We start from the raw sequence: 72,089 nt of genomic DNA, 5'->3' as shown, positions 1-72,089 counted from the left end.
ACTAAAAAGAACACATAAAAGGAGCACAGTGGGTCCTGGCAGAAGCAATATATTTTGGTAGCGATGCTATGTGTGTGCATGCATTTCAGTTTTTCATTTGGATACTGTGCATTATGCACACCCTGCAGTGCTTTGCACCGCTGCTTTGTGGATTAAAAGCAGCAGCTCATTTTTCACCCCAAAACATTTTTATGACCGTCCTTGTGTCTCTCTCGCAGAACCTGGAAAAACTATAATCATGACAAAATGTAAATAATTAAATTCCACAAGCACCCCTGACCTTTGCTGATGCCTGTAATGGCCTCTTGAATACAAGCTCAGTCATTTTACTGCAGGCCTTTTCTTTTTTTTTTGCATGCACAGTCACTCTACTGGCACTGCTGCTACTTCTTGGCTTTAGGGTTCAGACAATAGCAGTAACACCAAAGGAAAGGTTTAAACAAAACTGCAAACAGCATTCGTGGTGCATTCAGTGACTGTGTATGCTAACGAAACTGACATTTATCCAGCCTTTAGGGTCCTGAACCACCAACTTAGAGTGTTTTATTCAGCATGTTTGTGGACTTTACTGTGATAACTAGAAGTGCACAAACTATACAATGTAAATAAAAACAGAATGTATTGATTTTCAAATCTCATAAAGCAATATTTTATTCACAATAGAGCATAGAAAAACAGGTGGTTTTAAATTTTCTGGAAGCACCATATCTTAAAAAAATTATAATAAGGCATGTTTACTACTGTGCAGCATCATCTTTTCTTTTAACATGTGGGAACTTTTGACTACTTGACTATAAAAACCATGCTGTTGGAATAAAACTTAGCAGTTTCATCATTGTTTGTCTGGAATAAATCTGAATGGGAGCTAAAAACTATGTTATTCTAAAACCTATCAGCACTAATAGAGCCTTTCCGGATGTGCCAGCTGCCAGTTCCATTGACACTGGAACATGAATTGAGGACTGATAATAAGGTACATAGTCGAGAGGGCTGAGTGGGAGAGAGAAAATCTGAACTACATTAGATGTAAGAATTTTTCTGGAATTGTGGTATTGTCTACATAAAGCATATTATTGTTTTGCCTAAGCAAAACATTAATATAATTCTTTATACTTATAATTTATTTATTATTCGGGTATAACTTAAAAAAAATATATATTATAATATTTTATACTGTTCTACAATTTAATTATGGCTGCTAAAATTTTTTTTTTTTTTTACATTTTTAACTGTCTGAACACTGTTGTAACCATGACGTTAGAAGAGAAACTCGTTGCTAACAGGCAAAGTCGACAGCATGTTTCTATGTGTAAGTTGGAATGATTATTGTCTTTGTTCCCTGAATACTAAGACTTTAGTAAAGCAATTTATTAAAAGCTAAAATTAAATATTTTGATTGCACAAGGTTAAAATTAGTGTCAAAGTGGAGTAAGTTGCAATAACAGCAGAAGGAAATATTTTATTCAAGCCAACATGAAAAAAATCACGGGAAAGTGTTTAAACAGACACATTTACATTTACACATCAACAAACATGTACGTCGTACGTTTGTTCACTACCAACCACCCCCCACCTGCTAGCAATACAAGTGTGACATGGACAGGGTGGACCGCCGTGTCTATAACACACTGGGTTGCTTCAGCGGTCTGCACTGAAGCAGTCAACCCTCTTTTCATCTCATCTCCCTCACACCCTGCTGGTCGCAGCAGATGGCCACTCCTCCCTGAGACTGGTTCTGTTGGCTGTTATGTTTCTTCCTGTTAAAAGGGAGTTTTTGCTTCCCACTTTTGATTTTGTGCGTTTCTTTGTATTATTGTAGTGTCTTTATCATACAATAAAATAATAATAATAATAATAATAATAATAATAATAATAATAATAAACATGCTAATGCAGTAGGAATTGACATCAGTAACATAACTTACATAACTTATGTCTGTGAAGGTTCTCAGTCATCCAGGTCATCGTAGTCAAAGGAGCTTGCAAAGAAAAGCGTCTGGACTTCTTTAAGTTACTTGAAGACGTTTCACCTCTCATCCGAGAAGCTTCTTCAGTTCTAAGGTCAAATGGTGGAGAGTCCCAGATATAAACCTAGTGGGAGTATCCCCCCACAGAGGGACAAAAGGACCCCCTGATGATCCTCTAATCGCCTGAGCCAAGGTGTGAAAGCGGGTGTGGGTCCCAATCAGCCAGAGTTTCGGGTGTGTTCATTGTGAAACCTGGCCCCACCTTATCATGCGAATTCCTGAGGTCAGATGGCCCAGGATGTGAGTGGGCGTTAAGGCGTCTGGGAAGGGATCTCAAAACTGGATTATAGATGGCAGAGAGTTGGTGTCGTAAACCCCCGCCTCTGTTCAAAGATGGTCGCTCACAGTGGACATAGATGGCTTCTTTCACTCCTCTTTCAAACCATCTGTCCTCTCTGTCCAAAATGTGAACATTGGCATCCTCGAAAGAGTGTCCTTTATCCTTAAGATGCAGATGGACTGCTGAGACTTGTCCTGTGGAGGTGGCTCTTCTGTGTTGTGCCATGCGCTTGTGAAGTGGCTGTTTGGTCTCTCCAATGTAGAGGTCTGGGCATTTCTCGCTGCACTGTACAGCATACACCACATTGTTAAGTCTGTGTTTTGGCGTTTTGTCTTTCGGGTGAACCAGTTTTTGTCTGAGCGTGTTGCTGGGTCTGAAATGCACCGGGATGTCATGCTTGGAGAAAACTCTCCTAAGTTTTTCTGATACACCGGCTACATAGGGGATGACAATGTTGTTGCGTCTGTCCTTCTTATCCTCCCTCGCTGGTGTCTGGTCTTCAAGTAACTTAAAGAAGTCCAGACGCTTTTCTTTGCAAGCTCCTTTGATTACATAACTTATGTTATAAAGTTGCTGCCCTGACTGTAACACTCTGTAATCTGAGTTTATATATGCACACTGTATAGAAAGATATTTGTTTATATATCAAAATGGTCCAAATAAAGGGAAGGTTGTAGTGTAGTGTAAAGTTCCAGTTTGTATTGATTATGTCCTCATTTAAGGGTTTTTAGAACTATTGTTAATTATTTTACATGACAGACACAGAGAACATTTATAAAGGTGAATTATCTCTTCCTCTCACACCCCAACAGTCATGGCAGATGGCTGCCCTTCCCTGAGCCTGGTTTCTTCCTATTAACAGGGAGTTTTTCCTTCCCACGGTTGCCAAGTCCTTGCTTGTAGGGTGTCATGTGATTGTTGGTGTCTTCTTTGTATGATTGTAATATAAAGCACCTTGAGGCAACTGCTGTTGTGAGTTGGTGCTATATAAATAAAACTGAACTAAATTATTAGCACTAGCGCTACGCAGCTAAAATCTTACGTGTAGGAAATCACTGCCAATTGACCAATTCTGTCATTTAGGTGTGATGAGTATCGTGACAAAAGTAACACAGTTTTGTCATCTAGGCATAAATGGGATCCAATTTGCCAATAGAAAACCGTATATTCCCTAAATAAACCAAAACCTGATTACAAAAATGTAAATAAAGTAACGTTATCAATCACTTATATTGTACACCTGTAATGGAATTTCTTAGATTTAGCCCCTCAATTTAGCACAGTATCACTATTTACTAGCTTCCATATAACTTCTATCTGCTGGCTGGTGCCTGGTATTTTGGTTCTTCGATAAGCCTCAAGGAGCTGAGCTGCTTGTAGATAAGGAAAAATATTATATTTGTGCACTAGAGACCTGACACAGGAGAGAGTTTATGAAAGTTAGTTTGAACTTAGAGCGTCATGTAACGTGTATTCACTCATTCCTCTTGATATCACAATATACTGTGATAAATATATCTATGTTTCATTATACTTTTCTGCATGAGGTCAAACCTGGTCTGGACTGTTAAAATTACTTTTCAGATGTTTGCAGTAAATATAATAGAATTGTTTGCTTTGTGTTGAGGAGCATAAAAAATAAAGAATTAAAAAAAGTGCATGGAGCCTGCATTTCACTGCTAATTATAGCTTACTGAGCTCTGAAAACAACAACAAATGCAATGATATGTGTAAGAAAACCAATTATTTTGTATGTAATTTTGCTCATTTTTATTATATTATATTTATTTTTCCTATTCCTATGTTTTTTTACTGTAAAAATATTAGCTTAAATCTTTCTCACTCCTTTTATTTTTGCCCTAAAATATAAGACCAAAAGAGACTTCAAGTGGAATGTTCAGGGCGTCCATGGAAGAGATGAAGTCAGCCGTGAAACCACCACCAACCAACCACCACGCCCACTTTGACCTTGTCAGTCTAACTGTCAGTACTGCACTGTGATGGCATTTACCATTTACCAAGAGTAGAAACTTTACTCCAACTGTAGCAGCAGCAAAGGCGTGTTGCATTTCTGAAAGGTGAGCAATCAAACTCGATGCTGAAAACAGAAATATATTTGAGTTCATTATTGGCTGTGCAGTAAGGATGAACTATACACAGGTTCGTGGTCTAATTCAAGCACTGCATATTTGTGCATTTCTGCTTCCACAAAAGCTCTATTCCATTCACACATGCACCAACACATCATCTCTGGGCCTCAGCTGCAGGTTGCCCTCCACTGGCAATTACTTTCATCCACAGACTGTGACCGGGAACTGTTACCCTTGGGTTTGAGGCACACACGCACGCACACACGCACGCACACACACACACGCACACACACACACACACACACACACCACTAACCTGCTGAATGCTGATTCTGGGCTTGTGCCTGTGCAGCTTTGGTTCTGACTCTGGTCTTGATCCCTTCCTACACAGTGACAATCCTCCTAAATGCACCCTGATGGCTTTGTGGTCACCGGTCAAATGCATAAAGACATGTACACACATGTACACACACACACACACACAAGGATATACAAGATCCACACATAGCATGACTGGGACCAAGCTTTTAGTACCTGGAAAACAGATATACACAAATGAGGTAATGATGCCAGGATACACCCATAGATAAGTAAATTTACTTATATACAACACACCCACACGGACAGATAGGGAAACAAACCTGAATGAGTCTTGGAGTGCTTTGAAGACAATTAGAGTGAAAGCAAATAGTGAATGAGGACCTCGGGGAGTGGGGATTAGGGCGGCAGTGTTTGGCTCCAAGGATTAGTTCAGGGGTGCAGGGTGCTTTAAAAGCAGGAGATAAGCTCACCAACAACTAAAGGTCACTCACCAAACAGATTGAGTGCTTAGCAAGGATGAGAGGAGATCTTAGTGGGAGCCAGGTAGAGCTTAGGAAAGAGAAAGTGTATGTCCACGGTGTGCATGTATTTATATGATTTTATAAATAGGGATTTTTTTTTTATACCTGGCTACTACAAAGACTGCAGTATTTTATAATAAAAGTTGTAAAACTCAAAGTCATGACTGGTTTAAGGAGTTTAAAAATTTTTTAAACCATGGTGTTCTGAGTCCTGGACAGACTCTTTACACATTAATTAGCTATTTGTGCTACAGCTGTCAAGGTAAACGCACTTTCCTTCATTTTATTGCATTAGTAATGAAAAAGGAATAAAATAAAGAAGTCAGTGAAGGGATGTTAACTTTTTTTCTCTCAGGTTTTATGTAACTTAGCCTACAGAAAAGTATGGGGTCCCAAAGGTGCTGAAAAAATAGTTTAAACAAAATACAACAAAAAAATATAACTGAAAAGGCACACACGACACCAAAAACAAAACACAAAAAAACCCCAATTAAAAGCCTTACAACATTTTATAAAACATTATGTTTCAGTTGTTGTTACTGTAGCCAGCCCCACCACCACCAACCACCTACTTTCTATTCTCTTTGGAATATGAGAACTTTGGAAAAATGATAGAAAACACGAGAAGCACATTTTTCTAGATGTAATAGTTTCATCTACTGTAACTTACTGAGCTAATCTAAATATTCCTAAAGAACATCATAGCATGGTGTCCTGGAGGTGCCAAATAGAGAAAAATTACACAAAATTAAAAAAAAAAAAACCAACGCTAAATGATGACATTTCAGAAACCACATTGACTAAGCAAACAAACAAACAAACACAAAAAACATTTAAAAAGACCATGGCAACATAAAAACAACAGTAAACAAACCCGGCATAACATTTAGCTGTCTGTGCTATAGCCAATGGGTACCACTTACGTTCCCAGTTTTTTTTGGCTCTACTCATTAAGAAACATGTAAATATAGAACATGGCTACAGTTTAAGTTAACCCTTTTCTCTGATCAGCACTAATTAATCATTTAATTTATTTAAGAGATTTATTTATAGGGTATCTTACTGGTGCAAAGATTAAAAAAAAAACAAAAAAAAAACCCCTAAAATACTTTAAGTATTTAACACTATTTCAGAAAACAGTCTAAAAACATATTAAAATAAGTAAATAAAATATTTGTCGGCTTTTAAGATTTCTTATTCTTTTTGTTGTGTTTTGCACATTAAGCCCACCATAGCGCTTCACAGTTGCTCTTTAGTGTTCAGAAAAACTTTAACATGACAGTTAAATGCACCCATACTTACGTGCGCATGCATTCATGCACCTCAATTAGATCTCTCCGTTCAAATTAAAGCTCGCAGCACCTGCCTAGCCGCCCTCCTGCCTGGCGCCCTCCTGCCTGGCGCCCTGCTGCGTTTCAACTCAAGAAGCCCACTGGGTTTGTAACAGCCGGCCTTGTTTAGCACCAGGGACAAGGTCATTTAAGTGATAATGAAATCGTCTCATTACTGTAATGAGACACATTTATAATGAAGGTGATTTGCCCAAAAGTACGCACACACACACAGGTACATATAAGCTGACAGATGAGCATGGAGCTTAACACATGCAGAACCATGCACAGAAGACAAGGCTATCCACATGGAGACAAGCTTTGTATACTTCACACACACACACACACACACACACACACACACACACACACACACACACACACACACACACACACACACACACACACAATCTGGCACCTAATTACCCAGCAAGAAAAACATAATGTGAAACCTCTGTTTGAGGGGAGCATTGGAGTCACCCGTTTTACCCTGATCAGTCAGAAATGAGCTCTTTATAGCTGCTGTGTATCTTTCCATTAGTTTATCTGTTTACTTTCAGCCACCACCTCAAAGCTAATTATGCTGTGGTGAAGTCTTAGTCTGTCAACAGTTATGCTGGATGTGATTTGACTCTTGGTATTATTATATAGAGTGGATGAGACAAATATGTTATAATTGGCAGGGATGTGGCTGTTTGCATTTCTTCTGTCAACAGCTTTATATTATAGGCTTCATACTGCTTCATAATAAATATTTCTAGTAATTATAGTACAGTGAACTCTGGTTACACGCTGCTGCACACGGTAAATATTGTTGTTAAGGAGGTGTTAACATCAGTATTGTGGTTTTATTATTATTCTGATTCTTATTTACTGGGGAAAATGCCTAACATCAATCCTTCTGCTTATTTAAGCATTTTACATTGAGTCATTTAGAGTAGGCTACATTTTCTTAAACATGGGAGAGAGAAACTAAGGTAATCCAAGCAAATGGAGTCTCAAGAAAAATAAATAAATAGTTGGGCTGAGATTCCAACGATATGTAGTGAGCTAGCAATTTAATCAAAAGAAGGGCAGGGTGATTGAGCTTCAAGAACATTTTTTTTTTCAAAAGTCACGAGTTTAAATGCCTTTTAGGTTTCAAGTTATCGATTATTAAGGCCTTCAATTGTCAAGCTATATCCCAGCACAGTCAGCTACATCCAAAAGCTATCAGCTAGGCCTAACCTCAGCTAAGTTTTATATCAGTAAACTGAACCTTTCAGATTTTTTTCTGCTGTTGGTGGCTTTTGTAAATCTGTGCACCCATTTTATACTATATCTGTAAAAACTGACATTGGTTTAATTGGTAGCAAAGGTACCTATACAGTTTTTGCTTGCAGCTTACTAACCAAACTAGCTAGAACCAAACAAGCTAGCTTTAACTGATCAGTTAGAGTTCCACTTGTTTTTCCAAAATAGGGATACTTCTGGCTAAAATAGGTGGCAACAGCCAAAACAGGGCATGAAAACAGGTTTCTAACCACTGGCTGATGCTAGGTGGCTACATCTGTCTTATCTACAGTGTTGTGAAAAAGTCTGAATTTGGCCAAGACTTTTTTTTTGCCACTCCAAAACCTTATTTTTTAATTTGTTAAGTTTTTGAGGCAGGTGGACTTGCTGAGGAATTCTGGGTCATTGCCCTGCGCCATAACAGTATTCCAGGTTATGAACTGATGGCCAAATGTTCTCCTTCAGGATTTTCTGGTAGTCGTCCTGAAGCAGCAAAGAAGCCCCAGACCATCACAGTACCACCACTATGTTTGTCTATTGCTATGATCTTCTGTTTATCAAATGGTGTGTTAGTTTTACACCAGATGTAATGGGGGTCAAACCTTCCAAAAGGTTCAGATTTTTTCTCATGAGTTCACAAAATATATTTTATAAAAGTCTTGGGGATGATCAAGACGTTTTTTGGCAAATGCGAGACAAGTATTTGAAGGCCATAATCACTGGTGACCAAAAAGCACACAAACTCTCCAATGGATGCCATTTTTACCCAGTCTCTTTCTTAATGTTGACTCATGAACTCTGACTTCAACTGAGACAAGTGAGCCCTGTTGTCCTTTAGATGTTGTTCTGCATTATTTTGTGACCTCCTGGATGACTCGATGACTCTTTGATATGTTCTTGGAGTAGTTTTTGGCAGTAATTTTGGAAGATTCACTGCCATTGAAGTTTTCTGCATTTGTGGATAATGACTGTCAAGTCTTTCCAATCTGATAGATGTCAATTTTCTCCACTCTGTTAATGATGTGTCAAACAGGCTCTGTTAAAGTGATTTCTTGATTCCACAGGTTTGGCATAATTTATAATGATTTAGTAAGGACTTCTTTACTTTTGCCAGGGGCAGGACAGTGTGAGATTGTTTTGACGTAAACATAATTTAAAAAGTGTGTTTTGTATTTAATCGAGTTATTTTTCTCTAATATTAAAGTTTCTTTGACGATCTGAAACATGTAAGTGTGAGAAATGCACACAAACAGAAATGTGGAAATACTTTTTCACACCACAGTCAGTGTATCCTGTATCTATAACTGTAAACAGGGGACGTTCTATGCACACAAATGCCATAACATGCTTTTAGTTTGGACGGAGAAGGATAAGGGCAAATGTTGGAAAGCAATTACTAATGTGTTGCAGGATTTTATGCTCTTGTTTGCATGAAATCAAAATATCAGTCCAGTTCAGATATGACAGATGAGACAATTCACATTCTGAACCACATTCAAACAGTTCACTGAATAACATTAAATAGCAATGAAATAACCTCATTTTATACTTGGATAACAAGGCAAAAATAATGTGAGTCTCTAGGATAGACAGTGTTGAATTAATACTGTAGACAGGCACAGGGAATGACAATGGAACATTTTTTATTCCTGAACATAAACCATAGCAAACTCTGTTTATACAGACGTACATGATTTCAACAAACCATTGACCTTGCAGTCATCTTTAATGCCTCACTTTCCTTCAAACTGCCAAACAATCTGAAAATTGTCTGTCTGGGACGAAATAATTACTTGTCTCTTAACATTATTTGCTTGATATTTTTCCAGAGAGCTGTCTTAAATAAATGCTTTTTTTCAAGCACAACACTTCTAAAAGCAGGGAAACTAAAGCAAACACAGAGGTACAATTATCACAGTTAATGGTCAAGAACTCTCGAAAGAAAGATGTTAACCCTGCAAGGCCCTAAGTCAATATCAGTGAGGACGAGTACCTTAACACTAACCCCTCACTCCTAACTACATGCTGTTAGGATATGCTTTGTTCTTCCACGTACTGGCAATCAGCTACTTTCCCCAGAACACAAAGGGTTAGGGTTAGATCTAACTCTAACCCTGTAATAGATTAGACATCAGAATGTTAAAGCTTCTGGAAATGAAACCAAGGTCGATGCGGTCCAATTTGTGCCTATTCATTTATGAGCAGCCACCGTGAGTCGCCTTGCTGAGTCACCAGAAGCCCTCGCTCCTTTGCCTTTTTAACCCAGCTTGAACTCCATCCACCTCCTCCTGTGTTGAAGCGCTATGCAATACTGACACACACACACACACACACTGGGGATCTGAAGGGTGCGCCGCTGGTTCGGTTGCTACAGATTAGCAAAGTGACTCCCGTGGGTCAATGTACCACTTGAAACGGATTTCCCTTCATCTATCTAATATCACCTGAGACGTTATAGATTCGCTCAAAAGCTCGCTCTTAAGAAGTCGCTTAATTTGCTCACCTCTCTTGAGTAAAACCCCAAATAAACATCAGTCTTTTTTTTCTTCTGTAGAAGCTCCTCAAGCTGTGGGATTGGATTTCAGACACAAGAGGGCACTGGTAGATCTCCAAAACACTCAGTGGAAAAGCCAAGTCAATCATGCTGCATTGCCCCCTGGAGTAAGTAGCCTATTCTCTGGTGCTTGTTCATATATAAATAGTCTCCCAAGGTGAATATCTTATAAATTGCCTGTCCGCGAGTTAAAGGGATCACAGTTAGGTCTGTCATTGAGACTGAAACAGACTGAGGCCTTATGTCAGTCCGTATGCTCTGCATCCAGCGCATGACCCCGTATCTTTGTGCAACTGCGCATTTATTTCCCCTGTTTGCATCTTTTACTCAGCAACTTAGACGAGGGCACATCAACTCCATAACTCACTCGTGACCATTATTGCTGCCGGCGGCCCTCTATCACTCACAAACTTGGCTCTATTAGCTTGTCAGAGCACGGCCCCTCTCTTTGAGGGGACATGCATCTCGTCGGTCACGGCTGTCCGTCTCGTATCCGTTGCGTTCCGCAAAGCATGTCAGATGAATAGACGTGGCGCCGCCGTGCGCCGATTCACAGGGCGAGGAGATGAAAGCGGGAGCGTTCGCTCACGTGCAGACACATGCACAAAAAGTGCCAAAAGAGTCAGCATCTGTGACAGATGCAACAGAGTGAATGATGGGAAGGACTAAGAAGTGCACTCAAAGACTGAACACATTACATATTTTGAGTCTTTATATTGAGCGTATGCGTTCCTCTTAGCCCATTTGTGTCCCTGCCTATGTGGACATCTGTATGTGTGTTTTAGCTGCGAGTGCGTGTGTGTGTGTGTGTGTGTGTGTGTGTGTGTGTGTGTGTGTGTGTGAATGTGTGTGTGTACACTCCCTGCAGATTGCTGCTCATCTGTGGTTTATTCATCCCTGTGGATAGCAAGGGTGTACATGCTGAAAGGATACATCAATCATTGGACAGCGGGTAAAAATAGATAGGCTTGCTCGAATACAAATGTGTCTCTTAACTCTGAATACATTTGTCTGTGAAAAGGGGAAAAAGAAAGTAAAAGAAAAGTAGAAAAAGAGATTTATTTTGGAACTCTCTCTGCCTTTTTTTATTTTTTGGTTCATATTCAGAGGGACTCATCACAGCCAGAAAACAAGTTGGGCTCTCTCCGCCCTGCCATCTTCTAATCCCACACACTGAGAGGCTCCTGCTGTCCATATCAATTAGCAGCATTTAGCCGGTCACACCACTGTGCTACAGATGACTACATTTCCCACGTCTCAGTGAGGCAGATTGCCTCCCATTATTAATGGCACCGCTGGGGAGGAGATGGCTGCTGAGCGCTACACTGTGAACCTGCAGTTGAATTCTTGCCATCTGAGTGCTGCAGAAATCTCCTCTCTGCAAAAGGTCAACTCTTCATATATATATATATATATATATATATATATATATATATATATACACTCTGGTTGCTTTGCATTTTTTTTTCATATCATTCATATCATGCATTTTATCAACTGTTTGGTTTAGTCTCCCAGTAGGTGTTTTTCTCTAATATAAAACGATATCAGCTGTCGAGTGAGATAAATAAAGTGAAGGGAAATCAGGAGGTACAGTGGTACAGTAGAGCACAAATATTCAACAAGTTCGCATGTATTATCACACAAGTGTGTCTGGCATTTCCTTTCGTGCACATGGATGCCACATAACCTTCATGGCAAAGTGGGGATGCAAGGGTGACAGATCAATTAAGATCTTGGCATTGACCTAATAGTTTCAGTGATGGAAAATTTGACTTCCTGTTTATGTGTTCACTCCTCTCTACCCATGAAGCTTTATTGATCATGTGCCAGAGGCATGTGTTAATGCTCAGCATTTCCGAGAGCTATGAGCAAACGCCGGCCAAGTTCATTCAGTGAAAAAGTACTGCTGGCAAGGGATTGGCATGTTTAATCCTTATATCAAGAGGAAGGGGTTAAATGGTGCATGTCACCTTAATCTAAAGTGACTGGCAGAGTGTACAAACAATCATATTAGGTTTTCTGGAGTTTTTGGTATAGGAAGTGGTTTTAGCGATGGGGGACTATCTCCAAGAAAGCCATTGTCTTTACACCTATCCATCCATTTTAAAGGCAGAAGTCTGAGCGGGGATTTTCAGACTCTCCTCTCTCTGGTCAGGCCCTCTAGCTCCTTTGGAACCTGTAAGATGCACCAAAGCCAACCCAGACACAGTCTCTGCAGTCTGTTCTGGTGTCTTTACCTGGCAAGATAACCATTTCAACTTGCAAAGTAACAGCTGCTCTGTTCTGAGTTCATCCTGATGACTGAATTCCTAAACCCATCTTTAAGACTGAGTTCCTATAGCCTTTGTTAGGAGCTTATATCTGAACTTGTGTCTGCGATTCTTCTGGTTTATACCCAAACTCTTGGCTATAGGCAAGAGTAGGGATGTAAATGCCTTCCTGGTTTACACCGTCTTTACCACAACAGACCAGTGCAGTATCTGCATTACTATAGATGCAGCACCAATCTGTGGATGAAGCCAGAAGAACCACATCCTCTGCACAAAGCAAATATCATGCCCTGCAAAATATACCCCCCCCCAAAGAAATTTTTTTGGAGTATTTCAGAAAAGTTGTATCGCTTTTTTCAGATTTTTTTTTAGTACTTCACTATCCTTGGTTTCGAGTTATGTGTGCTTTCGTTTTGTAAACCTTAACTTTTTTTTTCAATTGTGTCATCCCCTGTGTTGCCTCTGTTTGTCATTGTGAATTTATGCCTCTTCTCGTGTATTTAGAAGTCTGTTTTCACTTGTGGATCTCTGCGATTTTTAATTCCCTCCTTTGTTATCTTCCCGCCCCCTTTGACGTCTGATTGAATTTGCCTGCACCTTATTACCCCTCTCTCTCTAGTGTGTATTTAGTTGGTTTGTCTTCTTTCTTTGTTGGGCTGTCAAGTCATGTCCCTCTGGTCTTCTGTATTTTGTTTTGTGGAATTTCTTTTTGTTTTTGAGCAGCTTGTCTCTTTTAATTCACTTTAGATAAAAGTGTATTTTATCTTACCACTGCTTCTCTATCTCCACCTTGCGTCAAAGATTGACTCGTCGGACACTTTAAGACTATCACCGGTGTCCCAAATTTTTTACAGGTCAGCGAGGAATTGTGATTAGTCCAAACAAACATTTTGTGCTGCTGGCATCAAATTATTTTTCGGTAAAAAAGAAAGGGGGGGGGGGCACATTTTTCATAATGTTTTAGCTTTTTTAGACGTGTTCTAATAAACTCTGACTGCCCATTAAAATAGTTTTTCCTATTTCCTGCGTGTTCATCCACTCGCACTAATAAGGCAGTACAGCGTTCAAAAAACACATCTGTGCATGTCTTGCTCTGGAGTTCTCTATTGTCTGCCTTTTTTCAAGAGTTTCACCAGATGATCAAAGGTTAATTAGCGCTACCGACTCTATTGTGTGAGGTAGGTGGCCTACATTGACTGTAACACTGAAATAAAACCCACCAAAAATCCATATCTCAAAACTTATTCAAACTTTTGTACTAACGCTGCCTTTTTGCTAATGCCTCCCAGTGCTTAGCTGTTTCGAAATTGTCCAGGACAGTGAGTCCGGAAAGCCAGGAAACCCCAAACACCTGCTTAAGTATTTTTTGGGTCACTGGCATTGATCAATAACTCTACCGTTGATATGTTATGGTCATTCTGTGTTATGGGGCCGTATAAATCTCACTCATTGCCCCTTTAAATTGAGTCAGTGAAGGAAGTTTAGTGCGAAACATCGATACAGACGATGATCGCTGCATTTCAATTCAGGCCCGGGATGTGTCATTCCAAAAAACTCCCGGCATGACTGGCATTCTCAAAGCCTGGTGGTTGAAGTAACCCTGTTTCTTTTTAGGGAGGGTGTAGGTTATTTTTAGTAAACTGCTGATTCAAGCAGCACGATTGCTGGCAGCATGCACCTCCACTTAACTTAACGGCCCTCATAAAATTAACAGCGGTGATAAAATACATACCACGAAATGTTTGTAATGACCCCTGGAGGCCCGCAGGTCATTTTTGTAAGAAATTACACTAAATTATTGATACCAACAACTAGAGAAGCTTAGACTGGAGAATGGTGTAAAACTTAGTTTAAATATTTAAAAAATGTCAAATTCAGGTCTGTTCCTTAATGCATTTGCTTCAAAACAACATTTGCAGTCAAAAGAAAAAAAAACACACACAGTGTGATCTAGCACTTTTTTTTTCTTCTCACTGTCTCTCAGCATCAAAACCTCGACTATGTGTTTTGTTAGAGCCTTCCCTGTCACCATTTTTGATACAGCTATTGACACCCGTGTATGCCATAGTGCTTTCCGAAGATAGCAGAGGTTGTAAATTGTATCCAGAAGCCACCTCGACAGTCGGAAAAAAAAAAAAAAGAGTCATTATTCAGGGCAGAAGTCTCTGTATATTTCAGGAAAAACCCAGAAGGAAAATGAAAATTGAAAAATCATCGACACTGTGCTGAGATGCGGAGCAAATGATCCTAAGCTTTGGTGAGAGAAGTAGCGGGGGGAGAGGGATTGGTTACACCTTGTCTTGCGTGAGTCATTCAATCCCTCTGCTGAAGGAAACTATGTTTAGGATGCAGATGTTATTTTAGAATCTCTGATCACACATAGTACAGTACAGTACAAAAAAACAAACTACACCATAACTATCAACCAGAGTTCACCACCACGAAATCAGCTACAACTAGCACATGTGGCCAGTCACAGGGTGAACACGACACCAGTCTTTACAGAGGCTGCACACTGCATCTCACAGCCTTATCAGCAGGGACAGTGTGCGATCAAGCTCCTGGATCCTATTCTTTACAAAGCCGACCATGTAGCATTATGAGTCACTTATTACAGACAGGGCCTTGAGGAAACCAAAATGCCATTTTTATTAACTTAATTTCCTCCATGATACTTTCTGTGTCTACATGGCTTCTTATATGATTTGCAGATGAGTCACATATAAAATTACTACTGAGACAGTGACTTGTGACTTCAATTTGATAGTCCATATTGGTACAATCATGCCAATATAGCGAAATTAAACCACATTAGATTACTGTAAGGCTCAATACACAGCATGCTTTTATCAAACTTTTAACTTTATGTGACCTAGATGGAAATGTAGCACACCGGAATTAACTAAGTGGTACTAAATGGAAAGTAGAGATGAGTATGGCAGTAATGCCGTTAGTTTTCCAGGTACTGGATAATACATCATTTAATGGTGTAAGGCAGAAAATTGGGTTGGTTTCGCATTAAAAGCTCAAAGCCTATATATAGGCATACTGAATTTAAACCTATGTTCACAATCTAAAGGTATTTTTAAAAGTTAAGTGCTATATGCACTTATTTTACATAGAAATGAGGAAAAACTAATCGTCCCATTGAACCTTTTTTCTGATTTCCTGCATCTTAGGAGCTAAAAGTGGCCACCCAAACACATGAGATATAACAGTGGAAAGCCCAAGATGTCCTCTATTTAGTACATCATTTTAGTAGCTCAAATAAGTCAAAAGATATAGACCAAAAATGAATGTTAAATACAGAGAACATAAATGAATAGGCTGGTTCTCAGGAGAATATTATATTCTGATGTTTTACAAAGATGAGGGTGGAGTATCCCTAATGTGCTCTTTATAAAGTAAGTATGCATACCAAGTAGTATCTATTGGGGTTGCAAATACACATATTCACATTAATTGGATGCCCACTATTTCTTTTCCGAGAAACATAAATCACAGGTCAGTGTTTATCTGTTTATCTGTATGGCTGTTTCTTGTTTCTTGATGCTATTTATTGGCACCGGTGGCTTATAAAACAACACAAAATGACATGTCGGTAATAAGCTAGGATCATATGAAAATACTAAGTTGGATAACAGGCACACAGGTTTTGTTACTCAGCGCCAGCTGGCTGTCTGCTTTGAAGCCCCTTAAATCCTGAAGCTCTCTCCATTGTGTAAATGCTTCTCTCAGGCTAACTCCTGCTTTATCCTGTCTTCTCTGCCTTTCTCAATGCTTTCCTTGATTCCTGTGATAGAGCAGTTCTTTTCTTTGGGCTAGTCACGTTTCCAAAGCTGTTTGTTATCCATTATGCCAGCTAACTAAAGATATCCACCGGTATCTCTGAAGACAAATCTGTAACAGCTAACTGTTGGTGACTAACGGTGGCTAGCCATTAGCAGCAAGCAGCTATATGGCTATAGCTAATTGGGCACTGCAGCCAGCATTTGGTAAGGCAAATCCTATGGACACATTTCTGTTTTGTGTACATGTTTATATAGAGAAAACTTTTATGCAGAGAAAGCTGCTGTCATATTAATTTATGAAAAGGCTAACCATTTGCCTAATGGTGTGCTGACATACTTCCTGTTTTCATAAAAAGAAAATCAGATTTAGCAGGAAAATTCCAACCTGGTGGCAAGCTTGTGCCAGGACTCAAGGAAAGATTTATAGGTAACCAATCTAAATGCTGATGGTGTTATTTTTCAGTTGATATTAAAAAACAACAACCACAACAGGCTTCCGAATAAATAAGTTATAAACTGTTTCTGAGAAATAACACCAGGATCCTTTTCTAAGTATCTGACAGCTGGTAACTGTGCAGGGGCGGGTCTAGAAAAGTTTTGCCAGGGGGCAGGTGGGGCATTAACTGGGAGAGGGGGGCACAAAGAAATACTTTTCTTTCTTTTCTCATTTAAAATGTCTCGCTTTTATTAAATAATTATCTGAATCTTACAACCAAAGTTTTAATCTGATGTAAAATGTATAGAAATCATACATATACCAACAATAAGGTGTATTGTCACAACAGCGTCTGCTTTCATTCAAAGGCTTTATGGCTTTTCCTGTAATACCTGGTGGGCTGGTCTCTAGTCAAAATGCCTGGGCCAAGTCCAGCCCTGCATCAGTGTGAGTGCATACACTCACAAAATGTTTAGTAACTTCAGATCCCTGCAACAAGCCCAGGTCCAGTTTACTTTGGTGATTTGGACTATTCCATTTCACAGCTGTTATTACATTTTTTTTTCTTTATCTCCTGTACAGGCCAACACAATCTATTTGTCTTTTCAGGTTGTAGTATTACACAACATTTTCAGATCTAATAGAAATAAAATAAGTGTTTCATAATTCCCTCAATTTATTGTCTTTATTTATAACTGGCATTATTGTTTCATTCTATTATAGAATCTTACAAGAAAGAGGCAAAATTATATTCCATTATGCTTTATTAGCTGCTTCGGTGAAAAACAAATCAACAATGCAAAAAACCCCCAAAACATTTCAAAACATCATACTGGAAAACAGTTATTCATCACTTGATTGTTTCAATACAACACTTGGGCACATATATGCGGGACTTTTCGTGGCTGTTTTGATATGGCTCTCTCTCTTAACCGATCAAATCTCGCTGTGGTAGCAGCTTTAAACTTGGTGTGACCCAGGTTGATAGAGGGTGCCCAGTCTGGATCGCATTCCAGCATTTTGTAGGCTGGTTTTCCTACAAAACACAACAAACATTAGCCCGCAAAGCCACAGTGAACAAAGCAGCATAGCGCAACGAATTAAATTCAAATCAATATAAGACTTATTTGTAACCTACATCAACAATTATGTTATGATAAGTTACGTAATAACTACAACAGAAGACTGACCTTTGTGCAGACTAACATGTGAGCTGGAGTATTCTGGAACGTTATATTTGGTCCTAGAATGGCTGCAATCCAGGCCATCCGTCGGCTCTTTGTTACTTTGGAAACATGGCTTGAACAATTTTTCTTCCACAACGTAATCCGATAAAAACTGATCTCTTTACCCGTCAGCTTCCCGTGGCTGTCATGTGACCGGCTATTGCAGTTAATAATACAACAGCTTCTTGCCATTCTTTGTGTTTCTTTTTATTGCTGTGTGACTGTTTTCATGTGAAAGCCTGCGTGCACTACTACCACTTGCCACTCATACCTACAATCCTTTGCAGTTTTACCCTGGAAATGACGTCATATTTTCAATCTCTATTCAGACCACACCATTGCTAAATTAATTTTAGTCATTGTAATGTCTTTTATTGTCTGTCTTTGACAATGAGAATTTCCAAACTGGGTAATAAACCAAACTACAATTAGGATTTATCATTGCTTTACACCGCTGACAGGTGCTGTGCAACACATTTGTAATTTTCACAACGTCAAAGGTGAGGCATTACATTATGGGAGCAGAGAACATTTAATTTTATTCTGTTGCAACAACTTTTGAGAGCACTACATTATGCAAATGTAGTATTTAAGGGACTAAAGCAGAAAAATGACTATAAATAAAGTGCACTGGAAGCAACTGTGAAGCGATTTTTGACACAGGGTGACTCGCAATTACATTATTGTTTGTTTATTTTCAGTTTCACCTTTTTAAAGCTTGAACAGAATATGTCAAAAGGAATTTGATGAAATGAATAAGGAAGTCACACAGAAAGGATTTCTGCTGGAAAATGAGGTCAATAGACTTTTATAATAAGTAACAATAATATATATTAAGGGGCACCCTTTATATCACATGTTCAAACAATACAATTAAAATATATATTTAAAAAAGGCATTTTAAACTGTGAAGCTCTGTGTGTGAATACATTTTGTTGGCTAAGACATGGCTAGGTATCCCTCCATAAAAGGGGATGTGTCAAAAAATTGAAATTGCTAAATGAAGAAGATCCTTAATCCTGTCTCAGGATGCATCACCATCAAAAAAGCAAACATATCCACAAGATTAATTTATTCTCAAATACTCAACTAGATGCCTGTTTAGAGTAGCCACCAAATTACTCCTCCATATAATAGAGCAATAATGTCTGTGGTCACGTGTGCAGTCACTGTAGTTTACCCACTGACAGCAAGAGGGCATTAAATGCTTGTAACACTAGCAGAGGAAAAAAAGCCTCTCTAAGGCCTGGTTATGTCATTCTCTCTCTTTTTTCCTCTTTCTGAGTGTCTGCATTCAGCACAGGAAGCTGAATTCTGTATATTTAGGGGAAAAACAATACCCTCATCTCTCTGGTGCTAATGCTGGTGTCCCCTTTTTTTTCCTCTTTTCTTCCTGCCAGCCGCTCCTCCTCCGCACTGTACCACAAACACTTACACCATTCTCATTGAAATGAGCGTGAAACAATCCCTGTCACACTGTAAACAGTAGTGTTTTTAAAAAAAGGTGTGTTAAACACACGGTGTGAGAGCCAGAACCAGGTCGCCACAAGGTCCAATCAGGCCCGCTGGATCGCATCATCAGAATCCAAACTGTTAATTTCATGAATCAAGATTAGTTATAGGGCCTTTGTCATGACAAAGACACTACCCATTATACTATTAGTATTCTACTGAAAAAATATTCTATTAAAAACAGATATTCTTTCTTTTATGAAACTTTGATTTCCTGCTTGTTTTGTTATTGCTGTTTGTTTGTTTTTGTTGTTTTGTCATTTTTTTTATTTTTACTGTTGGTCTTTAGTGGAAAGCAGGACACTTTCTGTAAATTAACAGAACATTTTCTGTTTTCTAATGAAAGAAAACTTTTTTAAATTATAGAAGTCGTAATCATGAGCTGGCAGTAATTTTTCTAATTTTACGGATTTCCATTTTTTCTATTTTTACTGCGTGTCTTTAGTTCATAGAAAAATGTCCTGTTTTTAACCAACATAAATTATCTCTAATTGCAAAACAAAGCCCGCATCAATTGTGTAAGTATCAATTCTGGTGGGTTTTTTCTACATTTGGTATTTCATTGTAAAAAACTGTCATGTGTTGTTGCACCTAATTTTGTTAAGATGAATTTTCTAAATGGATAATTTACTAAATGTGAACATTTTCCTTGTGTACTTCATCTACATCTGTAGCTACAGTTTTAGTGGTTTGGCTTATTTAAGATCGAATCGTGTATGTGGCCCTGAAACTAAAATGTGTTTGATTTCTCTTGTTTAAAATGAAACCTGGCAAATGGTAAAAAACGTGCAAGAATATAAAAACTCACTGCCTGCCAATGATATCTGAAGGCTGTGTAGTTTCGAGTTCAGTCTTCAACTTGATGACTCAGGCTGGGTGTTAGTTTTTAATGAGCGGAAGATGGTATTTCTGATATTGAAAAACTGTCTGCCCTGTGCCTCCTGTCTTTCTCAAAATAAATTTAAAGTTTCTCCCTCATTCTTATGTCTTTATTTAGAGTTCATGAATAATTTAAAATATATTTTTAGGCATATAAATGACTATGTGAGGATGTCACTTGATTCAAATAGCAGATCTTATTTTAGAGCAGAAACCAAATGAGTAAATGCAGATTTGAATTGAAAAGAGAAACAATTACACGTTTAACTTCAATGAGACTTGAAGGGTAACATACACAAAAAAAAGAAGAGAAAAGCACAGAGTACTATAGTACTTGCTGAGAGAGTGCAAGAAGAAAAAGTGTTTTGGGGGAATGTTCCATTTTGGTTCCTAAAAAACAAAAAATGGAGCAGCGGCATCAAGGGGGGGAAGAAGCGGTATCGATTGAAGTGGGTAAAGTAAAAAAACAAAAACAAATAAAGAGAGAGTGAGAGATTTTATTGTTGTTATTGTTCACAATCACAAGTACAAAACTGCAGAATCTCAATCGATTGATTGTACTGAGGACTGTAGCCATACATCACTATAGGTTCAAGGCTATTTCATCCTCTTGATTAGGACCCCAAGGGGTGAGGGTTTAAAGAGCGAAACTGTAATCACGCTGCCTTTGAAGGAGAAGGTTATTTATATCTCCTCTTCTTAAGGTTTTAAAACCCTCCATGCTTGTGTGTCTCTAGGAGGACACAGAATGTTTGTCCAGCCAGTTGACGGTAATATAATGACATCTGCAGTGAAAGTAGCAGATGTTATGAACTTGCAGTTTTATTTTATTTTATTTACATTTTATTTTTTTTACTTGTTAAAAACAGATAATATGTAGAATTATTTCTTAATATTTTGTCGTTTTTTGACAGCAAAAACTGCTAATCTGCGTTGTCTTTTTCCCATGTTTCTTATTCCTTACACAAATGCAGACGGCAAGATTAGCTTTCACATTTTTATTTAAGAAAAATAAAATAAAATGACTAATGTATAGGGGAGCTCCTATTTTTCTACCAAGTAAATGTCAAGATTTTTGGAGCATATCAGTCAAACTGAACTGACCGTACTTAATGACATATGTGACTGAACAAATCATTAGTTCAACATTAGTTCCTTATTAAAAGAAAATTACATGTCTGAAAAAGCCACTGCAACAGACATGAAGCGATAAGTCAAATCAGTGATGTATGGTGACAGGTCAAAGCCTTAGGCATGCATTAAGATCAGCTGGTTCATTAAGTTTTGTTTCTTTGAACTCTACAGTAGTGAACAAAAGTCTTAAGTCACACCAAACTTTTTTATATTTTGCTTCAAAGGAGTGAGAATTTATTGTAATTTTTGAAGGGCAATTTTTAAAGCAATACTTCTTCAGGATTCCTGGTCTTTCAAAGTTTTTCTGCGGATATTAGCTGCTTTTTTCACAAATTTTTAGTCTAAGCCTTTTATCTGACAATTTCCAGATTTTTTATTGTTTATTAAGCCGCTTGAGACTAACCTACAAGTCACTGAAGCAGACTACACATAGGAATTTACTCATAAAGGCACCTTAGCAAATAAACATATTTAAATAATATCTTTAGACAATTTGCTGTTAGTAGCCTGTCACAGAAAAAACCTGAAACAAAATGTACTTTGTTGCCATTTCTTTAGCTAGATCTCCAAAACACGCCAAAGCCAATCCATCCATAAAATAGTATTTTTGTGCCAACGAGGTGATTCCCAAAGAGCTATTACCTGAAAACTTGGAATATCTCGTCATGATGTACAGTGTTTTTCCTTCAAAAATTTTGAGAGAGTTGAACATGTGAAGGACAAACGAAGAACTGTCAGGTCTTTAGCAGATGGACAGTATCTGAAAGTCATGTCCTCAAGAAATGGCAAAAAATTCCAGCAAAGACCTCACAAAGGACCTGGGAGATGGTTCTTCAGTTGATCCATCTAATGTTTGCCTTCTCACAGGTAGTCTTAGTGGAAGGGTGGCTGTCAGGAAGCAGTTTTTAAGGAAGGGAAATGGTTAGAAAATGTCAACCCTATACCAAATACCAAGAAATGGACTGAAAATACTGAATATCTTGTAGTTATGAATCCAAATTCTAAATTTTCTGTTCCATTTGCTGTCTGTATATATGGAGGTGAGCCATCCCTCATTTCTTTACATTTTACTTGGTCTACAGCCATCTCTAAAAGCCACATCTTCGGGCTGTGTTTCAGCCAGTGGTATTAGGGATCTTATCAAAACTGATGGAACTATAAACACAGAAAAGTATCATCCAATTTTGAGTCGTCTGAAAAGCATCTGATTGGCATGGGCATCATTTTTCCAAACACACTCCCAGTGCACTGAAAGCATACCTGCATAGAGAAACACACAAAGGAACACCTATTAATCATGGATTGGCCTCCCCAGAGGTCAGACTTCCACATTATCGAAGCAGTGTGGAATCATCTTGACAGAAAACAGAACAAAAGGCAGCAAACGTCCAAAAACGAGCTTTGAATGTCCTTCAAGAAGCCCGGAGAAGTATTCCTGAAGACTGCTGTCTAAGGAAGCTCAGGCTATTTTAAAAAATCAAGGTGGTAATACCAAATATTGATTTTCAAAAACTGCACAAACTTTGGTCTAACATATTGTATGTCTGAACATGTTTTAGTAGCTAAATTAAATGAGGGGTGGCTCAAGCTTTGTTTCTTTCTACGCTGCATTATATTGAACCAATTTAATATGCTGTATTTAGCGGTAGCTGTATATGACACAGGTGCAGCCACTTAGATGTTCATTAGTAGGGATGGGTACCGGTGTCCGGTGCCATTGTGGAACCGGTTCTGACATAAACGGTAGTAACCAGACCGAAAAGCAGCGCACAATTCGGTGCTTCATTTCGGTGCTTTTTTCCCCTGAGAAATCTAGCCAATCACTTCCTTTCCAAGGATAGTAGGCGGGCCCAGGTACGTATGGGTTTTTTTTTAGAGCAGAGCTAAAATGCCGAAGCTGAAGCGCTCGAGAGTGTGGCTGTACTTCACAGCAAAAGATATAAACTCAGCAGCCTGCAACAAGTGCTTAAAGGTAATAATGTGCAAAGGAGGTAACACCTCAAATCCAATGAAACACATGGCGTCGCATAGCGTTTTTTTAAAAGCCGAGAAATGCACCGCATTTGATAACTTGCAGCAAGACATCACACCGAGCACATCTGCTGCGGGTGTGGTGCTTGTTCTCGGAGTTAGCAACATCCAAGAACCCGAAGAGGAGAGTCCTGGCCCCTAGCCCTGCCAGTGTAGCAGAAATGATGACGGATGATGATGGCAGCAGCACCCGTTCTTCTCGGGTGAGTATCTTAATGTTGTTCGTGTGTAATTTAAGTTGAGTAAGCTAACCACGTTATTAAATTAATGCATGTACGGTGAACTAGCAAACACCGTAGTAGTTACATGTGGCTGTCTTCTTGTTTGATGGCAGATACTCCCTTCACCCTAGCCAAAAAGGCTAAAATGAGGAAAGAAAAAGTGGACGAAATTCATAGGGCAGTGACAAAATTTATAGTCGAAGATCTCCATCCATTTTCAACGTTCGAGTCACCATCATTCAGGTGAAAAATGTTGTATTACTCTGACATAAAAAATAGACTGTATAATACTGTAAAGGTTAATATGTTCATAGCTGCTTAGCTTTGTAAGTCTTTTCTAAATATTATAAGTAAACTATATTTGAATAAAAGGTGAGCTATATTTTTTTTATTATTTATCTGGAAGAAAAAAATTAATGAGAATTCAAATGTATTTTCTCTTTATTCTGGGAGCTGGTTTATATGTTTTATTTATTTTATCTGAAAAAAAGAATTAAATTTCAAGTCAAAAACACTTTCTTTTTATAATTTTTTTTTTTTTGTTTGTTTTGTTTTTTTTTTAATTCAGGGAGATGTCTTCTGCCCTTAATCCGAGGTATCAGCCCCCATCCAGGGATGATCGATCCAACACACTTATACCTGCTTGGTATTGCGTGGAGAAAAGCAACCTCATCCAGAATTTGGCACAGGTTAACAAGGTCGCTATCACCTGTGATGGATGGACCAGTATTGCTCAGGACCATTTCCTCACAGTGACTGTTCACTACATCTACAAAGGCAAAATGAAGCAGAATGTGCTTAGCACTGAAGCAGTTTATGAGTCACAAACAGGTCCAGTTGTCGCTAAAGAAATATCAAGCGTTGTGGAGCAATTTCACTTGGGAGGGAAAATAATTGCTGCCACTGTAGACAATGCCTGCAACATGGATGTTGCTTTGAAAAAATTGGACTTTTTAAAAGTGGGATGCTTTGCTCATACCCTCAACCTGGCTGCACAAAAGGTGTATGACATTCCTGCAGTTTCCAGCTGGTGTGCCAAAATCCGTTCAGTTGTGGTGTGGCTCAAACGTTCATCCTTGAGCAAAACTGTGCTCAGAGAAAAGCAGCGAATCCTGAGTAAGTAGCGCATGCAGTTACATATCAATATGTATTGTTATTCATATTACCTTTTTTATAGTAATTTAAAATATGTTTGTGTCTATCTGTGCTTTAGATTTGCCAGAGCATAATGTAATTCTTGACGTTAAGACACGCTGGAATTCTCTCTTCCTAATGGTGGAGAGATTTATGGAGCAGTTTGATGCAATCCAGGCAGCTGCTCTGGATCAACGGCTGAGGAAGCCTATGGAGAAGGACATGAGCATCACTTGCAAGAGCTAAATTACGTCAGTTACCTTAAACATTGTGAATATTTTTCAACAGGCTAGAAAGGTTCACGCACACTGATTTAATCAAGGCAGAGGAGTTTATTAAGTGCATGCAAATCCTGTACACGTCAACCATGTGTGTCTCAAGTGACAAGTCACCCACATGCAGCCCAATCATCCCCATCCTGGCCAAGCTGGAGGCACATTTCAGACGATGAGGTGAAGACAGTGTTTTCACCTCTTCAATAAAAGAGAAAGTCTGGGGTAGTCTGCAGAAAAGATATCAGGTATTTGCAGACAATGTCAATGCGCATGAAAAATAGGGTTACCTTTTTTCAGTATCAGCTCCTTTGTTATATCTTGTTTTACTTAAAGGATAAAAACCTTCAGAAATTTCTGAAGGAGGCCACGATGATGGACCCACGTTTTAAAGGCAGGCTATGTGGTGAGGCAGCTACTGACATCTGGGACAGGTTGGAGAAGGCAGCAGTTGCAAATGCCACAGCAGCAGTTGTGCAGGTATTTTCATTGTGTGTGTACAATCTTGTCCTTTTGCATCATGATGTAGTTTCTATGTTGAAGGAATGCTCTTTTACTATCTCTGTGTCCATAGCCTCCCACTGAGGACCCCAAAGCACACAGCGAGGTGGATGATGCTGACATGGACAAGCCAGAAAAATATGTAATTTCAGATTTTTTCTAACACAACCACTACATTCTAAAAGTGATCTTTATTTATTTTGCAAACCTCACACATCTTTTCTTGTTGTTTTTCAGCTAAGTAAGGTCCAGAAGTCACCCTTAGAAAAGCTGTTTGAGGATGAAGACAGAGAGCTTCAACAGGCTGCTTCTCAAGCGGGTAGAGTCCCCTCAATCACAGAGCAGGTACAGAAGGAGCTTCAAATATACAAAAGACTGCCAGGAATTACCTCTGGACAAGACCCTGTGGCCTGGTGGTGGAGTAAGAGGGATACACTCCCCAATTTATCTGCCCTATCAGAAAAATACTTGTGTGTCCCAGCCTCATCAACGCCTTCTGAAAGAGTTTTCTCTTGTGCTGGGCATGCCATCAGCCAAGAGTGATGCCGTATAGCTCCAGAAAAGGCTAATATGATTATCTTCTTGCAAAAAAACTGCTAAACATCACAGGTTTCATGACAAAGTTTGTGTTTTCAATTGTTTAAGCACTGGTTCCAACCAAAGACGTTATGTTTTATTGACAGAAATGGCTAACTTTGTTATAATTTTGCTTAAAAAAAATTACTGGGAAAAATAAAAACACAAGAGGTTTTTGGACGAAGTTTGTGTTCTTTATTCTTTAAGCACCGGTTCGAGCACCGTTTAAGCGCCGGCACCGTTTCAAAAGTACCGTTTTGGCACCGGTATCGGATAAAACCTAAACGATACCCATCCCTATTCATTAGTTTACCCTACAGGCAGTGTTTGAGCTCACTGGTGCTGTACTAAGTCTGTATTCACACTACGTAGAAGCATCTATTTTTTCCACACCATTTAACAGCATTAGTTCACTAAAGGGGACTGCATATGTTCCTTTGCTAGCTTTTACCTGTCGCACATGTACAGTGTGTTGATATACATGCAGACTTAGGACATAAACTTAGTTCTCAACTGAATGTAACAGTTCAGGACAAGAGGATGTAGAAATGACTGAACTGGAGACAGAAAAACACAAAGGATGTGGCATCACTTGTTGAATATAAATGGCCATGCAATCTTCTAGCTTCAATAAACAAGAATGAACTAAAAAGTAAGTGACGGTGAATCTTTGACCCTGATGTGAATCACTAAAAGTGAACAGAAATGTTTAGTTAAGTGCTGCCTAATAGCAATTACCTTCCTTTTCCAAACTTGTAAAGAGTAAAGATGCCTCAGTGATGTCTTGGATCATTGAGGATTTAGCCTTTTTAAAAAACCATCATGTCATAAAATTGCTTTTAACTTCCTATTGAGAATATCCCAGTATTATATTAGAAACACATGGACATACATTTGATGAATAGCCATGGAAAACGTCTTTTTCTTCTACTTTTTTATGAAAATAGGTAGGCAGCACAGTGGTCGCCACCTCTTTAGGAAGGAAACTGACGAATGCATGCACCATTCTTTACACCCATTGTCCTTGAACAGGAGCTAGGCTGAAATTAGTCAGTTGAGTCACATTAGATGAATGTGCACAAAGGAGTAGACTTAAAAAAAACAAGCTGATGAGATGGAATACAAATTCTGACAAAGGGGCTACCCAGATGGATGGAACAGAACAGCCAGATTCACTCAAATGACCCTGATGAGTGCTTCGAAAAGGGCAAAACAGCCCCCAGACAATGGTCCCAAATGCTGGCAGCAATACTAGGGAAGGATGAAGCAACAATCTTAAAACGCTGGCACATTTTTAACTTTAGATCCACAGCTGATTAATGAGTGTAAGGACCTCCCTAAGGAGGTGTACAAATGTCCTCCTAATCCGAGGCAGACTTCAGTAGAGACTCATTTGATTCCTTTAAAAACCAATACATTATTTGCCAAACCTCCTTCAGGCAGCTCTTAGCGCAACTCGTGTGCACAGTACTATTTTGATTTCACTTGTATCTTCACAATAACTCATAAAATAGAGATAATAAGCAAGACTATTTCTTTCTCCCTCCAGTATGCCATTTATTTAATAAAATTCCAATTCAGCCTGGAAAGAGATCATAAATACACCAGTCAGAGCAAATGTGCTGTGCTCTGGTTCTTGTGCACTTAAGAATACCAAGAAATTCTGCAAGCTCAATAAAAAGCTATCTGTTCTGTTGACTGATATGTCTTGTAATTTCTTTAAATTACAGGAAAGCAAAGGATCCCCACCCCCAGTAGAAACTGGACACTATAAAAGGTGAGCTCAGGCTCAACCAGATTTCTAATACATAGGCTGAGACCAAGGGTTGTCTCCAGCGTACTGGTAAAATGTTGAATGTGGCATTCCTGTAAAAATGTAGTGAACAGAGTGAGTTCAATTAAAAAAGTATACTATTACTATTACTGTTTTACTACTAATAATAATTAGCTTTACAATATTAAGATTTTACATTGAAATGAAAAACAAAGGTTGTCCAGACATATATAGGATATTGAGTAAAATCATACAGCTTGTTTCTGAGATGTAATAAAAAATACATATCTGTAGTGAAAATAGGGTAGCAGGTGGAAGAGAGCCTGGAGAGGTGGAGGTATGCTCAGGAGACAATATGAATGAAAGTCAGCAGAAGCAAAACAGAATAAATGTGTGTGAATGAGAGGGAGACAGATGGAAAGGTAAAGAAGAAGGTGGATGAGTTTAAATACCTGGGGAAAGCCACCCTAAGCAACGGACAGCACATGAGAGGTGGAAAAGAGGGTGAAGGCAGGGTGGACTGGGTGGGGACAGCAAGATAAAAAAGACAGGTTTAGAAGATGGGGGTGAGACTTGCTGTGAGCTTTGGTTTGGAGATGGTGGCACTAACAAAAAAACAGGAGGCACCTGGAGGTGGCAGAGTTGAAAAAGATTTTCATTTGGAGTGACCAGGATGGACAGAAATGAGTACATCAGAGGGACAGCTCAGGTTGGCCTAGCTGGAGACAACGTTCGAGTAACAAGATTGAGATGGTAACAGTTTCATGGATTCAGATTCACAGATTTCATAGGTACACTGCCAAAAGTATCAGCTCATTTGCCTTCACATGCACATGAACTTAAGTGACACCCCATTTTTAATCCATAGGGTTTAAAAGGATGACGTTCGCCCTTTGCACCTATAACAGCTCCCACTCTTCTAGGAAGGTTTAGAAGTTTTTATGGGAATTTTTTACCATTCTTCCAGAAGCAGATTTGTGACATCAGACACTGCTGTTGGACAAGAGGGCCTGGCTCGTACTCTCCTCTCTAATTTATCCCATAAGTGTTCTACTGGGTTGAGGTCAGGACTCTGTGCAGGCCAGTCAAGTTCTTCCACACCAAACCCACTCATCCACGTCTTTATGGACCTTGCTTTGTGCACTGGTGCACAGTCATATTGAAACAGGGAGGCGCCATTCCCAAACTGCTCCCACAAAGTTAAGGAGCATGAAATTGTTTCCAAAATACAGTGGTATGCTAAAGCATTAAGAGTTCCTTTCTCTGGAACTAAGGGGCTGAGCCCAGCTCCTGAGAAACAGTGCTTTATACCACTGCTTCTATGAACTATTAAGAAAATGCTTATCAAAATAGGACATTTAAAAGTGGCCAGAATGTCGATTATTTCAGTAGAAGGAGTGCAAATTGTTTTGATATTGTAAGGAAGGAGCCTTATTTTTTCTTTTTAAATCCATCGAAATTTCAATTTCAGATTTTCTAAAGTTGCCCTCGAACTACACTTTCTGGAGATTTAAAAAAGATGCTGTGAAAGTAAAATACTTGAATATCATCATTGTTATGATGTAGACAACATCCATATTTAAAGCTACATGCAATTAATGCTTAAATATGGAGCACTTCAAAAGTGAGCTCGAGAAAATGATATTCACAGGAATAAAAGCAGAGTTTAACTTTGGAATATGGATGGGCCACTTTGTGTCAAGGTGAAAACTGGCATTACAATAAAATAATAATAAACTAAGCTGGAAAGGTTTTTATTTTTTCCCTGCTGTCTCTGTTTTTATAAACTTAAAATGAAAATAGTTACATGTATTGTGTATCGCTGTTAGCAATTATGTATGTGTATTTAATATAAATTATATTTTTATCTGGTTTTGTAAGTTAGTTTTTCTTTTTTTGTAACTGTATGTCTGGTATTGGGCTAATGTATTGTTTAGAAAAGCCTGTCTTGTGTGCATTATTTACTTTGCATTTACAGGGAGTCTTATTGGGTATCTCTCATTTGTTTTCACTGTGTTTAGAGACAATATAGATCAAAATAAAATATGGTGAATTAAACTTTCTAAATTGAATCTTTATCAAAACAAAAACATTACAAAATGCAACAAAACAAATTAGTTATGGCTGATTAAAATATCAGAAAGATTAAAACAATGAATAATTTGCCAACATGAGCTATTAAAGATGCCGTGTGGAGGATTGACTGTTAGCAGTTATTTATCACTGAAACACATTTTCTGTATACTTAAAGTCTTGCATACTGAATGCGAACTCTAATATATGTGATATTTTTTTTTAATGTTATCCTTTCAGGTCCAATTCCTGTGACAGAACTGTAGTCGTCTGGACTACTGCAGTGGCCACAAAGTAGAAAAAAGTGCAGCTCTTTCCATAAACCCCATTTCAACAATGGGGTGAGCTCTCGCACCAGGACAACATTAACGGTGAAAATAGAGTATGAGGTTTTGCTCAGATACATTTGCTGCACGGGTCATTTCAATCCAGCAGGGTCAGCCTTCCTATTACCCTATTGTTGACTTCATGCTGAGATTGGCTGGGGTTTTCTGGTATGGGTTTAACCATTTAAAACAGTAATAAAAAATAGTCTGTCGTGAAGGCCTTCGCTTCTTATGTAAAATACTTTCTGGAAACTTACAACAGGCCTCAAGTTGGTCTCAAAAGTGTCAAAATAATAAAAGTGACTCACTAAAATGATCAAATATGATCATTTAATGTCGATCTTGAGGAGACACAAGACATAAAACAGACATTCATCCTAAATGGCATGTTGGGGACTTGAACTGATGTCTTTGTCCCACTGGCTGGCTTTAGGAAATGTGAAGGAAAGCCTTAAAATTTTGACTTCTAAATATATTTCCACAAGTTTCATGGCTTTTCCTACTGCAGGCATACTTAAAATAGATAAGAAATAGAATTTCCTGGTTTCCCCACTATAGAAACTTCTGACTTTTACAGTTGGTTCACAGTAAAAAAAAAAAACCCAAAAAAACAAACAAAGAAAAAAAACAACAACATCAAAATGACTAAAGAATTGGGTAATTTTACATTTATTTCTTACAATTTAAGCCCAAAGTGTTGTGCTAACAGACTTCTTTCTCCTACTACAGCATTCTTTATCATTTCCGAAAACCTGTGATGTTCTGTTGAAAACGCACTTCTTTTTTCTTATGTTAAAATATATAACAGGGTTTAAATTTGTAAATGTCTTTACACTGGCACAAAAGGGACCTAAGATCAAAGTGGTCCGTGTAAAATGAGTTTGACATCCCTGGTTTAATGTGTACATAAAAATGACAATATAAAAATATGAGAATAGGGACATGACGAAAGACTCATAATTGCACAAAAAAAACCACGATTTACATTATGATTATATGTATATGCATAACCATAATCAATAGTGATATATTGTGACACCCCTGGGTGAATGTTTGCATACATCCTTTAAATTGCATCCATTCTTTAAATTACTGCTTTACATTACTACTATAGTCAACTGTGGCACATTAGATGTGGCCACATTTGACTATTGTCACTGGAAGCAGGATTAACTCTGCTTGACTCGTTACCCACTGTTAATCTGGAGCATGTGTCGTTCACAAGGGCTCGTCCGTATGCCGTTTAACAAAGCCTCGAGCTTGTCAAGCTTAATCATCTGTTTTTCTCATACACCACTAGTTTTTGTGATTTCCCTCATAGATGTATATAACAGTATATGTTATATGATATTTAATAAAATCATAATATAGCGCTGCTTTTTCCTAGTTCATTGAAAGCTGAGTTTTGGTTTTTACTTGCAAATATGTGAATTTATAAGCTATGATGCATTACTGAAGATTAAAAAGAATATAAATTATTTAAAATGTGCTCAACTGTAGAAACTGGTTTTGTTACCTGCTAAAAATAACGCATTGGCTGCTTGGTTGGGGATCGACAGCTTTAATAAGAGTGTTGGTTCTTGTCTACCGGCTTTGTGTTAGCATGCTGTCTTCACAGATGATTGCAAACAGTCCATATCATGTTAGCAGAAGGGGATGGCTGTTTCTCTTCAGGGCACAATTTACACTTTACTTTCTGGTCCTTTAGCGCAATAAAAATAAAGTTAATGTTCAGAGCTATGCTCATCAAAATTTGTAGACTGCTCCACTACTTTCCTCTCCCCTCCATACAAACTGAAGCCAGAAAAAAAGGCACTTTTGAGTATCTTTATATATCCATCCATCATGCAGATAATTGGAGAACTTGCATAAAACTTAGATAAAGCTAACAACATTGTTTAATCAGTAAGATTCATGTAAATTCATGAATTTAGTTGAGCAATGGCTGGATTGTGTCACACCTAATCAGCTGTCAGCTCTACAAATCAGTGGGCAATGACAGATTTGTTCAGATTTAGTCACTTTACAGCATTTACGTGACTTTAAAGTGGAATTTTAATTTATTGGTATTGTCATTAGATAATGTAAAAAAAGAACACTTTTCCTGAAATCAACATAACCCACATTATGCGACTAAACACATCCAGCATACACAGAGGAAAAATTGATATCAATCACCTCACTGCGTGTTTGACATTTGGAGTTAAATTGTGTTTTTTTTTTTTTTTTTTTTAAAAAAAAACATTGAGGTGTTTCTGCCAACACAATTACATCTGCCTTCAAAACCAATTTACACATACAATATGTGCAAATACACGGTGTAAAGGCAGTTTTTTGTGTTTGTGCGTATGTGCTGGACCCTTTCTATGGCTGTGCATGCATGTAATTTCCACTGGATGTAGATACAATACAATGCATGTAATTATGCTCATTTAAATCACATGTTGATTGAGGGCATTGATGTGATCATCGGGTATGAGGTGCTGACAGGAAAATAATGCACTCATTTGCTAGTATCACATAGCTACTCATATATAATCTATAGTGAGCAGAGTGTCATCGATGCCTTCTAAAGGCATACTGCTGAGGTGGAACAGAGGAGAGGCTATGACTTGGCACACCGCCTCTGTGTCTCCTGCTGGGGCCCTGAGCTGTCTCAGTCGCCTGTCACGTCCCCTGTATGTGTGTGTAGCTGTGCAATTCTACAACCACAAAAAAACAAAAAAAAGGAGATCCAGCTGATGTGAGCACACGTGCATGATGAGCGTGCACGCACGCCTAAAGCAGAGCGGAATATGGCTCAGAGGAGAGAGTGAGCGGAGAGCTGTCACACAAAGGGAGGCAGTCAGGGCCGCTCGCCCTCCTCCTTCCTCCTGCAAAAAAAAAAAAGCACACTAGCTCTGAAACGGCCTGCCCACTTGTTTTCTGTCACCTCATTCATTCATTTCCCATCGGTCTAATTTGCAGCATGGGGTTTGGAAGACTGGGGCACAGTTGGATTCAGAAGGCAGTGTTTTAGTGTTCTGACAGACTTTTCAGTTCTTGGTGTTTAAACCAACTGCCAGTCACCAAATGCAAAAATGCATGATACTGCAGATCACTCGCAAACTGTCTTTTTTTTTTTTTGGGGGGGGAATTATCTCCCGACACAATTTCATATTTAGCAATCAACTAACATACTGTTTTACCTCTTAACACCAGATAACTGGCAACCCATTTTACGTTAAGGGTTGAGTGATAGATACAGTTTAAAACCACCTCCAAAGAGGTGAAAGGCAGATGGAAAAGCTTTTAACAGACAAACTGCAGTGCAAAAACATATGGAAAGGAGAGCTAAGTGAAAATTTGCATTTGGCTAAAATAAAACAATGGGTCACCAGTGACCTGGTGGACAGTAAGAGGGTAAAAAGACTAATGTGCAGCAGGAATCAAAAGCAATGCACTGAGAAAAATGTTAAAAACGCTTTTCATGTGTAGCACTCACTGCATTTTTTTCTCTCTCTAAATCACTCTGCGTGTTGTCATAATCAATGACATTAGCTTAATCAAACAGCCGTGTGCTGCAGATGTGACACTTCACGACTGCAGGATAAACTAGCTCTTTGGCTCTGAATTGCCACTGCATGCCAACTTCAAAAGATATCTGCTTTTTGAAGTGGCATGAAGGGTTGGTAAGCTGTTGCTAGTGCTGACAAGTAAAGGATTTGTGAGTTGCAATCTAAAGAGGAGCAGACATGAGAAGGAGGGTAACTTCTTGATTGCATGAGTGGCATTTTCTCCCAGTGGTCCTCTGACCCCGGTAAAATAGACCCTAAATAAAGAAGTGAGACATTTATATAGAAGTTCAGTCGGGTCCTCAGATTATAACTGACACTCCATGTGGGTGATGTCAAGAGATAAAAACTGCAAGCTGCCCTGTTGGTGATGAATAGAGGACCAGATCTGTAGAATCACACAATACTGCTCTGAGCTTTGCACTGAAATAAGCTTCATATCATTGTGTTGTGAACCAGATCTGAACCAGAAAATGTGCCTTTATCTGAGGAAAATCACCCTGGGTGCTGCCACAGAGTCGATGCAGTTCATCTTCCCTTTATTGTCAGTGGAGGATAGAATTGCTGCACCCAGGGGTGGGCTTGCACCTTAGGCATGCACATTATGTTTTTATCATCATTTTAAGGATAGATGTATAGATACTCAGCTGTCAGAGGAGGCAGAATAAGCCTTACCAAACATAACAGAATACATTAACTGCAATCCATTTCATATATGGCTGCTTTTCTGTACATCTGTTGCCTGGATAATGTGTCAGCTCCTTAGAGGTACTTTTTGCAAATCATTGTGTTTAACAGTAATTTCAAAGCCTTCCAAAACTAGCTATGAAGAAAATGTGAAGAAACAGCTGCTAAGTGGTTGTGTCCAAAACCTGTATGCATTCTGCTAAAGCGCGTCAAATTAACTCAAACTGAGCCAAGCTGTACTTGTACTTGTCGTACTACCAAGTTGTACAAAATGAGGCAGGTCGAGGTAACCTTTAGTTAGTCTGTTAAATACTGAAAGAGCACATTCTTATTGATTTGAACGCTTTCAAGTTTTGTGTAAATTAGACGTTACTGTAGTGAAGTCAAAATGTTACTGTGTTTTTATAAGGCATTGTAGATGCATGAACATTAAAAATGGGTAAGTTTAGCCTATTAGTATGTGGTTGCCAGGCAACTTGAGGATATTAGATGAGAACCTTCAGGGGCAGAAGACAAACCTGTGTGCCAGTTTTGTTGCTCCGCTCCTGCGTTGGAGGAGCTTGCAGGCAAATGTGACCTCTCTACAGGATGTGAGCCAATATTACAGTTTTAATATGGTTTCCTTTTACTAAATAATCCTCTTGTCATCATTATTTCCACATGTTTGTCTGACAGATCAAATGTGCTTTGTCAGCTGTAGATTTTTAAGCAATGTTTTCTATTTAGGTTGATGTTATGTCCTTTGAAGGTGACGCACACATTCAGATTGTGAAATCTCCGAAATTTGAATGCGGCATCTGCTCTTTCCTTTAACGTCAAAATTAGCTAAGCCATGTGAAATTACAGAGAAACACCCTTCAGCTTTACTGAAGAGGTGTTCTGTATTCTTGTGTGTTTGAACACCTCGCTGTAAATGAACATCCATTGCCGCATCATTAGCCAGTGGAGACAAGAGATGAACTCATAATTTCCATTGTCAGTTCTGAGAGAGGCTCCCAATTATTTAGAAACAATTGAAGAGGTGGTGGAGGCATCAGCCAGGACGCTGCAATATTTCTGGGGAACAGGAGTGCATTATTCCTCATTTGGAGCTGACAGCTCTACCAGTCGGGTAAAATTGCGACAAACAGATATTGTGATCCCAGAAAACTCTGCATTGAGACGTTTTGTTTGTAGCATAATGAGAGACTCACACAAACGCCCTGTTACATCTTGGACTTTTCGGGGTTTCATAATTATTTCATCTCAGGGAGTACTGTTTGAGCTGAAAAAAGGCCTTACTTTCCCCCTCATTAATCTAAATCCCAAATTCTTTAATTTATTATTCAGGAATGAAGTGAAGAGCTCTTACAGATTCAGTGTTTCAAGCTTATTAGCTTCCAAATTTGATGGCTTTTGAACCTCTGGGATCCTCAACATCGGTTCTACTTTTTTGTATCCCGTTCCCTAGATGCTGAAGGTGATTTCGAGGAGGCGATCAAGCAAAACACAATTTCTCAGTGATGTTGGTGTAACTGAAAATTCAGGTCATGCTATGTCTCCAAGTCCTTACTTCTTATTGGAGGGTTCAGCATTTCTATGGTGAGTGATTTTTTTCCCTCAGTGATATCCTCAAACGGGCATATGAAATGGGAAAATACACACCTGCCACCTCTTACATTGGCGTGTATACACTTACTTACTCAGATCTACACTGCCTGAGGTTGTAAAATACAGTGGAGACATGAGAAAGTACCTCAAAAAGCACTTCAGGGTACAGGTTATGAGAGGTTCATTTCCTACACTAGGAAAAAGCTCTTTTACAGCCTTTAAAAAAAAAAAGAAGCTCAGTGGCTGACCCAGTGCTGAGGTAGCATGCTGTGCTCACTGATTTATGTCAAATTTACAATGCTCTCTTAGCTATATGAACAAGAATAATCAGGTGTCTTCCTATTTTGATATGCAAATTCCCACACTGCCATCATGCATCTGTTTTGATCCTCAGGAAAATCCCAGAGCATTGTCCTCCTTTCATAGACATGGCTCTTAAGGTGGATTTATGGTCTCTCTGAACTCAAGCCAGGATGGTTTGTCTGCGACTTTTTTATGGGATCAGAACAATGCCACCTTGAAATGAAACTGAAAAAAAATATTGTAACTGAAATAAATGTACTGAAAAATCTTGTATTGAAAGTGAAATTAAAATTGATAGTGAAAAACAATTAATTGAAACTGTAATTTTTTTGTTTCACTTACAATATTTTTTTTTCAGTTTCATTTCAAGGTGGCATCGTTCTGATCACATAAAAGAGAAGCTGGGAATTGTACCTTTAACACCGGCTCTCTTTTTTGTCAGTTGTTACTGAGCTGTGTGGGGGACTTGAAGCATTTCGAGGGGTATTGGTAGATACCGGGTGCATGTAGGGAATGGTAATGCATCTCAGTTTAATAATGCCTATAAAGAGGCGGTTAGGGTCATGTTCAGTCTGTGAAATGAATATTCAGCTCTCAAAGACACACACACTCTAACGGTTCTAACAGTGAGGCTGGCCCAGATAGGAGAAAAATAACATAGACTGGAAGCTTTTTTCTTTCATGTTTACTTGTTTTCACCAATGAGCCCTGCACTTGTACTACCCTAAGCTCCAATAAATCTGGGCAATACATGTATTTCGGAGTGCACGGTGTGCACTCAATAATAAAATCATCCATTTTGCAGAAAATGATACAACCCTAGTGAGTTGAAAAAATGATAAAAAAATAATCAATTAAATTAATTAATGAAAGAATATCACCTTGCTTACAGTAAATGGGTACCACAGACCCAAGGATCACACAAGCGTGTGAAACGTTGGTCTTGCTTTTCGTTATAGGTCTTGTAAGTATTCTGTTGAGATTTACTATGAAAACATTTGATTGTGGTTGGATAAAATATTAGTGGTGTGCAATACTGCAAATGGTGTTATCGATCCAATACCAAGTAAATACAGGGCCGATACTGCCAATACCAATACCAATGCAGTGCAGTGTTTAATGATTTTTAAGATGAATCCTCATCATTTTGCAAATTCTGAACACATTTTGGAGACTTGGAAACGTGTCTGTCTCTAAAGCACTTTGCATCAACTTCCGTTGTTTAAATCAGGGGTCCCCCAACCCCCCGGCCATGGACCAGTACCAGTCCTGGCGTCATTTGGTACCGGGCCGCGAGAGTTGAGGCTCGGTTGTGAAATTTATGGTTTTCAGAGTTTTTATCTGTTTTTAGCGTTATTTTTTTAAAATTGTTTTTAGCGTTAACTTGGTTTCCCAGGGTATTTTCCCATGTGTTATGAATAAATCTTCTTGTTTTGGGTACTGCTACTGGTTTTATTTTGTTGTATTTATCCACAACACCTTAAAGGCTTGTCCGTGAAAATATTGTTGGACGTAAACTGCAAAAAAGGTTGGGGACTGCTGGTTTAAATGTGCGAAAGGCTATAAATAAAATAGACGTAATAGTCAATACAAAAAGGTTCAGACATTTTTCATGTGCATGTTTGAGGTGAATTTATTTTATTAAAGAAAACGAAAAGAAACATTACTTAACACAATTAAGTGGGCTACATACTGAAGTATCAATCCTGCCACACTAGTATAGATCCAATGCCAATACCAGCGTTGATATTGATACTTTCGTTATTTGGATTGATCCCCTCCAACGTCCAAGCAATTTTGTGATTTTAGTGGCATGAAATTTCAGACCTTCATGAGTGTAAGATATTATTGTAGCAGTGAGAGTACTTAGGAACAAGATGGTGTACTGTCAATAACTTGAACCCTTGTCCACTATAGTAAGCAGATCTGGTTTGAGTCAGTTAGGCTGTTGGGGGGGCATTTATGATATGTTATGGCATGGATTGGGTCCACTAATTCATTCTTATTATTTATGTCATGTTTATTTATTTAAAGGGGACAATGCAGTTTAACATAATTCCATTATGGAGCTTGAAACGAATGTGCTGCACATAGAGTTTATAGCTATTGCTAATTTCCAACCCTTGTCCCTTGTTGGGCTTTTGCATTCACGATACACAAGCAAAGTGACAACACTCAATTCAATTCTGAGAGTAAAGTTACTACAAACCAATATGTTCCAAGAATAATATGTTCCAAGAATAAACTTTTATCCTAAGATAATAGATTTCTAATCTCTCTTTTGGCATGAGAAGTTCTTGAACAAAAATGTCTTTCTTATGGCCTTTGCAGTCAACAGATCCTGGCCCGTTTTCTTACTTGTTCTGATTGCCATCACAAAAACTTCAAATAAGTTAATATCTTCTAAAAGAACAATGTTAAGTAACTCCAGTAACGTTATAGATGTCTGTTCTAGATTCTCTAGATATACTGTTACTATGCTATGACATAAGTATATAACCTTCATATAGGTTATACCATTAATTTGTAATCTGCCACCAAATATATATTGCCATTGTCTTTAATTACCAAGCCACTCTTCCATTTCCCTTTGTCTCTGCTGGCATGTATATTATTTTTAGGAGGCTACCCATTGTGCAGGTGTTGAAAGGGCTACGCATTGAGGGTCAAATGTGACTTCATGAATTCCCGTGTTGATACGAGTGACCTATTTCTTTGTCTAGTATGTGCTAGATTCAGGACAGAGGGAGGACACACTCTGTAGCTGATCCCTTGCAAAGTTCATTCAGAATTTTTAGAGCACCAGTATCTCTGGTGTACAGCTAGTATTTTGCATATAAATGCATCCTTATTAAATCCCATTAAGTCATGAACATCATTTGGAAGGCCATTCCGGAAAAATTACGAACATGACATTGTAGGGATTTCCAATGCAATTTGTTCTACATATGCAATATAGAAATCAATAGGCAATTTTGAGGTGTTCCTGGCATCTCATTAATAGATCTTGTGCATCCTGAAGCCAGTTTCGTTGCATTTTTATACATTTCCTCATCCTCAGTTAATGGAAACCTGATAATGAGAAAGATATAAAATATATGTTTTCCAGTAAATCTTAATTGGTAAAATTGTGCTCTTCTGCTGAAGAACAGAGGCCTTTTAATAACACAGAACATGAAAAAGCAGATGGGTATATTTCTCACCTTTTTATATCACTGAAAGCTTTCTCATAACCCTGTGCCTGCCTACACCTAACTTCAAACTCAATTTGCTTCCACAAGTTGCCTGCCACCTTGCCATTTGTGACCTGCTCCATCTGACTTAGTAAAAGATTTGTCATGTGCCTAATTTAGATATTCTATATTCTGGGTTTCCGGACCCACAGGGAAGGACATAATTGAATAGGCTGTGTCAAAGCCTCCCCCACTCCACAAAAACCTCCCAGGGACGTGCTAACGTTAATTATCTCCCATTGCAATATGGCCTAGTTTTATAATTACTGGTCCTGCCAAATATATTACAACATACTAAACCTCTCACCAGACAGTTATTAATTTAGTGTGTGTGATCCATAGACATGTGTTGTACAATTTGCCTACTTACCTTATTTACAGACAGGATAACAATATTTGTGCTCGAGGGGTTGACTGGGTTGTGCATTGCAATCACGCTTGGTGATTTAGAAATCTTAGACATGCTTTTCATTAGCTGTGCATAACTTATCAACATTAGTGCACTCATTTTAGCATCAAAGGGCTGTTGTGTGGAAGGCAACAGTCTACAGTCTTGCTAGCAGCTCTGTGAGGTTGCACTCATGCTTAGCAGTGCTTTGGTTTATGTGCTAAAATGCTAACGTGAGCTCAGTGTTGAACGTGCTGAGTGCATATGATTTAACAATATTGTACATATTAGTTTAGCATGCGCTAAGTGCTAATTAGTGTCATACACAAAATACACAATATACAGCTAAGAATTTAATTAAAGGATTAAATTAATAAACTATAGAGACAGAGCACATTTTGCTCCTACAGGGGGGAAGGGGGATCAGGCATCCCACTGATTTTTTTTTCTGCTATCAAAGACATGAAAAAAAATTATTCTGTGTTGTGGGATGCATTATCAACATAGTAAGGAATTTCTGAAAATAAAACAAAAAAGAAATGAGAATAAAAAAGTGGGTTAATTAATTTCACAGGCAATCTAAGGGTGTTTAATGTTACACATCCTGCAGGTATAGACAACCACATGAAAATTTGATAGGCACCACAAAATTGTGTGTATAAATATTTAATGGACTATACCTTACACAGTGGTTCAGTATCCTGCCATTTCCCAACTCTTGTACTTTGAGATGTTGTCCATTAATTCCACCACTCCACAGAATAAACCATATTTATACTTATAACCAGACTGAATTCAGTTAATTCCATCGCATTGCAGGTCAATTAGGTGCTTCACTGGGGTGGGTGCAATTATTATTATATTGGATGAAGCTAATGTTGTTCTCTTAAATAAAGTACTTTAGTCTACTATGTATTATTTTAATGTGCTTTAAGTATCTCAATGTTATTCTACTTTCTACTTCTGCTCCACTTCAATTTAATTATGAAACTTGTACTTTACATTGCATGTCATATATTTAGTTATTGGATAAGTTTGTAATACATTCCTTATTGCACTGTAATAGATAAAACTATCTAAAAGCAATTAAAGCAGTGAAAGTAATTAAAGTCATCTCCAGCTGCAACATAGAAAGTGAGTCAGTGAATCAATAACTATGATCCATTAATATCATGTATATGAGTCTTTTAGTTGAACTACTTTAAGGATATAATGATGCTAAAACATTTCTAATACAACTTTGGTAGTATTGCGATGATTACTGAAGAAAAAATACGTAATATCATCTGTATTAGGACAAAGGGCTGCACATCAGCCCACCTCCACTACCTCGTTTAAAAAGTGTAATGAAGAAAAGAAAAAAGAGTGAGAAACAAGAAAAAAAACACCCTGAACTTTCCACTGCTGACCAAAACTGCTTTAAAGACCAGTTTTTATGTAATGAAGTGCTATTTGGCATATAACATATGGGGTGAGAATTTTTAATTAAAAATTCAACAGTTGGATGAATTATTCTGTATCTCATCATCTTAGAGAGCCTGGGGTAAAACAGAAAGATGGTGTAATGCTGACCAGAAATGTTCTTCTTAAGCTTGCATTCCCAGGGTTGCAAGTCGTAAATAAGATTAATTATATATTCGGGAGCTTTTGGATAGAAATACCAACAAAAATGACCCTTTCAACAGAAGTGGGCTTTTGTGCCTGTTTTACTTTGGAAATAAAGTCACAGAGGGTCACCACTTAAGCATCCGTGTACGATAAGTGATCAGCCAAAAGTACATTACATTTTAAAACAGTGTTGTATTAAAACAGAAGCATAAAAATGCATTTTGCATTTATATATAAAAATATATTGCTTTTGCTGCTAGCTTGTATAGCTTCAGTCGTCCCCGGAGACAGAAAATTCTGGGTCATATTTACCTGCAGTCGGCGTTTTCTCACTCTAAGCCCATTAAAAAGGTATCTGACAGCGTGAAGACATCATAATAATGTGAATAATAACATGCATCATTATGCTGCTCCATGTTTACATGTTTAGCATAAGCTACACTTGTTGCGGTGGAAACTTTAGAATGAGATTTTAAATTATCTGCTGCATGCCTTCACTCGTGCTTTGATTCACTTCCTTTTTTTTTGGGCTCATTTTGTAATGGAAGAAAAGTGCACTGTATACCAAGGTCAGCGTCTTCTTTGCGCCAGAATTTACTGATCAAAATGGGAGAATGTCAAGTTTGACTGACTGAATTCTCACATTAAGCTTCATCGGCTTCATGTTACAGTAGATAAAATCCACAAAACTGGCACTGGTTCTTAAACTGCTGCCCCGTTACTGCGTGCATGCTGTGCTTTTATAGCTGGCCAAAGCCACCTGAGGACAGTTTTATGCCTTCAATTACTGAGTGCTATTCTAAAATTAAGGCTAGCAATTAAAAGACACACCACTTACCCAAATTATATCATTGACTAAAGGTTAACAGCCAGCCCAGCCAAATGTAGTTCAACAGAAAGCGAGTTGAGAAAAGCTGAACTCTATAAGCGCTTTCATATTTTTTTTCACAGCGCAGTCCCCCAGCATTCGCCTTACATCGTAAGGCCATAATATATCCAGTTAACCCTCTGCCCAGATTTTATTGCACATATCCCCCAAGCATTGATCTATATCAAGCAGAGCCTCCTCACCTCCATTAGCACAAACACTTGATGAATTAAAGAATATGGTCTTCGTTATGCCCTACTTTTAGAAAATTAGTGTGTATGCATGTGTTAAGGGGTGAAACTGAAACTAAAGCTTGTTCTTCAGTGTACTGGTTGGTCTTCACCTCTAAAAGGATATATTCATACATGTATGCAGAATCACGGTCGCAGTGGACAGTGTTGTTGGTTATGAGAGTCTTTGTGGTGTCCATTGGGGGGCAGGGATAGCTCAGTAGGTAAAGCGGTTGCCCCATGATCAGAAGGTCAGGGGTTCGAATCCCCTGAACGGCTACCCTGAGGTACCCTTGAGCAAGGTACCATCCCCACACGCTGCTCCCCGGGCGCTGCACTGGTGGCTGCCCACTGCTTCACTGAGTGAATGGGTTAAATGCAGAGAAGAATTTCCCCACGGGGATCAATAAAAAGTGTACATTACATTACATTACATTGTCAGTTTGCTTATAGCTTATAGTCCATGCACAGTTGCGAGTCTGTATGGAGAGCAAGCTCCAGATCAATGGCAGCTGTTTGATGTTGATGATGTATACAAAATGAGTGGTGCATGGGGCAAAGGATGAGTGACATATGTATGATGGGGTGGTGAATTAATTAGACAGTTATGCAAATAGACTATGGGATGTCTGTTATTGTGACCAATCATCATTTTCTATATTCCGCCACATGGAAAGCCCGGGGGTTTAAAACTGCAGTTAATCGTACGACCACTTGAGACCGGCTCAAGATTCCCATGTTCAAACCCCTGACTTACAGCAGTCTGGTAAACAAAATAATTTTGACTTTGCTCATCAAAATAATTCTTTATTGGGTGGATATTTTTATATCCCATTAATATGGAACACAAAACGCCAACACAGTCATGGCTATGGCTATGCCAGTCTTTTATACACTGTTTATGTGCATGATAGGATAAGACTTGTTCTGAATGGACAATGTCTGCATATTTAAAAAATAGTGAAATTATTTCTTAATGAATTATTCAACTTTTTTTTCAAATCTGTGAAGACACAGAAACAAATCATAGGCTCACACAAAGACACCTGACAGCTGTGTGACCATCTTTGTCAGGCATTGCTTTCCAGCAGAGCCTTGCTTCAGATTTACAGCCTGTGAGTGGACTGTAAATCTCAAAGCTGTTGTTGCAGCTCGAGTCAGATCTTGATTCTTGTCATTTCTTATTTCAAGTGAAACAGTCATCCGATCATTTGTACACTGTGAGTGCCTTTCAGTCTGCGTGTCACCACTGCGACAGCACACTGTATCGTTATCGGTGAAATACCTGTATTCTCCATTACTAAGATCTAAGATTTCTCTCTGGACTCTGAGTCGGAACTGAGCTATCTTTTTTGAGAAGAGAATTTGCTTTTCTTAGCAGCAAACAGGTCTTCTTTCAGCAAACTATCCCTCCCACACACCTCCCATGAATACTTTTGTTGAGAAAAGTGGTATAAACTGCTTTTCTATATTACCAGAAGACTAAAGCGGACAGGACTTCTCCTCTGGTCACTTTATCCATATTTGACAAAAATACTTTGGCTGTTCAACTTGCTTGAGACACTGAATTTCAAAATTTTGTGTATTCACATTCTGATCAATTCTAAATACTGTTTTACCAGACACTGTACATTTACTGACATCTCTCTCAATTTTTACTGTTTCATTGTTGTAAACAAGTGTATCATAAACAACTCTGCTCAGACAATTTATCTCACACAGTCGTCTTTTTTCTAAAAATGACTAATTGCTCATTTCTAGCTTCTCCCCGAGAAGCTGAGCGATAGAGAGACTTCCTCTAACTTTGTAAAGATATATATCAGGAGTCTTGCAGACATGGAAATCTCTGGTAAACCATTTGACAGACAGCTTGTCATTCGGAGGTGTTTACCTGCTGTCTGCCAAGACCCAAGTACAAGTTGGGACAGGCTCAAGCCCTGACCCAAAAATAATAATAAAATAGGGAGTCCAGAAGCCCATGAAGACTCTCTTCCCCATGAGAGTGGATGTATATGCATCATTTTTATTCTGCAGCACAGTGAGAACTTGTGCAAAGTGTCACTGGGGTGATGTGACACTCAAGACAGAGCTATGCACCACCGCAGACAACACTTTCCACCCACTCCACAATGAGCTGTCCTCAGTGAAGAGCACAGTTGAAAAGAACAAGTCAAGAGGTGTTACTCGGTGTCTTCTTGCAATAAATTCTCTATACAGGATGGTTTGTGCAAAGCATGAAAATAAACGCCATGCCCTTCCACTTTGGGTGACATGTGAATGTACCTGTCAGTACAGGTAATTGCTGGCTGAAATGTTCTCTATGTGTTCAGTTAGTACTTTTTTTTTCTCTTATCTTTTCTTTCTGTTAAAATAGCCTTTTCCATAATATGCCATACACTGTCTATATCTGTCCAAGTCTTAAAAGTAATGAATACCCAGGTTTTAACTGGTTAATGATCATGTTAGGCCTCAGTCTCATAGGCCCAGAGACCACTGGCCACTAGGGGGGAAGTGCGCATTGGTTGTGAATAGGGATGGGTATCGAAACCCAGTTCTTGTTGAGAACCATTGACTGTAGAAAAGATGGACGATGCGACACTGCCTCCTCCCATTGTGAAAAAATGAAGCCAAAATACCCCGCTTGTGGAGGCTGCCATCTTGCAAATTTGGAGCCAGAGTCTGCGCAGTAGTGACTTGAGGTGGAGCGACTGTGTAACGCTCCCGCCCACACACCCGCTGGACGTGACCGCAAACACGCCGCCCTACACTTTTTACATAGCCCGGCTGCTCGAGTTTTTTTGCTGGTTTACGACTGATGACTCGTTAAATTAAGGTAAATACAACCATGTCACTGTAATAAAAAAAGACACACAGCTTATCATCTTATAGTTCTAAAATCACTCTGTTGTTAATTCGTTAGTTAGATTAGCCGCTAGCATACGCACTGTGTTGGAGGCTTGTTGCTAGCTAGTTAGCATGCTATACACCTAATACTCTAATAGTCTGTGTTATTGTAGGATTCAGCACTTATGTTTTTTTTATCCATTTTTAGACAGCGATGAGATCATCTGCACACTCTACAGAAGCCCAGAGTTACTGTTAATATCAAAAATATAATGCTGTCCTTTGAGATTTTAACATAAGACTGTGAGTGTAATGGATCTAAAACTGTTTAAATCTTCAGAGCCCTTTACATCCTGGTAACATGGAAACTTTAAAAACATCAGCAGAACGTTTCAGTAGTGTAGTCTAATTTGTTCTTTTCATTTAATAATAAAGTCCATATTATATCAACAGCTACATTCACCCTGGAGAGAAACTAGTGAGGGAGACCATCAGGACCAAGCTGGGTTTCTGGGTCCAGAGGTTTGGAGAAACTTCTTCCCTTTCTTTCATCACAGCTGTCCTGTGCCAGAAGTTCTGTTGACCCACTGAAAGAGGCATCATTTAAGAAACACCAGGAACACTGAAGCTCATGGCCAGAGGTGGGTCGAGTATCCAAAAATTGTACTCAAGTAAGAGTAGCATTACTTTAAAATATTATTACTCAAGTAAAAGTGAAAAGTAGTCGTCAAAAAAGTTACTCAAGTAAGAGTAAAAAAAGTACTTGGCGAAAAGGCTACTCAAGTAGCGAGTAACTGTTTGAAATGTCCGATTTATTTTTTAAATAAATGTTATCAGACAAACAAAAATACATATACAAATTCTACTATTTTCAAAAGAAATATATGTAAAAACATCAACAAAATAAAGCACAACAATTCTAATTTCCAGATTTCAGTTTTTCACAACATAAAGCTTTTTTCACCAATACCTACAGTAAATAATATAACCCTAACCCTATCTGATAAGAAAACAATTCAATCAGATAGCTATTTATTGTGAATGAAATACAGTTACATTTTCAAGCACTTTTAAGCACCACATCTGAAATTCAAGCACTTTTCAAACCTTGAAAAGACGACATTAGAATTCAAGCATTTTCAAGGATTTTAAGCACCCATACGAACCCTGTCTAGCGTCATTAACCAGGCTAGCTGTTAGCTTATGGCTCGCGCTAGTTAACCAGCGAGCAGTTAAAAAGACAGCTGAAGCTGCACAAAACACCCACAAACTTGTCTCACTACAACGTAGCGCCGAAAATATGACTCACAGCTCGAGCGCTACACAGCTGCTGTAACATAAAACTGACATCCAGCTAACCACAGCTAAAAAGATATTAGAGAAAACTTACCGTTTTCCTCAGGTTACACGAGTTGAGTTGTTTCACGCTGAAAAGTTGGTTTGTTTTGGCTCTCACTGAAGACATCGACACTGAAGACATAGCTGTTCTTTTGTGCTGCTTTTAAGCGAAACACTCTTAGTATGTGAGGAAAATGCTGTTCATCCTCTTCAGCTCTAGCGTAGACTCTGCCATGTTTTCATGTTTCTTCTTTCCGTGTGTCCGCTACTTTGAAACACTTGGGCCGCTCTGCCCGCCACAGTTTGAAACTGGTCATGTGACTGCATGGCCACATCTGATTGGTAAAAAAGTTACCGGAAAGTCCGCTTTCGGCATGTTATCTAATGTGTTAAACTAATTATTTTTTTTAAAGTAACGAGTCGAATTTTGCAAATGTAGCGGAGCAAAAGTACCGTTTCTTCTTCATAAATGTACTCAAGTAAAAGTAAAAAATATTGTGCAAAAAAGGTACTTTAAAAGTACATTTTTTTCAAAAACTTACTCAAGTAAATGTAACGGAGTAAATGTAACTCGTTACTACCCACCTCTGCTCATGGCATTGATCAAGCAGGACTCATGATCTTCACCAGCAGCTCCCTCATAGGGAAATCTTCAGCACTCCTCCGTAGGCCCGCCCCAGGAGATGGATAAACCCAGCATTTCATGAACACTGTGATGGAGACCTTTGTTTGTGTAATGTTATAAATACTCGGATACTCCCCAGAGGCTCCAGACTTTTACATAAAGATATTATATTCAGTCCTGTAGAAAGTTATATATTTAAAAATATATGATCCTCTCTGGTTACTCTGGTATGAATAACTCTGAATCACTTTATGGTAATCAAAGGAGCTTGCAAAGAAAAGCGTCTGGACTTCTTTAAGTTACTTGAAGATGTTTCACCTCTCATCCGAGAAGCTTCTTCAGTTCTAAGGTCAAATGGTGGAGAGTCCCAGATATAAACCTAGTGGGAGTATCCCCCCACAGAGGGACAAAAGGACCCCCTGATGATCCTCTAATCGCCTGAGCCAAGGTGTGAAACTGGGTGTGGGTCCCAATCAGCCAGAGTTTCGGGTGTGTTCATTGTGAAACCTGGCCCCACCTTATCATGCGAATTCCTGAGGTCAGATGGCCCAGGATGTGAGTGGGCGTTAAGGCGTCTGGGAAGGGATCTCAAAACTGGATTATAGATGGCAGAGAGTTGGTGTCGTAAACCCCCGCCTCTGTTCAAAGATGGTCGCTCACAGTGGACATAGATGGCTTCTTTCACTCCTCTTTCAAACCCTCTGTCCAAAATGTGAACATTGGCATCCTCGAAAGAGTGTCCTTTATCCTTAAGATGCAGATGGACTGCTGAGTCTTGTCCTGTGGAGGTGGCTCTTCTGTGTTGTGCCATGCGCTTGTGAAGTGGCTGTTTGGTCTCTCCAATGTAGAGGTCTGGGCATTCCAAGTCCAGACGCTTTTCTTTGCAAGCTCCTTTGACTACGATGACCTGGATGACTGAGAACCTTCACAGACACTTTATGGTAAATAACCCACTATGTGCAAAAAACTGTGAAAGAATTCCAGATGACAAGTTTGTAGTTAAGCATACAAGTGATGACCTTGACCTTCATCAGGTTTTATTTAATTGTGTTAGAGAAAATCTCATGTGCTCTTCATGCAGCTGAGTACATCAAGTGTTTAAAACGGAAGCTGTGCAGGTCTGAGATCAGCAGCTTTGTGAAACACCAAACTGAGGTCCTTTGCTAAAACAATGTCGGACTCTGTAGTTTTCTCTGGTCCCCTCCCCAATCAGACCAGGAGTGACATGTTTAGCCGCATGTTCTCCTTAAATTGCTGGCTGTCTGAGTGGTGTCCCAGAAACGATGTGGGCTTCATAGATAATTGGCAAACCTTCTGGAGGAAACCTGGTCTTGTTAGGAGAGACGGCATCCATCCCACTTTGGATGGAGCAGCTCTCATTTCTAGAAATATGGACAAATTTATTAAACCCCCCAAAATATGACTATCCAGAGTTGGGACCAGGAAGCAGAGTTGCAGTCTTACACGCCTCTCTGCAGCTTCTCTCCTCCTGCTACCCCCCCAAAAACCCATCTCCATAGAGACTGTGTCAGCTTCCAAAAAGACTAAAAACAAACTAAAAACCAGCAACAAACAACTTAAACATAAACAATCAAAAAGAAAGAACAATACAGTATCCACATCTGAACCAAAGAGTAAAACAGTGAAATGTGGATTATTAAATATTAGGTCTCTCTCCTCCAAGTCTCTGTTAGTACATGACTTAATAATTGATCAACAAATTGATTTACTCTGCCTTACAGAAACCTGGTTGCAGCAGGATGATTATGTTAGTTTAAATGAATCAACACCCCCGAGTCATTCTAACTACCAGAAACCTCGAAGCACAGGCCGAGGGGGCGGTGTGGCAGCAATTTTTCACACCAGCCTATTAATTAATGAAAGACCAAGACAGACTTTTAATTCATTTGAAAGCCTGATGCTTAACATTGTCCACCCCAGCTGTGAAACTCAGAAACCAGTCTTACTTGTTATCATCTATCGTCCACCTGGGCCTTACACAGAGTTTCTGTCTGATTTCTCAGACTTTATATCTAATTTAGTTCTGAGCTCAAATAAAATAATTATTGTGGGTGATTTTAACATCCATGTAGATGCTAAAAATGACAGCCTCAACATGGCATTTAGTCTGTTATTAGACTCAATTGGCTTCTCTCAAAATGTAAAAGAACCCACCCACCACTTTAATCACACTCTAGATCTTGTTTTAACATATGGCATAGAAACTGAACATTTAACAGTGTTTCCTGAAAACCCTCTCCTGTCTGATCATTTCCTGATAACATTTACATTTACAATAATTGATTACACAGCAGTGGAGAGTAGATTTTATCAAAGTAGATGTCTTTCTGAAAGCGCTGTAACTAAGTTTAAGAATATAATCCACCCACTGTTATCATCTTCAATGCCCTGTACCAACACAGAGCAGAGCAGCTATCTGAACGCTACCCCAACAGAGGTCGATTATCTTGTTAATAATTTCACCTCCTCACTACGTACGACTCTGGATACTGTAGCTCCAGTGAAAACTAAGGTCTCTAATCAGAAGTACCTGACTCCGTGGTATAATTCTCAAACACGTACCCTAAAGCAGATGACTCGTAATCTGGAGAGGAAATGGCGTGTCACAAATTTAGAGGATCATCATTTAGCCTGGAGAAATAGTTTGCTGCTTTATAAGAAAGCCCTCCGCAAAGCCAGAACATCTTACTATTCATCACTGATTGAAGAAAATAAGAACAACCCCAGGTTTCTCTTCAGCACTGTAGCCAGGCTGACAAAGAGTCAGAGCTCTGTTGAGCCAACCATCCCTTTAACGTTAACTAGTAATGACTTCATGAACTTCTTCACAAATAAAATTTTTATCATTAGAGAAAAAATTACCAGTAATCATCCCACAGATGTAATATTATCTACAGCTACTCTTAGTACCATTGATGTTAAGTTAGACTCTTTTTCTCCAATTGATCTTTCTGAGTTAACTTCAATAATTACTTCCTCCAAACCATCAACGTGTCTTTTAGACCCCATTCCTACAAAACTGCTCAAAGAAGTCCTGCCATTGATTAATTCTTCGATCTTAAATATGATCAACCTATCTCTAATAATCGGCTATGTACCACAGGCCTTCAAGCTGGCTGTGGTTAAACCTTTACTCAAAAAGCCATCTCTAGACCCAGCAGTCTTAGCTAATTATAGGCCAATCTCCAACCTTCCTTTCATATCAAAAATCCTTGAAAGAGTAGTTGTCAAACAGCTAACAGATCATCTGCAGAGGAATGGTTTATTTGAAGAGTTTCAGTCAGGTTTCAGAGCTCATCACAGCACAGAAACAGCTTTAGTGAAGGTTACAAATGATCTTCTTATGGCCTCTGACAGTGGACTCATCTCTGTGCTTGTCCTGCTAGACCTCAGTGCAGCGTTCGATACTGTCGACCATAATATCCTATTAGAGCGATTAGAACATGCTGTAGGTATTACAGGTACTGCACTGCAGTGGTTTGTATCATATCTATCTAATAGACTCCAATTTGTGCATGTAAATGGAGAGTCCTCTTCACACACTGAGGTCAATTATGGAGTTCCACAGGGTTCAGTGCTAGGACCAATTCTGTTTACAATATACATGCTTCCCTTAGGCAGCATCATTAGAAGACATAGCATACATTTTCACTGCTATGCAGATGACACCCAGCTCTATCTGTCCATGAAGCCAGATAACACACACCAATTAGTTAAACTGCAGGAATGTCTTAAAGACATAAAGACCTGGATGGCCGCTAACTTTCTGCTTCTTAATTCAGATAAAACTGAGGTTATTGTACTCGGCCCTGAAAATCTTAGAAATATGGTATCTAACCAGATTCATACTCTGGATGGCATTACCTTGGCCTCCAGTAACGCTGTGAGGAACCTTGGAGTCATTTTTGACCAGGACATGTCCTTCAACGCACATATTAAACAAATATGTAAGACTGCTTTCTTCCATTTGCGCAACATCTCTAAAATTAGAAATATCCTGTCTCAGAGTGACGCTGAAAAACTAGTTCATGCATTTATTACTTCCAGGCTGGACTACTGTAATTCATTATTATTAGGATGTCCAAAAAACTCACTGAAAAGCCTTCAGCTAATCCAAAATGCTGCAGCAAGAGTACTGACAGGGACTAGAAGGAGAGAGCATATTTCTCCTGTTTTGGCTTCCCTTCATTGGCTTCCTGTTAAATCCAGAATTGAATTCAAAATCCTGCTCCTCACATACAAGGTCTTAAATAATCAGGCCCCATCTTATCTTAATGACCTTGTAGTACCATATCACCCTATTAGAGCACTTCGCTCTCGCTCTGCAGGCCTACTTGTTGTTCCTAGAGTATTTAAAAGTAGAATGGGAGGCAGAGCCTTCAGTTTTCAGGCCCCTCTTCTGTGGAACCAGCTTCCAGTTTGGATTCAGGAGACAGAAACTATCTCTACTTTTAAGATTAGGCTTAAAACTTTCCTTTTTGCTAAAGCATATAGTTAGGGCTGGACCAGGTGACCCTGAATCCTCCCTTAGTTATGCTGCAATAGACGTAGGCTGCCGGGGGATTCCCAAGATGCATTGAGTTTTTCCTTTCCAGTCACCTTTCTCACTCACTATGTATTAATAGACCTCTCTGCATTGAATCATATCTGTTATTAACCTCTGTCTCTCTTCCACAGCATGTCTTTATCCTGTCTTCCTTCTCTCACCCCAACCGGTCGCAGCAGATGGCCGCCCCTCCCTGAGCCTGGTTCTGCCGGAGGTTTCTTCCTGTTAAAAGGGAGTTTTTCCTTCCCACTGTCGCCAAAGTGCTTGCTCATAGGGGGTCATATGATTGTTGGGTTTTTCTCTGTATCTATGAAGCGCCTTGAGGCGACTTTTGTTGTGATTTGGCGCTATATAAATAAAATTGAATTGAATTGAATTGAATTGAACTGTTAATGCTGATATATAGTGACACAGTTACATGAGTGATTAATCCTTTTGTTTTTTTGTCTTTAACTTTATCAATAAAGCTGCAGCTTTCACTACAGCACATGTGGTACTTTAACCTTTGTACTGTTTTCATCAGTTCATTTTGCAGTTAACATGTGAACATGTTGGATAATCTGTCTGCTGTCACTGGGTGGTGCTGAGGTCTGAAACTGAGGGCAGCTCCTGTAATTACAAAGAGAACAGAACCACCAAACTCAGATATAAATTTTATCTCTCAAAATTGATATAAAGCTGATTCTTCTGTCCTCACACAATCAGGATCTGAAGTTCTTCTCTTACATTTTTTTCAGTATTACAGTACACTACAGTACTTTAATCCATAGTTCCTGATTAATGAGGAGCTACAAGGTACAAGCTTTTTTTAAAAAAAAAAGTTACTGTCTTTACAGATGTGGCAAGAGACTGAAAACATGCTGTTGTTTGCACATATTTAATATTCAGCTCTGCACAGGAGCTGCAGCAGGGTGCAGCCTGTTGCTTTTACAGTATAATACTTGTAATAAAAGTACAGTAACAGTAATTAGCGACTGAGTAGCCCGGGGCGTTTCTCTTGATTTCTTTAGCAAATTCATTCACCTGCACAGATTAGCTAAATGAACCCTGCCAGCCGAGTGCTCATTTTAGCTAGCTAGGTCTCAGGACCTAGCTAAGAACGGTAGTTACGGATTAGCTTACAAACACGTTTAACTTACCAAAAAAGTGCAGCGGGGCCTCGGGTCCTTCAGTCGGGTAGTCCAGTTTACTGAAGAACACCTCAGGCTGTCAGGTTAAAACACTCGGTCGTGTTTTCATAGCGTAAACGCTGGCCCTCCTCTCAGAGCCTACGCTCTATCTGCTATTCCCGAACAGAGATACGCAAGTTTCTCCATGACTGCAGCTGCCAGTCAAAGCTGTTATGATTACGTTTCACCCCAATTTAACATCACCGCGGTAGGAATTAGAATCAAACTTATGGGAGAGGAGACCCCTTGGACATCAATCAGCATGATGAGAACTATTAATAACAAAAGAAAGAATCTTTGGAAAAAATTTATCTAAGGAGAATTAATTTATTTTAGTCTGACCCCAGTCCCATCCGCTAACATGGAGGAGGCGGGGTTTATGACCTATACTGCAGCCAGACACCTGGGGGCGATAGAGACGTTTTGGCTTCATTTTTGGGGACCTGTCGCGTCGTCCATGTTTTCTACAGTCAAGCTGTGTCCCAAAATGTCGGCTGCATCCTCCGGAGGCTGCATTTGAAGGCCGATTACTCCGGAGCAACAATGAGCAACTGTTTACCGGTGCCAAAAAGTCAGCCACTGTGGGTTGGAGGTACAGCAACAATATACCGCTTTTAATCTGTTAGGCATAAGGGAGAGAGCTTAATCTGTCTTTTAGTCCGAAGTGTGTACATTTTGCTATGGATACTGTTCAGGAATTAAGAAGATTGATATGCTCTATTATTTTCTGTCTGTTAGGGCCATTCTTGAGAAGATGGGCCTGCAGGGTAAAGTCACCCCTTTGCAGGCGAAAAATGGGACAATCTAAAAAAAAAAATACAAAGTATGTACAGCTGTATTCAAATATGTTTGTTTTTTTTAGCAAGTTAGAAACTTATTCATGTAAACCTGTACTGTTGCTTTTTTTGTCAACTGCCACTTTTTATTTCCTCTGCCTTTAGGACTTCAAGTATCCAGGGTCAGGCGAGGGAGTGAGCGGGAAGCCCACCGCTGCTACATGGCCCTGGTTTGCCCTCATGGATGAGGTGTTAGGACAGAGGCCTTCTACCAAGCCTCCAGTGCTAATTGCTTCCATCCATGAGGGCACTCCAGGGCCCAGTTCAGCAGTGGGCAACCAAGTGTTGGATGAGGAAGAGCAGGAAGATGAGGGCCAGGTGGAGCAAAGAGGGGCAAAAAGAAAGAAGGACAGGGATGAGTTTTTGGATTTAATCAGAGAGGACATGAGATTACAGAGGGAAATGGAGGAAAGAAGAGCACAGGAGGCAAAAGATAGAATGGACAGACTGTTTGGTTTGCTTGAGAAACTTGTTGAAAAAAAAAAGGATTAAATTTCTGTAAATAAAAATGTAAATGCTTCACCTTTATTTGCATTGTTTTTCCTTTTAAAAAAAAAAAAAAAAAAGAAACTATGTACAACATAAATTTTATCAACACAATTAATTAAAATGTCTGAAAAAAGTAACAATAGAAAAAACAAGAAAAAACATGAATTCTTACGAATTATTATTACAGTCAGGATTAACCTGAGTGTCCCAGTAAGCACAAGTACTTTTAACCAGGTCTGATCTTTGGCTGAGCAGGAAGTCTCGGGCAGTGCTGCTGAATGTGCTGGACCAGGACCAGAGAGATGGAGGAGGTGCCACAAGCAAGACCTTGGTTTGTATTTCCAGCCAGTAAATGGAGCATCATACAGGGTGATCTCCATAAGGTCTAGGGATGCTCATTTCCACTGTCCACCGCATCATCTGTCACTTGTGTTTGTAGGGCTGATGTAACTGACGGCTGCCATGTCACTAAGATGTATTCAGAAAGATGCAAACAATCCTGTTAATAAAGATCTAACAAGTAATATCTAAAAAATGCTCTACTAACAGAATACTTGCCTATTCATGGTCTTGGGGTAGCTCCTCCAGGGCAGACACCTCAGCAGATAGCTGGTCACGCCAGGGAGCACCACTGACTGCCTCCAAACCCATCTCCCCCTCATCTTGCACATCATCCTCAGGTGCATCCTCCAGGTCCATAGCGTCACCAGCACCGAGGCAGATGTTGTGTAGGACAGCACATGCTGTTATGACCTGAAACAGATGTTTTGTTTTGTTTTTTTAAAAAGAAACAAATGAGGTGTTTATAAATGTACATACACTAAATTTCCCATTATATCATTATAATTATTTGAAAAAGAATGGCACTATATTGTAATGACTTGCATGTGGTACAAAGGTGTGGTGCACCTCCAGCGCTTGAAGGAAGATTGCCCAGAACCTCGTCTTCATCATTCCAAAAGCACGCTCTATAATAGCGCGTGCCCTGGAATGATGAGAGTTGAAGCGCTGGGCTCCCACACCTTGAACTGGCCTCTTGTACGGAGTGATGAGGAGAAGTGGATGCTGGAGACATGGGTACCCTCCATCTTCTAAGATGAAATGCCCTGGAGGAGGGTAAATGGCCTGCCGGTACAGTGGGCTGTTGCGTAGCACCCTGGAGTCATGCACTGACCCAGACCAGCCCACATATGTATCGATGAAGCGGCCCTGATGGTCACAAACTGCCTGCAGGAGTATGGATGGGAACAATTTCCTGTTTCTGTAGCACTGACCATCAGGGCCGCTGGGAGGCTTGATGCGGACATGGCAGCCGTCAATTGCACCAGCAGCCTTTAAAAAGGCTCTGTGTCTTGCCAGCTCTGCAAACCCATGAGACAGGACATCTAGGTCTTCAGGAGTCCGAGGGAGATGGATAACCTGATGGCAAATAGCCACCACCTCCTCTGTGACCCTGTGGACGATGCGGTGAACAGTGGAGCGAGGAATAGCAAACACTCTGGAAACAACTCTGTAGGATGCTCCACTTGCCAGCCAGAAAAGAAACACAAGGACCTCAATAGTGGCACCCCAACCATGTGGCCGATCCTGGTTAAGGAGGTTCAGCAGCACTTTCAGAGACTCCCTGCTCAGACGAAAATCAGGCCTAGTGTCCTCATTATTAAAAACCTGTCCAGGACTGGGACACTCAGGTTAATCCTGCAGTACTGTGGTCTCGCCTGGTGAAGGAAAATAAGGAAAATTTTTATTCTTGTCATATGAATGTTGCTCTTGTTCTTTAAAAAAAACGTGTCAAAACTTTATTTTGATTATCATACTTAAGTAAAATTCACTGGTTAACTGATAAAAGAGCGAATAAAATCACTTCTACATCGGATTTTTATTTAGCTAGTAAACAGATTTCAAATACACACATAAACGATTGGGGAAAAAAACTGAAGAAATGCATTTTCACTGTACCTGAACTCGGTTATCTCTTAGTCGGAGATAAATCAGTCGTCTGCGACGGCTGATTTGTTGTAACTCTTCGATTAACAAAAATAAGAGAAAAATACAGAGAGTTTCAACGATATCCATTATTTCACAGAGGGGGAGAAAGCGGTAAGGGCGGGGAGAAGTGGTAAGGGCGGGAGCAGCTGGTGACGCAAATCTGAAGGCTAGACCGTCCCATTTCACAAGCCTCGCACTTCCGGCCTTCTTGGTCTTCGAAGGACCCAGCCCACGTAGACCGCGAAAGCCGGGTTCTCCGAAGGATGCAGCCGACGTTTTGGGACACAGCTTCAGTGTTGAGAACCGGTTCCCACTGTTTCAATTCCTTGGAATTGTTTGTCATTTTTGCAAACGATTCCCTTATCGATTCCAGTCGCCCCGAATGATGTCACCACGTTGCAGAGCGTCATTTACCTGTCAGGAAACATGGCGGCTCAAACACTCAAAAGTTTAGTTATACTTTACGAGAACGGATGACAACAGGGCAACTTGCAATACTTGCAAAGTAGATATTTCATTTAAGGGAGGAAACACTACGAATATGCAAAAGCATTTGCTCACAAAACACGCGATAACCTTAAATGAATGTCGTGTTTTTAATTCTGTTCCGAACTCGTGAATCTCAACCCAGCAGCAGCGCTAACATTTGTACGTCCTCTCCCGTTAATGTGGCAGGTAAATAATCAACTAACAGTGCATATTATGTTAGCGCGATCTGCCTTATTACAAAATCTGCCATTACTGTGCATTTAGGTGACCATGATGAGAGAGACAGACAGAGTCTGGCTGGCTCAGATGCTGGCAGTTCTCGCTGCAGTCTACCGGTAGCGTCTCCTTTCAGGCCGGGATAGACGAATGTCACCGAGCAGTGACTAAGTTTGTGGTAAAAGGCTTGCACCCATTTGCCACAGCAGATGCCCCCGATTTTCGGTAAGTGAATGTGTTTAATTGTAGGCAGGGACATTACTGGATATTCTTGTGTAATTACTACAGAATAATTTATGTTATACTTTGTTATTGCTACAGAAGAATATTTATTTTATTGTTTTACATTTACAATTTTTTTTTCCTGGGGAAAAAAGAATCGATAAGAGAATCGATAAAGAATCGAATCGTTAAACAGAATCAAAAATGGAATCGGAATTTTGAAAATCTTATCAATACCCATCCCTAGTTGTGAATGGCTGCTGAAAGTTGCTGGCAGTCTTCCATGTAAAGTACGTGGATTGTGGTATTCTGACAGCCACAAAGGGATGACTTTATGAATGATTTCACCAAGACAGCAACCTCCAACTACCACCTGGGAATACACATCTTTTCCTAGCAACCTCTAGTTGCAACGGGATTATCAAGTTGTCTCTAGGTCTGTGTGACTAAGACGTTAAGTGTTCCACATTCTTCTCGGCATTTATAAGCCATCTATGATTAAAAAAAAAAAATAGCGTAAAGAAAGAAGTGCGATCAAAAAGTTCTGGGAATTGTCTCATAACAATCAAAAACTACACGTGATTTAAAATTGGACAGTTTCTCCTTCAAGGCCACCTCAACAAGTATGTCTGGATAGCTTTAATCATAACTGCTATATTTAGATCACACAGGTACTATTCTGTCTTATTGCACTTGTACCTCTACGATGCTTGCTGGACCTCATTCAAGATGGCAAGACAGCAATCCTAAAACGTATGTGGAGGTAGACAATCTGTCAAAGTAAGTGATGTGAATGAATAAAGCCTGATTGGGTGTGGATAAAAATTCATGCATTTTCAGTTATTGGTACACAATGATGGATGCTACAGTTTTTGCCAAATTTTTCTTTAAAGGTTCTTCCTTGGAAGCTCCACAACATTACGGTCATACTCGCCAATTAATGATACCACTGTCATGGTAATCAATGGTATCACAACTGGCATTTTTGAAATCAAAGATTGTTGAAATCAAAACACATCCATCCTTTTAGATCCATATTGAAATCACACTGATACAGATGCAAATGCAAGCCACTCAACTTTTAAGCAGCCACCTAAGCAGTAGTGCTAAAAGCCTCCAGTTCCACAAAAAGTCACCTTTTCCAGAACTTTTGGGTCACTCCTCGTATTTGGTATAGTTTCACTATTTTGTTGAGATCTAACATGCTCAATCCCTTTCAAGCATTTTGAAGCATGTTGACGTGACTGTCTTCTGTTTGGTGACATCTGTATTGCCTCTACAAAGGGCCTCAAGGACGACCTAGCTGCTTAGCTGCTTCTTTATAGTGCATTTGAGTTCTCTTATCTAGCAAAAGATATAAAGAAAACTCTGTAGACAGATAAGCTTAAGAAATCCTGACAATACCTGTTATATTATGTTCTCATCTCTCTTTTTGCCTCATATCAAGTTGTTCCATAATAACTGTATCTATATTTCACACTACTCATCTGAGTCTCCTAAAAGATTACTTCTGCATGAGTCATCACAATTTCCACAGCACACGCTACATTTTTTGTAATATGGGTAGGGACTCTCCAAATGTCTGAATAGATTTGTGAATTTGCTGCTATACAATGCAACAATAGATGGGCCCTATTTCGGAGTATTTCTCTTTTGTAAAGGTGAATATAAAGAAAAGGCAGTGCATGTCAGTTTCATTGTGACCTTCCATATTACATCACGCTGAGCTGTCCAAGTTTTCAGTGTGTTTCATCATACATTCATGGGATTATGTACATTTATGACATTCTTATTTATTTATTTTCAAAAGAGTGCAGTCTTAATTGAGTTTTTAAATCTTTGAAGCAAAAGAAAAGTCAAAATGTTGGATCAAAGAGGTGGAACATCATTTATCTCATGTGACATCTAGTTATAAGGTCTACCATTTGCCAAGCTTTGCACAGAATGTTTGCCATGTCATTCATCCATTCTGCCTTGGTACCCATTCATTGTACATGGGGACTTGGAACATTATCATTATGTCTCCGTGCTGTTCTCCTCAAGGCTATACAAAGCCTTTTTTGAATTTTTAAAATTTTTTTACTACTTCCAGCTCATTCATTTTTCATCAGCCCAGGCTTGTTAATTAAAATGCTGAATGGCACACTTTAAGTTGCAAACACAAAATTTTGTTGTTTGACCTTTTCTTTTTGCCAATATGTGACGCTGCCTGAGTATGACGTGTTGATGAATGGATAATGTACTATGCAAGCTGACAGGACTCTTTGGGAAAATTAATGAGAACATAGTGAGCAAGAAAGGAGACTGTTGAAAAGAGTGAGTTTCTTTCTCTCTCTCTTTTTCCCCCCCTTTTTTTGATTTACTCTGCAAGGATTATGTTGGTACTCTCACTCGCAACTGGTTAATGGATATAATGTTGTTATGTATCATGTGGACACTCGAAAGAGTGAATGATAAAATAGATGGCTGAGAAAAAAAGGTAAACTCTTGTCTAAATGACAAGAAATGGAGAAAGCTTGCCAGAGACAGGTAGAACAGTGGTAACCACCATGGATGTCATCTGTCTTTGCTACATTAGTGCTAATGTTCGCTGCACCCCTGTTTGTTCTGTTGAACGTTAAAATTAAATATGCAAATTGTGACACAAAAACAGCATTTCTGAAATGAATCGTTGTCAGACAGTGTCATTTATAGTACCTCGTCTGAGCAACAAAACAATTTCTTCCATCCAATTAGCTGCATGCTGTTTGAAATTCAGCTCCCTGCTTCTAAGTGCTAGGACTTCTTTGTGAAGTGGGATTTCACTGACTCACGAACTGATTAATGAATTAACTGATTCATTTCCTGTTTCCTTCCATCCTTTCTCTCGTCCTTCATTCTGTCAGGGAGCACTACCAAAATGAGGGGCTAAAATGGATAAAATCTATTATCTGGTGCAAATTAGTCAAGCCTTCTTGACTATCTCATGACTCATTACTGAAAAGGTGAAAACGATTCTCCAGTAGATTAACACATCTTCATGAAATGTAATAAATGGTCCTTAGCCTTGATGATGACCACATGTTTGGCAGATGAAGACTTTCTCCGAAGTCCCAATGGAAATGTGCGATAGCTTATATGTGCGGGAGCTTATAGCAATGATGTGCAGCATTAAAGGACAGACTTATTGGACAACTCTTTAATGGGGGCTCCTGAAGGGTGTAGTATCGAGTTTGACATAGCCAGGTTTTCTTTGAGTTAGTCAGTCAAAAATACCGTTCAGTACTCACTCTCAGTTATTGAATTATTCTTTGTCAGGTGAAACTAGCATGTCAACATTGCTATGCACACTCAAGTTTTCAGATTTGTACTTTTCAAATAGGTTTATTTGCCATGGTAGACTGCTGCCACCTGCTCTCAGCAGAGGCACATACATTCTACCAGGTAACAGTAGTACTTAATATATATAAACTATCTTTGAAAACAAGAAAAAGTCGGGACCAGGTTGGTTGGCATAAGTTACTATGGTGAACTAGCCAGGTCGGGTTGTTGTATTTTTGCCTTACAATATAAAGCGGATGTTGTTGTGATTTAGAGCAGCGGTCCCCAACCTGTTTTGCGCCATGGACCGGTTTATGTCAGACAATATTTTCACAGACCAGTCTTTAAGGTGTCGCGGAAAAATACAACAAAATAAAACCAGTACCAAACAAAGAAGATTTATTCATAACACATGGGAAAAGACCCAGGGAAACCGAGTTAACGATAAAAACGATAAAAAAAAATAACGCTAAAAAACGATAAAATGGGACTGCTGATTTAGTGCAATAGAAACAAAATCGAAAACTGAGATAAAAAGAAAACATCTTTTTGTCACAATGTTATCTCAGACTCAGCATATAGTCACTCGCCACATTAGGTACAAACCTTTTATTATGGGGTTGGACAGTTACTTCAGATGTGTCAGCTGTACAGCTATGATGTGAATCTCCTGTTTAACCAGGTCCCAAAGGTCCTCTATTGGACTGCCATCAGGTAACTATAGAGGCCAGTTAAATAGTGAAGGTGATATGGTACTAAGAGACCTAAAGTAAGCCAATATCTCCCACATTATTAACCTGTCTTCTTCAAGGTTCATTCTCTTCTGCATGCCTTTTTTGTAGCAAGTAGCTATTTGAGTTACAGTTGCATTCCTATCAACTCATAGGAGTCTGGCCATTCTTCCTGACCTCAGCCTGTCAGGCACCAGCAACAAGACAAGCTGTTCAAAGTCATTTACAATCATCCTTCTTACCCGGTTTCCTTTCATCAGATTGTCTTGACCATGTCTTCGTGTTTAAATGCATTTGGTTGGTGCCATCTGATTGGCTGATTAGATATTTGCATTAACAAGTAGTTTTTCAAAATGTACCCCATAAAGTAGTGGGGAGTGTACTTTGCTAAACCATCAGTGGGTTCACATTCAAAATGGAAAGCCAGTAGTATGAAGTAATATCAAAAGTCAGCATTAAAGTTAAATCCAATTCCTCCTGTGAATAGTTTACACAGAACATTATGGGGGAAATGGTAGGAAACAAATGATATCTTTAGAACTTATTCTCAAACCCAAGCCAGAGTCAGTATGACTCCAGAAGCTCATTCACTGGAGATACTTTTCATATTGTTAAGGGCTTTTTAGTACTTATGAGCTTTGATGAACAATACATTCACTTGTGTTTCGAGGTTGTTAAGTTAACATTATGCATATGCTGAGGATGCTGACTATCTCAAGACAGCCTTGAAAATGTAGTTTTCATGCAGCAGGGTTTTAGCTTACATTAAGGGCACCAAGATCATGTACATATTTCTCAGTGGATTTGATGTTTGAGAAATCCATCGACTTGTATCTTATCTTATCTTCTTTAAAACTAATCATAACTATCAGCACCATTTGGGGATTTTAGTTTTAGTAAAACTTACCCATAGTCTCACCTCTTTTGTATGTGGAGCAGTTTAGCCTGTTTAGGAAGCATTACGTTTAGTGAGTGCATACAAAAGAGTTTGTATGAGCAACAATCCAGGAAATTCAGGTCACATTAAAGAAAGACTGCACACAGCTGCGGTTAGCCCTAAGGGAGGGAACATACAGTCACTTAGTCACCACTACACCGCTAAAAGCAACTTAAACTTCTTCACACAGCACTTGAGAAAGTTTCTTTCTCCGATTTCACTAAGGTGGAGAAGAAGAGCTGTAACCAGGGATGGAGTGTGAAGCTTTTGTTGTTTACTCAGTGCTGTGCTAGTCAATGCTGTTAACTCCACACATGCATAGGAAAGATGCTATTTTGCCAGGGCAATCCACCACTGTGGAGAATCAGAAGGTCCATAGAGGCGTTCTAGACTGTGGAGCACCCTCATCTTTAATTAAAGCACCAAGAATATGTAGAGAAAATGGTCACTAATATTGGTCTAATTTACTTCTTGATTTTTTCATTCAAAAACAAAAAAAAGAAAAAATGAAAGAAAATTCTTTCGCGCTAAAGTAGATGAATAGGCGCCATGACGGAGGAGTGTTACACAAGCTATTACTGTGCTCTATTTAAAAGGGCATGACTGTGACAGCGCTAGAGGAGTCATTTAAAGTTCACTGAACCACAGTGAATATCACTGGTTAGCGCTCGGACTACTGGACTGTGTAATCACCTGAGATCTAAGCTAATCAGACCCTACAATTTTCTCCAACCAGCATGCTAACTTTCAGAAAACATTTGATTGATTGCTGCACAGTTTGTCCTTGGAAACAGATAATTGCCTGTTTTAGTTTTCTGTATACATTGAGCTCACTGACATGAGAGGCGTGGGGCGTTTGAACAGTCGCGGCCATTAGCTCTTTTCTCTCCGTGGCTTTGTCATCCGGTCGTGTCATTTGCCTCAGGCAGGGTTGAATGTGCTAATTGGTTTAACAAGTTTGAATGCCACTTTTAAATTGCAGTTGACAAAGATGACATTCTTTCAGCTCTCACACACATTATTGGTTTTATTTACTCTTCCGTACTAAAAAAAAGGGTCTTTTCTTTTATCCATCAATGTCTGTTCACAAAATTCCAGTTCAAATCAAGTGCAATCAAATGAGTTACTCTTTGTCCTCACTGTAATATCACCACACTGCAATGTTTACAGCTCCACGGCAGGTGAATTTATTGGACAACAACAAACATTGGTGCATCTGCAGTATCAATCATACTGTCATCTGCTCCTGATTGTATGTGTTTGTGCCTTCAAAGATCATCAGTGCTCCCGGGGGGAAAATGAAGTTGTTGTTGAGTTTGCCTCCTCGGGGGCCATCTTCAGAGTTTGAAAGATCACTCGTTTGTACAAGAAAGACAAAATGCATTGAGGAGGAAAAATAGAGAGTACCACTCAAGTAGGTGTGAGGTATTGATTTACCATTATGGTTCAGGCTGATTGTCATGCAGTTCATTGAGTACATTTGTGCCACCAAAAAGTGAGCCACTTTGGTCTATTATTACTAGGAGTTTCTTCAGTGTTCTTCACCTTGGGACTGCAAAGAAAACAAAGGATGCTTTCAGCAGCTGAATGGCAGTTATTATCCTTTTATTTTTTTATTTCTTATTTGAACACTAAATACATTTTAAAGAAATGCACTGAATAACATTACATATTTTTCACCAAATTTAGATATGTAATTTGAGTCATTTTCAAGTCCACTTAAATTCAAAGATTCAAGGCATAGCGTGTATTGTCATGTGTGCAAAGAAAAAGCATCAAAGGACTAGCTTTCTATTTATCTTTTCTTATTGCACTTAAAAACCAACATGAAAACTTCAAACTAACACCAAACACCCTACTGACTGGGATCCTAAACCCTAAAGCTGTACTTTGTGTGACATCTTACAGATACTTCCATCATTCCAGTTTTTCAGGTTTTAATCACACAACCTGTCAGTAATAACTTTTGGTTCTCTCGTTGTGATTTTAATAGATGAAAATATGTATTGGGTACAGTCTCTTGGTCATTTTCAAAGACAGACACAGATGCAGCGAGCTTAGCCAAATCATATGCTATAATTGGCTCTAGTGTGGTGGTCACAGTTTAGCGTAAACACAATTCATTTTGTTCATGGACAAATGAATGAGCTTGCAACGTGGTTATGTTTTATCACCCTCGCCAAGGAGGTTATGTTTTTGGGAGTGTTTGTCATTCTGTCAGTAAACACAATCGATCGAAAAGCTTTTAATAAATTCAGATAAAACTTTGTTGGGGTGTAGTGTGGGGTCATTTTACCAATCTATTGAAATTAGGCTTACATCCACCAAGATCTTAAAGGACAGCTTAATGAGCAATTGGTAGAAAATTGACAAAAAGCCCTACAACTTAGAAACTTTAGTATACAAGTGTGTTGTCTTGTCAGCATAGAGAAAGTCCTGTGTAAAAATGTAAAAAAATTATGTTACATTTAAGGTTTGACTTCTTTTTTAAGTCGATTGATCTGAAGGTCACAGTTATAATAATGGTCTATAGAGTTATTACTACCATAGCCATTGATGATATATAGGCATAAAGGGAATGATATATAAGGATGCTACATATAATAATATAGTTTACATCCAACTATCATGTCACATTAGACCTGTTATTGGATTTGACCTCTGATCATCTTGTCTTTCTCCCATAACTGCAACCGGTCGTAGCAGATTGCTGCCCCTCCCTGAGTCTGGTTCTGCCAGAGGTTTTTTCCTGTTAAAAGGGAGTTTTGTCTTCCAAACTGTCGGCAAAGTTTAAGCTCTCCATACTTCTTCACGAGTGAGAGGAAAGGGGAGCGGGAGATCGGCACACAGATTGGTTCTTCAGCTGAAGTGATGCGGACACTGTACCGGTCCGTCGTGATGAAAAGAGTTGAGTGTAAAAGTGAAGCTCTTGATTTACCGTTCGATCTACGTCCTTACCCTCACCTAAATCACGAGGTCTGGGCAGTGACCAAAAGAATGAGATTGTGGATACAATCAACTCCCAAAGTCTGTGGCCTCTACCTTAAAGATAGGGTGAGGAGCTTGGCCATTTAGGAGAGGTCCTGAGTAGAGTAGCTACTCCTCCACATCAAAATGAGTCAGTTGAGGTGGTTTGGGCATCAGACAAGGACACGTGCTGGTTGCCTCCTGGGTGAAGTGTTCCTGGCATATTCTACCTGGAGGAGGCCCCTAGGCAATCCCAGAACATTCTAGAGAGATGATATCTCTTGGCTGATCTAGGAATGCTGTGGCATTCCCCTGGACAAGCTAGAGGAGGTGGCTCAGGAGAGGGAGGTCTGAGCTTCTCTGTTCAGGCTGCTGCGGCCGTGACCTGGGCCTGGATAAGCAGAATAAAATGGATTGATGGACTTTCTCTGTTTTCTTTGTTTTATTGTAGGGTCTTTACCTTACAATATAACGTGCCTTCAGGCAACTGTTGTTGTGATTTGGTGCTATATAAATAAAATTCAATTGAAATTGAGTTACTTTTAAGTTGACCCCAAAATGTGCTGTTTTTTTCTGCAGTACAAAATTATTAAAGAAAGCTTACAAAGAACAAAGAAAACAAAATGAATATCAGCAAAATACAATACTGTTCCCTTAAAAGTAAATCCTGCACAGACAGTGAGTTGCCTCGGTTGAGATTTGCACTCTCTGAGTGCTTCTTGTTATCTTTATTTATGTGCAGAAACGTCTATGACGTTGCAGAACATGTTATTTATATAAATTAACAAAAACAAAGTACAAAAAGAAATGCCTCTGAAGAATGTTGAGAAATTCCGTATTTAGTTTAGATAAGCATGACCTTTTAGTAAGAAATGCATAGCTTGTAAATTATGTTTGTTTAATATTGCCGACTCTTTCGACACTCATAACATTTAATTTTTTACTACCTTCAATCATTTATTGGTATTGAAGTCGGACCAGGTCACAGGTCTACCTAACCTGGTGCTTCCTCACATGAAGTCCTCAAATCTTAACTGATCACGATGGTAACATTTGGAATTCAACAGAATACACATTCACTGACATCTCTGCTCTGTGCCATGATCTGCAGACGTATGAGTCATGATGACTGAAGTGCTTTAGTCACTGCAATACTTAATGTAGTGCCTGTGCATTAAATCATGCATGAGATACCGCTGACCCTCTGAGATCTAAACCTCACCCTCATCTCAACCCTATCACCAGATTTTCTGGAGAAAGTAAACAAAACAAAAATAAATTACTTACTTAAAACTAATGTTTTCTATCCCATGATGGTGAAGATTTGGGAGAACAATTTTAAAATGCAGAAATTCACATATTCGCTTGACGACTTCCACCTCAGGCTTAATTCGAGAGCATTTCTGATACTTCATAAGGCTTTCCATGAATTTATGAGTGTAAGAGTCCTTGATTTTGTTCTATAAGAAGTTTTGAACAATGAATGCAATTTACTCAGAGTAAATGAAAGGATGATAGGTAGGTATTTAGGTTCCAGTGTGACTTGTGGGATACTGACTGCAATTTGTATGAAAGAAATGTATAGCTTTTAAAACACACACACACACACACACACACACACACACACACACAATATGCAAGTTAACTATGAGTAACAACATTTTAAAATGCAGTAATGTGATGTGATGTGAGAAGAAAAAAAGTTTAATTACTTTACAGTTTCTTACATTAGTTCAGTCAGTAGTCTTTGCACAGTACAATTGTAAGTCAGATGAAGGTTAGACAATGTCACATGCATATATAGCCTTCTTATGAGAGTAGAACATCTTGATCAATCATTACAAATACAGACTCCAAACCAGACCGTGTTTGCAGTGTAACCATGGCATTTTTAGGAGAAAGCCACTGACCTTTTTATTGGCTGCACAATAGCAAGAATGAAGATCTGGTTGCCAGGAGGAAGGATTGAAGATAAACATGAAAAAAAAATAGGGCTGGTGTATTAACCAGAACCAACAGAAACACACAGAAAATGCATAAACAGTGAGCAAGTGGTTGGGTGCTCCACAGGATAACAGGTTCAACTCCCACAAGCCAGCTCAAGTGAAGCAACACCACAGGAGCACAGTATGACTCACTAGGCTTTAAGTAAGATGTGCAACTTTTATTTGACATTCAATGTTACTGCCTTTAAATACTGTAGTTATATATTATATTATGTATAGCTTGCAATATAGTCTAAGTAAACAATGTACAACAAGTGTACAAACAGCTTTGAAAGAGTATTGCCACTATAGAATCAGACCAGATAATAATAATAAAAAAACAAAACCTACAAAAAATATGAAATGTATTTTGTAGAACACAGAGCTGGGATTGAATAATGGTCTTACGTATTTTACAGTGTACTGTATATTAGTTTCAACTAGGACATTATCCAAGAATTACTGGACTGCACAATATGAAGCCTCAGTGTCAGCATTTTGGGCTGCACCCTGTTAGGATTTAGGCCCAGACATTATCATTATTTGGACTGACAGAAGTTTGATTAGCATGTTATACTCACAAACACCAGGATTGGAACATGTGCATAACTGCTAATCACTACTATCACTACTCAGTCCACCTCAGTATTATCCAAATGAATGATTTATATTAAAAAAATGAGTACTTAACTGGTTTTTTTTTTTGGTAAGGTGTAACTATCGATTTTTGTTTAGAGAACAATCCTTTTTGGTTGTTTTTTAATACCAGGCTGAGAGTTACTGTACCTGTGTTTAGTAGTGGCTTTTTTGGCCAGCCTTAAGGGGATATTTTTTCGGCACTACATGACACTTCAGTGGAGGTTGGATCCATTGCCTGTAATACAGTATAAGTGTCAATGTGACTACAATATATATTGTAGTCACATAGTGCAATATGTATTGCAATATGTAATTGTAAAATACATATTTTATTTTAAATAAACACTTATTTTATAATCTTACATTTATTCAAGATTAATAAAAAAACATTTAATAAAAGTACAAGCTTGAATTTATACTTACTATCGTTTCAAGAACTCAACATTAACTAACTGCAGAATTGGGACATTCTGCACATCTGGTGTATTGTTTATTATAAGAGCCAAATCAGCAGCAATATCAGAATTACCAGAGATGTTGATTGTCTCTGAGGGTTGCTTTCTAGCTTATGCACTTACATTTGTTTCATTTTGTTTGTTTGTTTTTTTCATTTCTCTATGTGCATAAAATCGTAGGCCTGCCACCAGCCCCTGTGAATCATAAGGACTGTGGGATTTAATAATAATAATAAAAAAAAGCAACTCTCCTGAAGGGGGGGACTGCTGTGTTTGCACATGCATGTGCACATCTGTGTGTATCTGTGTATGGGATCTGACTCCTTCTTCTTATCCTTCTTGTTCTTTCTCTTGGGAAGCTGTTTGGATTTTCATGTCGCTTTTCCCAGTTTTCCCTTTTTGAAAAAAAAAAAAAAAGTAGGACACTGCTGCCTGCTTGATGTTTGAATTGTGGGTGGGGGTGGAGGGGTGCGGGTGCTTTAAGACACTGCTGTGCCTTCTGTTTTTGGAGGAACTGAGATATGATTCAAAGCCCTGACAATTGGATGCTGAGGAGAACAACAACAACTATTTCGGGTACAATGGCGGCTCACCGAACACAGGATGATTTGTGTAAAAAAAGGGAACAGATCCTTTGCTTATTGCACATTAGAAGAAAGAGTGAAGCGGGAGGGATCAGGAGTTTGGGTTGCATCGTGGGTGGGGATGTATCAATACACAAGCAACATAATCTGAAAGCATCAGTCACAGAAAGGAAACCACTGATTCAAGAAAGGATGGACTGAGCCAGAGGTAGAAGTCAAATTAGTGGCCGACCCAAGGAAGTCCCTCGCCTTCAAGTTGCTGAATTTCACTGACATTCAATAGTCTCTGGTCACTACAGTGTTTCTACATTACCCTATCCTAATGTGTGTAGATTAACTGAATAGCCCAGTTGGATTTGATTTTGAGTGAAATTATTGCCATTATTTTTAAAATGAATTTTCAGCTGATATATTGGTTTGTACACTTAATTTCTCTGTTTTTTTCTGTATTTTAGAAACATTTAAAAATTCTATTTCACAAGTTTTAAAACTACAGTATTATTTTCTAACTATAAAATGTTGCATTTGTCTCTTTTCCACCAAGAATAATAAAAAAACCCAATCAGTTTTAAGTTCAGCTCAGTTTAATGCCCCAACAGTGTCATCTTAGTGTTGTTGCATGGTAAAGCATGGTTTGCAATAACAATAGGGATGGATTTGAAAAGGATTTTCAGTTTAAAAATGTATTAATTAAGAGACTTAAGTAACCAAGCTATGGAGTTACATAAGCCATCCCGTGGGTTAACGACGATCGCCTTCACTGCTGTTGGGCAACAGGGTGCCTGTGAAAAGTGTGCTACTCTGAAGACAATGGAAGAAGAAAGGCAAAGGATTGTTAAATAAAATAGGCACTTTAAATGTAGACACTATGACTGATCAAAAGATGTCCGATTTGATGGAGAGAAGAAAGGTAGATATTGTGTGCAGCAGGCCAAGCAAGAGCAGCAGTGAAGGTGAATTCAAACTCTTGCACCACAGTGCTGATAGGAAGTCAAACTGATTAGGGATAATCTTGAAGGAAGAGTACATGAATAGTGTGAAGACAGTGTTAGACAGGATCATGGGTCTGATGCAGGGACACGAAGGGGTGATGTTGAATGTTTTTACTATGAATGCCCCAGAGTTGGATATGTTAGAGGAGAAAGAAGAATTCTGGGGGAAGTTGGATCAAATTTTAGAGAGTCCCCGGGAGGGGTGAGAGACTGGTGATTGAAGCAGACTTTGACAGATACCTAAGTGAAGGCAACAGAAGTGATGAGGTGTTTGATAGGTATGATGGTAAGAAAACAAATACATAAGGACATATAGTGGTGGATTTTGCGAAGAGGATGGGAATGACTGTGGTGAACACATACTTTAAGAACAGGGAAAATATAGGGTAACAGATTGGACATAGGTGGACTACATTTTATACAGATGATGATCTCTGAATGAGGTAGGAAACAAGGCAAGGTGGTGTCAGGGGATAATGTAGCTAGGCAGCATCAGATGGTATTCTCTAGGATGACTTTGGACACCAAGAAAAGGAAGCAAGTGAAGGTAGAGCAAAGGATTAAATGGTGGAAGTTGAAGAAGTAAGAATGTTGCACAGAGTTGAAGCGGTGAAGAGTTACAAGATGACTGGGGGGAATATAGTGCAGAAGGAAACGTCCAAGAAGGTGCAATCTCTGGTCAGAGAAAAAAGGGCAAAGAGAAAGTATTTAAATTAAGAGATTATCAAAGAAAATGACAGTCAAAGATTCAGTTCAATTCAGTTTTACTTATTTAGTGCCAAATCACAAGGGGCCTCAAGACCCTACAATAATAGTGAGTTGTATGTGAAGCTGCACACTAAGGAGATGGCTTAGTGTGTATGGGTGATTTCGCTCAGAAGTAAGAGTGAAAGTGATGGTTCACAAGATAGTAGTGAGGCCTGCTATGATGTATGGTTTGGAGATGGTGGGACTAATAAAAGAGATGGAAGGCGGAGCTGGGTGTGGGAGAGTTGAAGGTGGCAAGGTTTTTATTAAGAGTGACCAGGATGGACAGGATTTGAAATAAGTACATCAGAGGGACAGCTCAGGTTGAGCTTTTTCAAGATAATGTTAGAGGGGCAAGGTTGAGATGGTCTGGACATGTGCAGAGATGGGATTGTGGGTGCATTGGACAAAGGATGTTGAGTATGGAGCTGCCAGACAGGAGGAAAGGAGGAAGACCACAGGGAAGGTCCATGGATGTAGTGAAGGACATACAGAGGAGGATGCTAAAGACAGGGTGAGATGGAGGCAGATTAGTGAAAAAAGAAGATGAAGCTTAAGTACAAAAAATAACTCTTATATCACAGTAAGTGAATATTATGCAAGTATGGTTCATGGTTCATAGTTCATGGTTTGGACTGTGGGAGGAAGCTGGAGCACCTAGAAAGAACCCACAGAGGCACAGGAAATACATGCTGCTAGTTAATTATTTATCTTTTTGTTTCTCTTTGGTTTTACTTTGGTTTATTTTGCATTGTTTTTTTTTGTTTTTTTCATTTCCTGCTTTTGTTCCTTTACCTCGCTTATGATTTTCAACCCCAATTAATTAGTGTAACTGTTGTTTAGCAGGCATTCTAATGACATATTTACATGCCCATATGTGGGCAACTGTTCGTTCGTTGACTCTAAAAATAATTTACTGCAAGAAGCAAATAGAACAACAACAATAATAAAA

General features: G+C 39.0%; 2 pseudogenes; both read left to right on the top strand.

The window, feature by feature from the left end:
• Positions 1-22,429: 22,429 nt before the first annotated feature.
• On the top strand, positions 22,430-26,528 carry LOC146360927 (zinc finger BED domain-containing protein 4-like; annotated as a pseudogene).
• A 2,017-nt stretch (positions 26,529-28,545) lies between these two features.
• On the top strand, positions 28,546-54,887 carry LOC146360926 (uncharacterized; annotated as a pseudogene).
• Positions 54,888-72,089: the final 17,202 nt, after the last annotated feature.

Source organism: Perissodus microlepis, chromosome 23 (assembly GCF_051167445.1).
Source record: "Perissodus microlepis isolate ML-2025 ecotype Zambia chromosome 23, ASM5116744v1, whole genome shotgun sequence".
Classification (NCBI taxonomy): domain Eukaryota; kingdom Metazoa; phylum Chordata; class Actinopteri; order Cichliformes; family Cichlidae; genus Perissodus; species Perissodus microlepis.
Note: the sequence above shows the minus strand (reverse complement) of the source record. Positions and strands in the feature narration are given on the sequence as shown.